The 60,948-nt window shown below is 44.9% G+C and overlaps 1 protein-coding gene across 1 annotated transcript; it reads right to left on the bottom strand.

Annotated features, from left to right (window-relative positions):
• Positions 1 to 1,032: 1,032 nt before the first annotated feature.
• On the bottom strand, positions 1,033 to 55,028 carry Crybg1 (crystallin beta-gamma domain containing 1). The gene is made up of 20 exons (XM_005073209.4): positions 53,571 to 55,028; positions 46,191 to 48,504; positions 42,313 to 42,360; positions 42,112 to 42,230; positions 39,591 to 39,750; positions 36,757 to 36,896; positions 28,191 to 28,317; positions 26,226 to 26,261; positions 25,043 to 25,200; positions 23,975 to 24,101; positions 23,740 to 23,885; positions 19,072 to 19,198; positions 18,856 to 18,888; positions 17,663 to 17,775; positions 15,762 to 15,891; positions 12,324 to 12,463; positions 10,078 to 10,201; positions 9,529 to 9,687; positions 7,334 to 7,496; positions 1,033 to 2,412 (listed from the first exon to the last, which is right to left on the bottom strand). The coding sequence occupies exons 1-20, from the start codon at positions 54,224 to 54,226 to the stop codon at positions 2,324 to 2,326; spliced, it is 5,109 nt and encodes a 1,702-aa protein (XP_005073266.1). The 5' UTR covers positions 54,227 to 55,028; the 3' UTR covers positions 1,033 to 2,323.
• Between the last annotated feature and the right edge of the window lie 5,920 nt (positions 55,029 to 60,948).

Genomic DNA, 60,948 nt, shown 5'->3' with positions numbered 1-60,948 from the left:
TGTGTGTGTGTGTATACACTTTTAACACTGAAAAGTTTCATTTTCTTTTGAGACTAGGATCTCATGTAGCACAAGCTGGCCTTGAGCTCTTAACCCTCCGGCCTCTAACCCTAAAGTGCTGGGATTATGGGTATATGCCACCACACCTGGCTAACATACTGCACATAGGCTGGGTTTCTTTGAGCAACTGAGTTATGCCTCTCTGACAGCTTTTCCATGGACATTGCTACTGTCCACTCTTTCCTGACCTCATGTACCTTACCAATAAATCTGTCACTCTTGAATCTTGTTCGAGGTGTTTGCTGCTGTTTTATACTCATCTTCATTATTACATCTTAGATACTTGCTTCTAAGTCTTCCATGTACACAGACCTGTTTGGAGAAACTCTCCACTCCATATATTCCTGTTAGATACCTATTTAGTGTTATGTTGGTTGGATGTGGTGTTTCTCCTACAGTCATTCTAGAATTTCCTCAGTACAATTTACTTATTTTACATGTATGAGTGTTTTGCCTGTATGCATGCAAGTGTATTATATGCCTACAGTGCCTGCAGAGGCCAGATGGGCATCAGATCCCTTGTATCTGGAGTTACAGACAGTATGCACAGCCATGTGGGTACTAGAAACCAAACCTAGGTCCTCTGCAAAAGCATCAAACACTCTTAACTGCTGAGCCATCTCTCCAGTTCCTGTACAGAAAAGCAGGGTGTGGTGGTACATGCTTTTTAATCCCAGCACTTGGGAGGCAGTCTGGTCTACATGGTGAGTTCCAGGATAGTCAGAGCTACACAGAGACCTGCCACTATATATGTATATATAGTAAATGCCAATGCCACTTGACTTTTTGTCTATCTAGAAGGTCTCAGCTGTAGTCCCTGAGAGCTCCCAGGTGGCAGTTGATTAAGTCCTTGAGTGCACCTTAAAAATGTGCCTAAAAAGGGCCTGCAGTTAGCCTGCTGTGTCCCAGCCTGCCCTCTGACTCTCAACCGTCTCAGAGAACTGCTAAGTCCATTTGGGTCTCATCACATGGTTAATGAGGAATAAGTTTATTCGAGACATAAAACCAAACAGGTTACCCCACCATACTATAGTGATATACACAAAGCTGACAATCAGAGATGTCCATTAAGAAGACAGACGAGCTGGCTGCTGCTGCTGCTGCTTGTGCACGTGTTGTTTAAGCTGCAGATAAACTATCTAGATAAGCACACGTGCCTGCTGTTGGCTCCAGAGAGGAAACAGGCTCGAGCAGGTGAAACGGAAGTGACCTCGTTGAGCCTCTGACAAGAGCACCAATGTTGTGATGAGGACAAAATGGGGAAGATGTGTCCAAGGAAATGTCTGGCAGTTTTGCTCAAAAGGACATTGTACTGTTTGAGCAGCAGGATCTGGAGCAGTGTATCACAGCGGTTGTTCCCGAACTGCCTGCAGAGCTCTGGGTCTCTGAATGAACGCTGCACAGAGCCCCTGGGATCTCCTTCACTCCCTAGAAGTGACCACTAACCCTCTCCTAGAGCTTCACACATCTGCTACCAGAAGGGAGGTTCCTGGTGTCGTCAGATCCAAAGCAGTCCTCCTGCTGGTGGCCCTGGAGAGACCAGGCTGAAAGGTCTGATACAGATATGGCTTCCATATTATAGTAAAGATTAATAAATTAGGCCATAATACTGTCCCAGTAGCAGCTGTAAGGAGGGCATTAAACTGACACTTGAGGGCACTCCACAGGAGAATTAAAATAACCCAAGTTCTGCTTTTAAGTAGACATCAACATGAAAATTAGCGAATTTATTCGTTTAGAACATTAACTAAAATAGTGTTTTGTTTATACTTGCTAAACTTCTTGGAACATGACTGTGTGTATAGGACTTTCCCAGTCTGCATTCAGACAGTAAATGATCCTGGAGAACGTTAAGGCAGTGGATCAGAAGTCTGGCAAAGCATCCTCCAATGCTAAAAGTCTTGTGATAAGCAAACCTGGGTTTTTATTCATGCCTCTAAGGGAATCTGTATGTCCACATGCAGAGGTCTTGTCTCCTCCTGTCACTGGAAATAAGTTACGACGTGGTCTTGATCTTTAAAACATGTACATCCAAAAGCTGCTACCAGGGCAGCCTGTTTAAGAAGTTACTGAGAAAATACAAGGCAAGAAACGAGAACAGACTAGTGGCTTCATACTCAAACGTCTTTGAAAAGATTATTTTCCTGTCATGGCCTTCGGTTCACTTTCCACTTGGCTCCTCCGTCAGCTCTGTGGTTTTATTTTTCTTCAGTCACGTGGTCAGAAAATCCCCCGGAAACACTCCTGCATTCTTGGTCCGGGCTCATAGGACCATGGCTTCCCACACTTGGGTTGACTTCTCCGTGTTCACTGTGTTGAGAATGATGTGATTTTGATCGTACTGTGATCCTCCTGAATGAAAGGGAAAAAAAGTAAGAATTGTGCCAGGGGAGAAGGGACAAAGTGTGTGTCAAAACACAGGAAGAGCAAGAGAGAACCTGGAATAAAAGTGCCGTAGCGGGAGAAGCCATGGTACCCAGAGGACGAGGGTAACTGGCTGGGGTGTGTGGCTACACTCCATCCGGGACCCAGCAAGTTCACACAGCCCATCTTGCCTTCCGGCTCTCCCTCTTCTACCTAGCCTCTCTAGCTCCTATTACCATATCGGAAATGGGGGTGTCAGGGAAGATTCTAGAGGAAGGAAAAAGCAAGATGCCATAAGATGGAACTGGGGAGATAAGGCTGTGAGATGCTAATGGGCAGGCAGGCAGCCTGGTGGCAGTGGACAGAAAGGTTGTGGGGTGGGGCAGTGGGAGGCAAAGACAGTGAGTTCTTCAGAATGATGAAAACAGCTGTAACTAGATTGAAGGTTTAAACGACTCCCGGAAGCATGCGCAGGACATGGAAGACTGCCACTGCTGGGAACTTGGGTGCATGAAGTAATGCCGAGGACCACTGTAAGAACCTCCTTCTTCTCTCTCACCAGGATGTCTGGAGGGGTCTTTCCAAGGGTGTTCACTGAAAGCCTGAGGTGCATTAGCGTTAGAAGCAGCCTGTGCCCTCTTTCAGTAGAAGTATCATTAAAACAGAAGGGGCTAGCGGATTTCCCCAGTGTGGGATAAATGCCTCTCCAGTGCCTTATCTGCTTTAGTGGAAGCCTCTCCACCGAGGACCACGTGGAGATGAAAATCTGCATTTGGATGCAGGGCGCAGCTGGTACTGAAATCATTCGTCATCCTCAGACCAAAGGCAACATTCTTCTCTACTTTAAAGCATTTAGAACATCAAAAGGGCCTGAAAGAGTAGCTGGGGAAGGAACTCACCCCTTCATTCTCTAAGAAACTGACTTATTGTCACTCAGCACCCATAGCGCTCCGAAGCTAGGTGTAGTGCCGAGCACAGGGAAATGGGAGCTTGCCAAGCCTCCCAGTTAGCCCCCAGAAAATCCTGCACTCTCCACCAAGACAGCACAGTTGTTGGATGGAGAGAAAGCTCAGTAGTTAAGAGCACTTCTTGTTCTTGCAGAGGACCTGGGTTCGATTCCCAACACCATCTGATTCCCAAAACCATCATGACGGCTCAAAAACCATCTACAACTCCAGTTTCAGGGAATCCAATGCCCTCTTCTGACCTTGGAGGACACCAGACACAAGATACACAGGCATACATATGAGTAAAACATTCATACACATTAATAAATCTAAAAAAGACTTTTTAAAAAAACAACAGATTCCAAGAGTTCAGAGAGTATTAAGGACACAGTGTCTTTTTCATTCTTCAAGATTCTGATGACATAACACTCTCTCTGTGTTTACCCCAGTACTGCTAGAATCACAAAACCTACAAAGGTCCTGAGAAAAAATCTGATTAATTCTTTTGCCTTTGAGAAGAAATTTAAAACATGGTAGGCTTTTATTTTCTTTTACAAAACATGTATTTCTATGTGAATGATGTAGAAGACATGTGAATAGTTAAATGGCTATAAAACCAAAACACAAAAACCCTTCTTTTTGCCATGCATTTCATTTAGAGACCCGACGGCCAGGTCTCGGGTGTGCAAGCGATGTAAGCCGGGCAGCCCCTACCGGTAGACCTGACATACTTACGTCACCTGTGTATGCTGAGCTAACACCCACACCTGCCCATCTGTCTAAGAAGGGTGCTATTGTCACAGGCATATTTGAGTTCTTGGCACACAGGACTGAAGAGCTGTAATTTGAAAGAAATTTTACACCCTAATTAAAATAAATCACTAGTATTCCTTTAAATGTTACCTTATACTACAAAGATGCTATCTAGCATAGATTGTAACCCCACACACACTTGGCCAAGCAGAGAGATTCCAGATTTAAGGCCAGCAAAGGGGACAAAGAAAATATATTGCCTAGAGTTATCCTTTTTAGTTTCTGCACTTTACATACTAGTTTTATTTGTCTGTTTAGTATAGGATTCTTCCAGGCTTTTTATGTCTTTAAGGTGAGTGTGAGTCAGCTTCCACTGTTGTCATAGGATCACCGGTCTGAAATCATACTTCAGTGTTCACTAAAACAACTTGTTCCCCAAGTACAAGCCAAGGAGTCCTCTGTAGTTTTAGTAGATAACAAGTGAAAACCACAGGCTCCTACTGAGTGCAGAAACCTGGAGAACTGTGTCTGCATGTCTCTTGCCAGTGTGCTGGCTGTGCTGCCTGCTCTCCTGTCCAGAAGGTGGCACCATGCTCTCACGTTCTGAGAAACCTAAGCTCAGGGGAACAAGAAAGTACTGCATTGCTGCAGTAGACACAGAGACCCCATAAACACAGGCCAGCACCCACACTCCAGGGGTTGGAACTGATGCCCAGTGAACATGGGCAAAATTTCTGTAAGAAGGGTCCCATAGAGAGTAGAGCTGGCCATTTTCTTCCCTGTGGTACCCAATGTCTTAATAAAGAGCCTGGCACAATGAAGCCTGCTAAAAGACTAAAATAAATGCCCTAAGAACTACAATGATCTTAGAAGCTAATCCCATCGACAAGAAACAGCAACACCCAGCTACATTAGCGAACTAAACATTGTGATCCTCCCCCTCTAACATTGAACTCAAATACCCCATCTTTCCAATTTAGTCACATTTTTCTGGGGATCTTATTTAGGGGAGGTGCCATTAGGGATTGAACCAAGCATTCTATCACCGAGCTACAATCCCAGCCTTGCTAGTGGTTTTGAAACTTATTTTGTGCAGGCAGCGTGAACAGCCCTAAATAAAGGTCAGCCTGGGTCAGCGGTTCTCAAATGGTTCAAACTTGGAGCCATCTGTGAGATGGGGCCTCTAATCTGTCTACAGATGCAGTGTGGGCCATGCTATCTGAACTGTTCATGTCTCATCCCCGGGTTCCACTGTGTTTCATGTGCAGTTTTTGGTACCCACACAGTCGGCAGTCACATTACTTAGTTTTGGATGTACTCTGACTTCCTGCAGTCTAGTTTGTTTGTCTCTCTGAGCACAGCCCTGCTCCTTGGGTTCTTTGTGTCTATTCTGACTGGTGAGTGGGCTGGCCACTCTACTGCCTGGACCACCAGGACAGCAAAAGCACTTCTGCTCCCTGTGTTACCAACACCTCTGGTGTTCTCCATGCCTTATTTTCCATTATCCTAAAGGGCCTTAAGAACCAAGTGTCACTGTTTCTTTGTCCCAAGTTATTCATCTTCAATGACAGCTTTGGCCCAGACCACTGACTAAAGTGAAAACTGGGCCAAATTCTCACAGTGATTTAGAAGCATGGGTAGTATAGTGTGACCACATGATCACCAGTTCACTGCTACAGCCTTTCCTGATGGGGAACAGAGTGCACCAACCACAGAAGGCACCTGGGTGTGGCAGAGCACACACCTGCAATTCCAGAATTTAGGAGGCTGAGGTAGGCGGGCTGCCCAGAGATAAAGGACAGCCCGGGCTACAGAGTGACCTCCTGTCTCAAAAGTAACTATAATGACTCATCCCAGTGCTGTGATTAAGCTTGCCTTCATATACTCACAAAGGGCAACAGTACCTGCTCACTAAGTTTCCATACATTTTTAGGTTGGTTTTGTTGACTGTGTTTTAAAGTCACCATCAATGGTACTGTGATTCTCAAACCATCACCAACATCTAGGAACTTGTCAGAAAAGCACACCTGGTGCCGCACCTCCAGACCTCCTGAATCAGTAACTCTACAGACAATGCTGGTAGTCTATGCTCTAACACACTCCTAACCCCATGACTACAGGCCCAACGTTTTCCTCCCAAGCACCATTAGTTCACTTTAGATTAGTGTCGCTGAAATTTCATTAACTCAATTGAAATCGTCTAGGCTGTATGCGATGGTAATTTGGCTGTCAACTTGGCTACAGCTGGGATTAACTAAAGCCCCAAAGTGGCTGGGCACACCTGAAGGATTTTTGTTCAATTAAATCATTTGAAGGGGAAGATCTACTTCTAATCCAGATCTTTGAGGTGGGAAAACACGCCTTTAATCCAGAGGTGGAAAAAACCTGGGCCACACCTTCTGCTGGAAGCCTAAATAACAGCAGCTCTCAAACTGTGTGTCTCAGCTCCTTTGGAGGTGGAACATCCCTTCCACAGGGTTCACCTAAGACCACCGGAAACCAGATTATTTACATCGCAATTCATAACAGTAGCAAAATTATAGTTATGAAGTAGCAACAAAAGTGTTGTATGGTTGGGGGTCACCACAACATGAGGGTCACAGCCTTAGGAAGGTTGAGAGCCACTGCTATATAAGGACATGGAGGAAGGAAGCCTCCTTCTTTGCCTGTTTGCTCTTTCCCTGGCTAGCAGGTTCATTCTTTCCCTGTCATTAGAGCCTACTTCTTCAGGATTCCAGTGGGTACTGAAGACCATCTAAGACATCCAGCCTCATGAACTAAAAACCTACTGGATTCTTGGACCTTCTGTTCATAATTCTTGGATTAGCTGACTACAGCCTGTAAGTCATTCTAATAAATATCCATTTTCTACATATAGAAAGATTCATTCTGTAAATTCTGTTAGTCTAGATAACCCTAATACACTCTAATTCCTTCTAGAATTAGTTTTTTTTTTTCAGTGAAAAGCTATGTGCTTGTGTACATGAGAACCATCAACTACACTGATGGAATAAAGTCACAGCCTAGCACTGCCATAAAAACAGGGCTGGGGATACAGCTCAGTGAGCACATGCTCAGCCTATATTAGACAACAACAAAAAGCCAGCCCTGGCACCAGCAGGGCATTAGTAGCGCACTCAGCATGTTACGACAGGCTCTTCCTTAGCTAAAGAAGGGAATATCATCACAGGGAAACAAATGGTGCTTACCTTTCACATCCAACACTAAATTTGGCTTCAACTTGCTGTAGATCCGTCCATCGGACTTCATGCACCAGAACTGACTGTCAGCATTTTGATCGAGGGCCAGTCCTAGTTTAGAGCCAGACGTTACGAGGCTGCCCACGATCGTCAGGCAGCAGTCTTCTGCTATCTGCTTAGGAAAGAACAGGCTGTGTCAGGATACACCTCCGTCTCACAAACTGATGCCTGAGACTATTGTAGTCCCTGGCTTCCCTCCACGTGAGCCCTCGCAGCTTTCAGCTCGAGTAACTGCAGCCAGACAATAGGCCTTTTATTTCAGATGACACGAGTGATGGTGAGTTCTCAATTCTCATGCACTGTAAGACTGCCCTTTGTAAGACTCTCTGTTGCTATTAAGAGAAGCCTCAGGGCTGGAGAGATGGCTCTGAGGTTAAGAGCACTGCTGTTCTTCCAGAGGTCCTGAGTTCAATTCCCAGCAACCACATGGTAGCTCACAACCATCTGTAATGAGATGTAGCACCCTCTTCTGGCCTGCACGTTGCAGAACACTGTATATATAATAGATAAATAAGTCTTAAAAACAGAGAGAGAGAGAAGCCTCACAGGGACTAAGTGGTTAAAACTGGCTGCTCTCTGGAAGGGCTGGTATTCAATTCCCAGCACCCACAAGGCTAACAATTGTCTATAACTCCAATCTCAGGGGATCTGACACCCTCTTCTGGACTCCATGGGCACCAGGTATGCAGGTGGTACATAGACATATATGCAGGCAAAATATTTATATAATTAAAAAGAAAAAAGAGAGGCCTTGGTACAAAAAAAAAAAAACTGCCCACCATGACGGTTCTTCCAGTCAACAGTGAACAAGCTGAGGCCACATCTGCAGCTCACATGTGGCCTGAGTTTCCTGCTCGTGCCCACTCCTCCCTACAGCTGCATCAGGGGAGCCACAGAATGCACCCCCACCCCCTGCCCTGCTATCATCCAAGTTACAATCACTAGCTCCTTGTCATTCATTCATGAGAAACACATCTAAAATTTTCTAAATTGGCATGCTATCCAGGTATAAAAAGTAGGAAAATGCAAACTCAGAAGAAGAAGGCACTTAATGAAAGGATTTTTAAAAGTCCCTCATGAGGTAACAGACAGCATTGCTCACTGCTAACACTATGCCACAGTGAAAGCTTATTAAAAGTGGGCTGTTCTGGGTAGGGGACATGGCTGGGGGAGTGGGGGAACTTGGCCGTGCACGGGCATGTGCGCACACACGCACGCACATGCTGTGATATTTCACTTTTTCCTCCTTGACCTACTGAGATGAGGTAGTACATAATGTCGCTGAATTGTTAAAATTGCTGAGGGCACCACTTTCTTGCATCGAGATGATCCCAGGGTGGAAGCTGCCTTTGTTTGAACTCCAGTCCTTCACTCACCCCTGCTTCTCAATACTGTTTTCCTCTGTGTGGCTAAGCAGTACCTCTCTAACAAAAGCAGATTCTCCCTCAGGCACAACAGACCTAATAAATGGGCGTGCCCCTGCTGACTCACAGGCACCAAGTTTTTAAAATATCAAGAGCAAACAGGCAAGCCCATAAAGTCAGGAAGTTAAGAAGATTCCCACATCAGTTCACGAGCTTGTCTCGTGGGATCTGGCCACTGCCTTTAAATGTCTGCTGCGGCAGGCATGATGAAAGCACAGCGGCCAGCCGTTTTCCATTTACAGCACGTGACCATTAGGAAATGAACTGTGCTGTACCACACACATGTCTCCCCACCCTACTCTGCGAGCTCTCCAAACAGAATCAGCCCTAGAGTGGTTTCTGGTGTTGTGTGGGTGTTCCAGTTGTATGGCTACAACACTGTCACTCCCTTGCTGGATTCATGCTAGATTCCCTTCCTATTTTAACTTCCTAACCCTGGTTCTGATTCTGTCACAGCTGGGAAGTCTTTTCATGGGGAAAACTTCCCAATTTATTTGTGAAAGGTTTCTGGGAATTGTCTGTGCAACCCTAAATGCTCCCCCTGCATTTGATACATCCATCTTGTGCAACTCTAAATGCTCACTCACCCTACATATGATACATTCTTCGTTTGCAACCCAGAATGCTCAACTTATACTTGATGCATTCTTCTTGTGCAACCCAGAATGCTCACCCTGCATTTGATGCATCTTTCTTGCACAACTCTAAATGCTCACTCACCCTGCATTTGATGCAGCCTTCTTGGTAGACCCAGATCTGATCATCAGCACCAACGTCTTCCATGACCTGGATCCTAAGAAGCTTCAGATCCTCTAAGTTCCCATTGGTTGACATAAACAGTCCTGTTGCTTTGTTTCGAAGTCTGAAGTAAATTCGTTTCTAGAAGACAAACCCCAGTGACAGTCACATACAGCTGTCTGAAGAACTGAGACACAGTGACATTTGGAAGAATCTAAAGTGGAGCAAATGGGTGAAGGAAGGAGACCATACCCAAGGGTTACATACTAAGACTAGCCCTGCTCTCAATGCTAAGAGTTTGAGGACCTTTCAGAGCGGACAACCAAAGGTGACACATGCATATGTGCTATTGGGCTTGATGGCATTTCTGGAATATCCATGCTTCGTGGTGCCACAAACTTTATGCCCAATATAGAGGGAAGAGGAGACATTGGCACGCTTCCGATTGAAAATAAAGGTTGAAATATATTCACAAATACATTTTTTTTCGAGAAGAGTCTACTCACAGCATGGAGGGAAAATTTCACATACCTGAGCAAAGGGCCGGAGAGAACCAATTTGGCGACAGCCACTGAATTCATACCAATTTGGTACTTCTGCAGGAGATAGTAGGAACTGTCGGCCTCTGTAGTTACCATATTCATAAGTAACCCATCTGAAAAGAGGACAAGCCATAGCAGTGACAACTTCCATTTGATGGTGGGCCCTGACAGTCACATTTGCTTTCAGAATACCACAAGTAAATTTATTTATTTAGCTGTTTATTTATCTTCCTTCCTTCCTTCCTCCTTTCCTTTCCTTTCCTTTCCTTTCTGTTTTTGAAATGGGGTTTCTTTGTGTAGCCTTGACTATCTTGGAACTCAACAGAGATCTGACTGCCTCAGTTCTCAAGTGCTGGGATTAAAGGCGTACCCCCCCCCATCATGCCCAGCTATAAATTATGAGATGAATTTCAAATACACATGGAAAGGGAAATAAGCCTGTGTAGAACATTCAAAGACATTTCTTGATAAATAATGAATTTTGGAGGACCAGGGGTACTTAAGTATTTCAGTCAGGATCCACTCTGTGAGAGAAATAGGTAAGTTTGTTTCCCCTCCAATGAAGCAATGAAATAGTGATGCTCTCAGTGGCTCACCAGTCCTTTCTGAAAGTTGTTCATAAAGCATCTTCAGGCAATGGGTCCTTATTGAAATAATTAGCATTTATAAAGTTCTCATGTAGGCATGGGTGCATGTAATGATTGGATAAAATAAATCCTTCACAAGTGAAGTAAGGACTTATGAAATAAAGTACGTACAATGCCATAATGGAATCTGTTACTAAGAAGGAAAGTATGTATGAAGCCTATGATGGAACCTGTTACTTCCATGCAAATTTAAGATACATTTTATAACAATTACAAAACATTTCATTTGTTCATTTAAAATAAGAGTAACTCTCCCCAAATCCCACGAATGTTAAGCTAACTTCCTTCTACCCATCTCCCTACGGACTGAGCTCCCCAGGGCTGAGCCCCCCAGGATCCTCCTTCTGCCCTGTTGACCTTCAGAAAAGGATGTTCTCCACTTCAAACCCCCAAACTCTACAATGTTAACATTTCATCCATCTTACAAAACAGTCATTAAAACTTACTGGAAAAACATTAATAGGTATAATCCTAATAATTCTTTAACTATTTTTGGTGAATATGGTACAACCCATCTACTTACATCAGCTGCTGTCCCTGCAATATCTATATATCTCAGCATGCCTTACCTGTTGTTTCCATAGAAGGAAAATATTTTCATAAAAATGTACTGCACTGATATATATATTTATTTATGCCCAATTCAGTGTCAGAATTACTCAGAGATTAAAACCAAAATTTTTCCTAATTTAAAAAATTGGCTGATAGGGGCTGGGCATGGTGATGTATTTTTAATCCCAAGATATGGGAGACAGAAGCAGGTGGAGCTCTGTGAGTTTGAGGCTAGCCTGATCTATATAGCAGGTTCCAGACCAGTGAAGACCCCATAGAGAGACCCTACCAAAAGTAAAAAAAGAAAATAAAAGCTGGTGATATTGTAACGTGTGTGTGTGTGTGTGTGTGTGTGTGTGTGTGTGTGTGTGTGTGTGTGTGTTGGGCTCCGGACATGCAATAGCATGTGTGTGGATATCTGAAGAAACTTTGTTTAGTCAGTTCACTGTTCTAGGGACTAAACTCAGGTCATCAGGCCTGCATAGTTAGTGCCTTTTGTTCACGGAGCCATCTTACGGCCCCTCCACAGTTGACTTGGTAATTTATACATCTGCAATCAAGGAAAAGCTAGCCCTTTGCTCTAAAATCAAGGGGCATAAAAGAGGAAGAAAAGCTAGTGCTCTCTTACTTGCTGTACAGAAGGGTGGCTCCACAAGTTTGCTGAGCACTGTGTTGTCGAGCTGCCCCTTAGCAAAAAACGTCTGGATACATAGATGAAACATCAATGCTTTATACAGGCTTTCTCCAAGAAGAGGATAGCATGGAAGTGTGTAATGCTCACCCACATGGGAAGTCAGGCACTGTCAGTTCATTTAAGATAATGGAATGAACACTTGAAGTTTTCTAATGTCCCTTCTTGGCACATATAGTCACATCACTCACTTCATGGTGCCACTTAAATCCCCATTATGAGGAAATGGATGCATACGAATGTGTGTATTCATACGACTGTGCCTCATAGGAAGAGCGCATTTATAAGAGCAAGGAAAGAGAAGCCGCCTGCTCCAGAGGACCAACAAGTGGGTAGTTCACTCACATGCCACCAATGACCTGGATAGAGCGGATCTGAGTATTGAAGCCCATGGAGCGGAGGTTGACTGTCTCAGCATTCAGTTCAATCTTCTTCCCTTTGAAGTTTTCTCTTTCAAAAAGAATAATGGTTGGTTCAGAAAATTCCTGTTTGGGGAGAAATTTGTGCATCTGTTAACAGTGCAAAGCTTTTGTAGATAACCTGAAGCTGGTGAGATATCATCTACTCTCAAAGACAAGGCATAGGAGCCTGCCAGGCTATACTAACTCATAAACTTAGCCAATATGGATGTTTCCAGACTGCCAAGTTAGAGAGGAAGGATGGGAGGGTAGGAAGTTTTTCTGTTGCATGTAAAGGAGGGTTGAAATGGACCACAGTAAAACAGGGGCATGGAATAGCCCGTACCTAGAAAAGGGCTGTATGCATGGAACACCAACCCTTTAATGAAATTTACTTTCAACTTGGAGTTTTTTGGATAGAAAGCCACAGACATTAACCATGATAATCAGACGGCTGATGATACTGTAACAAGGATTCTACAAGCTCATGTTCCCAAGCCCTCATGTAGGAGTTATGGTTAGGTGGGGAATGAAGACCACAGGTAGAAGGTACAGCCATTTCCAAGAGAACAGACAAGGGAAACTTCAAATTAGTCCCTCTGCCCAAGGCTCTAATGATAATATTCCCAAGATCACAAATGGCACATCAAAAAAGCACACAGGACCACAGTTATTTCCCAGTCTACTCCAAGCTGTATGGCAAAGGTGAGACACATTACTCCTTCATTTATGTGGATGTGCCCTAAAGAGCAGGACAGAGTATTTGCTGTCACTTAACATCAAGGTGGGTTCCATGGCCTAGGAATTAGAATATAAAACACACAGGAGGGAGCCAGGAAAAAAAAAATCACAGGATTACTACTTTGCATGTTTACTGTATTTGCAGAGATGGCATGCTGAAAACATCCCAAACACTCAAATTTATCATCAGATATAATTTAATCCATCTTGAAGTGTTACATTACAGTTGAAAATACACAGGGCAAAGGACATGGCTCACTCATACAGTCCTTGCCTAGCATGCATGAGGGTCCATGTTCGGTTTCCAGCACCACACGAACATACAAACCCCTAACTCAGACACACAAAATGCATAATCTCATTCTGAATAGATCTCCGCAACAGAAGCTTAAAAGGATATCATCGTTAAGTGGCCAAATGATGTAAATAATGTGCCAAGATGGGATGGCACTAGGAGACTTCAAATATGTCCCTTTTAGAATTCTAGGCACATTAACTACTTTTTAAAAATCTAATTCATGACCTGGGTGGTTGTTGTTGTTGGTGGTGGTTGGTGTGTGTGTGCGCGTGCGTGCTTGTGTGTGTTTTGGAACAGGGTCCAATCTAGCCCTGGCTGGCCCCAAATTCGCTATGTGGCCCAGTATGACCCTGAACTTCTATCTGCCAGGTGCTGAGAATCCAGGCGTGCCTCACTGTGCTCGGTGTGTGTGGAGCTGAGGATCAAGCCCAGGGCTTCAGGCATCCAGGCAAGCATTCTATCAGCTGAGCCACATCCCTGCCTTTATCCCACAACTGTAAGCTGAAGAGCTTCCACATTACCGTCTCAGCAGCATCTTATTATTTAAATAGGCAGCAAGTAGAGGTGCTATAAAGCCAACACTTACATTCTCCCTATTCTTAAAGCTAAATTCACAAACTTGGAATGCTGAAAGCATCTTATGAGACTAGCTACCAAAAACAAATAAAAATTTCCAAAACTACAGATGTGCCGAGACCTAAGCGTAAGAGCATCATCATCTGGCTTTGTCGTGTTGAATACATTGCCTTAATTAGCTCAGATGAGGATACGGTTCCAGGGGCTTTACCACCTTTAGAACACAGCTGATAATCCGGGTTGATCTGGAAAGAGGGCTCACTGAGTAAGAACATTTGCTGTTCTTGCAGGGAACCTGGGTTCGATTCCCAGCACCCACACAGCAGTTCACCACTGTAACTCTAGTTCTGGAGGATCCAATGTCTTCTTCTGGCCTTTGCAGGCACTGGTGCATGGTACAGAGATACACCTGCCCACAAAACATCCATACACATAACACTTAAAAAAAAACAGTGACAACAGACCAAAGCACAAGGAATTTCTGCAAATAACAAGAGAATAGGAATCTGAAGAAAGAGATAGTTAACATTAACCCCAAATGACAAACAAATGCAGGAGACCAAGCCACTAATGTAAGATGTAAATCAACCCATTCCACCAAGCTGACAGTCATGGGCAGTTCGGGGAGGAACTGTTGGTCTGCCAGGGCACTGTCTGGATGGCTGTGTCAGCACCAACTGAAATGCCGGCCTGCACTTGAAATGCAGCACTCCCCCCCTGGACAGCCCGGGGACCCCAACCCCCCCCCACAGCAGCACTCCCCACCTGGACAGCCCGGGGACCCCAACCCCCCCACACAGCAGCACTCCCCACCTGGACAGCCCGGGGACCCCAACCCCCCACACACAGCAGCACTCCCCCCTGGACAGCCCGGGGACCCCAACCCCCACACACAGCAGCACTCCCCCCCTGGACAGCCCGGGGACCCCAACCCCCCCCCACAGCAGCACTCCCCCCCTGGACAGCCCGGGGACCCCAACCCCACACACACAGCAGCACTCCCCACCTGGACAGCCCAGGGACCCAAGTCCCACACATGTCCACAGGGATCCAGGAAGCAGTGGCCGTAGAATATGAGACAGTTACAGTCAATAAACTAGATGTGCAAGCAACAAAATGGACAGCTCTTCAAAAGTGGTAACATGAATGTCTAAGTTATGGCTGGAAGAGTGAGAAGTATAGCACAATGATATAAAAATAAAAGTCACACACATACTTTACAAGAATGTTCGAGCTGTGTCTAGGAGACACAAAGCATGACTGAAGAGAGAGAGAAGCATAGAAATAGGAGTTGGGAAAAGAAAGAAGTGGGGGGGAGGGACCTAAAACTACCAGATGGCTGTCGTGGGTGTGAATAGACAGATGTCCTGAGCAAAAAGTCAGAGAAAGACCAGGTTTAAACAGACATAAGCCGCACAAAAGTCGGGGGGGGGGGAATAGACGGCTAAATAGTAGAGAGCACTTGATGCTCTTCCAGAGGGCCCGAGTTCAGTCCCCAGTACCCACTCTGGTGGCCCCCATCCTCCTGTAACTCCAGCTCCAAGGGACCAGGTGCCTTCTTCCAGCCTCTGAGGGCCCCTGCACACACATGTGCACGTACATACAAGCATACACATAAATAAAGGTATTTTTGTTTAATAAAGAAGAACACAATCTGCAGGATAGAAAGCTCTGGCCCAGTGCTGTTTTCGCCTGAGTAAGTTCTGGCTTCCTCGCCTTAACCACCGCGATGTGAGCAGTGCGCGTCTGTGCTGCAAAGTTCACACTCACCACATCTATAAAGCGAAGAGACTTCAGGGTCGCTCCAGGCAGGCATCCCATTGCTGAGAGACAAGGATAATGGCCTTCTTCTAGCACATACTGATTGCCAGAGAAATTTTCTCCATCGTACGCAACCCAGCTAGAATAGGAACACACACGTGGTAGGAAATTTGTGTAATCCCATTTAAGAAATCTGATTTTTATGCCAGGCCTGGTGGGGCACACCTTTAATGCCAGCACTCAGGAGGCAGAGGCAGGTGGATCTCTGTAAATGTGAGGCCAGCCTGGTGTGTATAGTGAGTTCTGCGACAGTCAAAGCTGCATAGTGAGACCCTGTCTTGAAATAAATAAATGAATGAAAGAAAGAAAGACAACAAGCCGGGTTTTTTAAGGTGTCTGCTATAAAATAAGCATAAAGTTTATAGCTAACCGATTTTTCTTTAAAAAAAATCTGGAAATTTGCTGAATTTCATTAATATGCTAAAGTTGGTTAACTTTCTGAATGGGATGAAGGCAGCTTTATTTTGTTTGTTTATTTTTTATGTTTTTGCCTTCCCACCTCCCAGTCTTCCTCTGGGCTCCCAGCCAGTGTCATTGTAAGCACAAGAGTTCCCTTTCCTGTGTAAACACCCTTCTTCAACCTTTATTTTTTTCTCTCTCCTGGGGCTTGAACTCATGTCCCATACATGCTGGGGAGCATTGTTCCACTGATCTGCACCCTCTTTGTACAGGGTCTCACAGAGTTTCCTGGATGCCTTGAACTCACTCTGTAACCCAGGCAGGCTCCAGACCTGTGATCCTCCTGCCTCAGCCTCACAAACAGCTGGGATTAAAGTCCTAAGCAGGTTCAACTCTAGGTTACTGAAAACTTCCTTCCATATATGCTTTCCTTGTCTCAGTGCCTGGACCAGGAGCCGGCACACCACAGCACTTTTCTGTGCTCCCCGAAAGATGTTGAAGCTTTGTAGATTTGAACCTAACAGACGCTCAGTGAGGACTGACTGCATATTGGATACCGTCCTCTTGTTCAAGACGTAGCAGAAGCAAAAAACAGTCCCTGTTCTTTTGCATTTACTCCAGTAAGCAGAGACAGATGCTAAGCAATAAAAAAGCATGTGTCTGGCAGTGGGAAACAAAGCAGGGTAGAAGAGGATTGGCGTGGGGTGGGTGTATGAGCTAAGAAACTGAGACACGCCCCCCTCAGTTGGTCTGTATTTGACACAAAGCCAGTGCTCTTCACTGTGGAGCACCGAGCCACACGAACTGTAATATTAAAGGTTCCACGGCTACTGTTATTAGGCTTCATTCCCCTGGCCTCTTTATAGATGGCTCCAAGGGCTTCCTCGGTTTCTTCCATTCATATGAAGCTTTTATAAGGCGACTGCTTTCAGCACAGCACTTTGAGTTCACTGCCTCCACTCTCCTGAATCCCCTCCCCCACCCCAAGTCACATCTGTGTTTCCTGTGAGTCCATCAAACTCTGTATTCACCCACAGGGAGTCAGATCGTCCCCTCCCCTGGTGCAGACTGGCTTCACTTCTGCTGGCACAATCCCTCTCAGCTGGGTGTTGTCCTTCAACTGCCTGCCCAGGGTGGCAACACTACTCCTGTCTTCCTGTCAATGAAATCTGCCTTGGAGTACCTCAAAGATGACCCAGATCCTGCCCCTTTTACAGATGCTGGAGCAGGCACAGAACACAGAACTGGCCTGTATCCTCCTGCACGCTGAAGTCTTCCCCAGCCCATGCAAACGCACATCCTCTGACCTCTGAACCCAGATGCTGCAAAGCAAGCTTCCCAATCAGTGTGGTGGTTTCACAGCACCAACCACCTACATGAGTCAGGGACGACTTGCAAAGTGTGACTTCTCTACCCTAATGATCTGCTTCCACCCCTTGCTGTAAGCTTACCTGCCTCCCAGAACTCTGCAAGATTTAGTCAAAAACGAATCATCAATTTGGTTTATTGTCTCGTCAAAACTTTGACTTTGGCCTTGGAACTGTGGTTCTGAAAACAAGTGAATCTTTAAAAAAAGAAACACACAATTATTTTCCTAAACATGCTCAGATTTAAAAATTTTTTTTATTTTTATGTGTATGGATATTTTGCCTGAAAATATGTGTCTGTGAACTCCATGTGTGTCTGGTTCCTATAGAGGCCAGAACAGAATGTCAGGTCCCCTGGGACTGTAGTTAGACAGTTGTGAGCTACAATGTGGGTGCTGGCCATCGAATCTCTAGAAGAATAGCCAGTACTCTTAACCTCTGGGCCATCTCTCCAGACCTTAGCTCAGCTTTTTAAATGATGACTCAGATCTGACTTACTAACTCTTGTTACAGTGAACTGGTATGAATTTTATAAATCCTTTAATTTTCTACTTGATCATCAATGATCAATTAGAAACAGGTTGGCTGTACTATCTGTGAGTATCTAATTTAGAGGCATCAAAGGCCAGTGGGACAACAAAGGGAACTTTCCAAAGAGCATCCTCGTGTTATATGCTATGTTAAAGGCATGTTAATGCTTTATTGTGTCCAAAAGTAATTGTTCATCGGTTCTAACATTAACAATAGACTAGATTTGGAAGCATGTAGTCTTGGCTCCTCTTCTCTGAGGATGATACTGGCTGTCTTTTTAAGAATCACTACATGCTAATAAAAGAGGCTACAGTAGCATTTGTGCTTCTGTAATTACAGCTATCTGAAGATCTGCATTAAAAATGGGGACAATGAAACTGACCTGGGAGTCAGCAATTCGAAGGCTTGAGGGAAACCATATAAAATGTTTTCTACTGCAGACACAGCAAATGTGACTTCATTTTATAATGTGTCAAGAGAACCATATGTGCTGTTACCTGGAATATTTACTTATGGATATTCATGAAACAAGTCTATGTAATGAAATTAAATCCAGCATTATATAATAAAACTGTTACATAGGAAATATTTAGACATGGGCCAGTGCCATTGATTAAGCACTACTGTTAATGATTTCAGACTTAAGAATGGGTAAAATTAACAAAATGTCCCATACACCTGGCATTTATACTCACTTTTTCAATGGAAAATGAATGGTCCCTAATTATACTATTTTTTTAAGTTACCTGATTTCGTTTCCTTGGACCAGTCAAAGAATCCTAAACATTTAAAAGAGGAGAAAAAAAAATTACTAAAAGATCCATGTTCTAAACTATTTTTCTACTTTAGCAATTACTGTTAAAAATTATCCCAGAACACCTTCCATGGCAATTATTACACAAATCACTACACACATGAAGGGAAGCCAGACGGAATTAATATTCCCATAAGGATCAACTTACCAAGCATATGGGTTGGACAGAAGAGATCTTATAATTTTTGCCTCCCCAGTCCTCAAAGCTGGTGTACAAGCCTTTGTCCAGGATATACTGCTCTCCCGTGAAGTCAGGGTTCTCATAGGCTACCCATCTACAGAGACGGAACCTTGGTCAGAGTTCTTATTTTACATATAAAACTGCCTCATGCCTCATACGTCTGAAGAGGGTTTTGCTGATCAGACACCATATTTTTTCTGGCCCCTCTTTAATATTTAGCTGACTGTCTTTGTTTATAGGACAAAGCCAAGCTGCACTAAAGAATGCCCATGCAGGCTTTTTGGTGTTCCTAGATACCAAATTCCCATGCCTCAAGAAAGCAACAATAAGGATAATTTTGTGTTGTGATTTTTTTCTAGTTTCATGCCTATGAATACTCCAGATTTAAAAGAGGAGTCTGATTTTTTTTAAACAAAAAACTCTTTTTCAACATTGAAAGATTTCTGCAGATAATCTTAACAGGAAGCTATGTCTCATATATAACAAACCGCAACAAATAACAAAAAGCTAAAAAGAGGAAAGCACTTACATCTTTTCAAACAGTATTTCCAACTTAACACTTCTATAGAAAAACAAAACTGAAACAGTTCCCGGGGTACTAAGGACAAGTCTCTTGTAATATTTATATGTTAACTTTGCAGTGATCTCCGAAAGGCGAATGCAGTCAAACCAACTAACTGAGGCAACTTCCTGTGCAAAGAGGATGTCTTTGAAGGTGAAAAGGTTTTCCAACTTCTATTCCCTTCAACAGATACTCAGTGTAGTCATCAGTTAATTGCTCTAATGTTCCACTCACAGCTTAATGGCACACACTATGTTCAAACTTTCCAAGTTGCTTGTAGATCTGTTTACGTCACAACGTAGTAGTGATGGCACGCCCACTTTACGACGGAAGTCCCTCCACTTACTCATTCAGCAAACACTGACTGCCCATCACCAGCCACACACCAGAAACTAGACTGACACGAAGAAGATAGAGATGGAAGAAGACAAAATCCCTGTCCTTGGAGTTGACAGATAGAGGAGCATCACAAATAACTATTTGCTGTGACACATTCAGGATGGGAGGTGACCTATCCAAAGTGATGCAATCAGTTAATAGCCAGAACATGAGTGAGCCTGAGGCTGGCAAGGCGCTTTGCACTTTGTGACCTGCCTGCCATGTTCTAGTAAAATATACAGACCACAAATGAAATGGATTTTCACTGTGTAAGGGGGCAACTTAACCAAAAGCATATCTACAGTTATCCCCTCGAGATGCACACCCCCAGGAGAAAAAGAACCCTCTAGAAACTAATCGGTCAGGTGGGATTCAATAGCAAACACCAGAAGGCTCATCTCTGGCCATTTGAATGCAGAAACTGAGTCCCCGTCTCTCTCAGAAAGTTAAGTTCCCCTTGCCCAGTCTCAAAGTCACATCGGCAGTTTTCTGAACTTCTGCATCCTCAGTGTGAAGCAAAAAGTTTGGAGAGCTGGTTCTCTCCATGGTCCTGATAGTAACTTTCGGGAATGCTAAAGGAATCCCTTAACCTTCACAGAGTGTTTCCATTGAAGAGGGAGGGAGCTGACCGTGGACCCTGTGCTGAGCTGAGCGGAAGAGGCCACCCGTTTCGGTGCAGTGTCACCTCTGCACGCATATCTCAGGTAAGCCTGTGGTTAGGAGACAATGGCAACTGGAAGAGGGAGCCCAGCTCCAGCCATGGGTGCCTCTCATAAGATAAGCCACGGCAGCCAGACCCCAAACACAGGTCACATCACAGAAGGCTGTAGCAGGATTCGGGCTCTGTGCCTTTCCACTTGACTTTGAGGAGGGAAATCACCAATGAAGAGCGAATGTGGCCGGGACAGGAGCCCAATAGCCCTGCCAGGTCCTTGTCACTTGTTGAACTAACGAGTGTGTGTGCTCCACTTCCCCATCGAATTAAATAAACAACGGTTAGGTAAACACGGCAGTAGGCGAGCCTCTCTGACTCACTCTGATGGAAGCAAGGAAGTGCATTAAGGCATGGCTTGACTTGAGAGGAATGCATTCTTCTAGGGCCTGGTCAAGTCTCCCTGAATTGGGGTTAAGGAGGGAAGAAACCCTGTGTGCTGTGTGTTCCCAGTGTTTAATCTCCACCTCCTGCAGCAGCCGGCGTGTTCCACATAAATGCTGTGTCTTATCTGAGGGTGCAACAGACCTCGAAAAGTATTTGTCAAATGACACACTGAATGAAAATGAAGAAGGAATTGACCTCAGTGAATACAGGAGCCTTTCTACATCCAGAAAATTCAAGAGGCTGTGTGTGTGTGTGTGTGTGTATGTGTATCATATACGTGTATGTGTGTGTAGGAGTGTTTATGTGTGACTGTGTGTGAGTGCGTGAATATGTGTGCATATGCATATATATGTGTGAGTGTGTATGCCTATGTATATGTGTGTGAGTGTGAACAACCATGCTTCCCTTCTACTTCCCCCAATACCAAACCTCAATTTCTAAAACAAGAAAAAAAAAAGCCTCATCCAGGAAATTCAGCTAAAAATGACTAAAAATAAAAACATAAGAAAGCCTAACATCCTATTCAAGCAAGCAGGGTGAGTAAACAGGAAAACAAAGACAAAAACAAAAAACAAACAACACCCCCAAAAGCCAGGTTCAGAGCACAACAATGCCCTGTGCGAAGCTAACCTACATCAACATCTACCCAGCATCCTCAGCTTCCTCCACTAGGGCAGATGGCTGGCTGGCCTGTGACTAATGGGTGAGGACAGCTGGTGAGTGTCAGAACCCACAGGTGTCTCTCCAGGACTGAGCTTCTCACTATAGTCTTTTCAGACATAACTAGTGTAAAGGCAATCTGAAACACTGTAGCGCCACGGCTCCACCTCAGCGGCTTCTGCCATATGTTCAGACAACTCCTGCCTTTGTAGACAACCAACAATGATCATAAGATGTTAGGGCCACAAGACACATAGAAGCATTTTCTGCTAAAATTGGAATCCAGGGGTCACTGATGCCATTCTGCCAAGATGGGTCACATGTAACAGCCTACACAAAGACATAGTGCCTAACAAAGTGTGTAGACATGGGTCATGTATGTCAGGTTCTCGGGGAGGCCTCAAGAAATGTAGTAGGGCTGAGGCTAACCTGATTCAAGCAGGCTAACACCAACCATTTTCAACAACCCCCTAGGCTAGAAATCTGGCATCTCTTTCTGATGCTCCTGGGGAGCCACATACTCCAATCATACCCACTGTGGGACTGACCCTAGGGATGTGCACCCCATACTGGCACAGCCGGCTCTCTAGCTCAGGCATGAACCAAGGTCCACTCTGATGGGGAAGTCCTTCTGTGTATGTCAATAAAACACTGTTGGCCAATAAGGAAGCAAGATAGGTGAGACTAGGATTCCAGGAGGATTCTGGGAAATGTAGTGACGAGGTTCGTCGCCATGTGATCTCCTGGGAGGAAGGGACACATCAGGCATGTGTCCTCAAAAAGTTAAGTCCGTATAAAATATATATTAGCAATTATGGGTCAATAATCAAGTCAGAGCTAGCCAATAAGAAACCAAAAAAATGGCCAACAGCTTCATATAGTGTCTTGTGTGTTATTTGGGAGCTGAAAGCGACAACAGGACCCAGGTGGCGGGCAGGAAGACTAAACATTACGTCATTCTAGTTCAGGTATGTACCAATGGTCCACATTAAGGAATCAAATTCAAACCTGGAACCTGAGCATTCAATGAGTTAGGAGAACAAAAGCCAAACATGGATGAAGGCTATCAGATGAAGCTTGATCCCTAATGTCAGTCATGCCTGCAGCAAAATATTTTTGTGTTTGAATGGTCACTGTCATTGTTACTGCTTTCAGACAGGATCCAACTATGTAACACAGGCTGGTCTTGAACTCAATGTCTTTGCTTCCACCTCCTGAGTGATGAGATTAAAAGTCTGTGTGTTGAATGCTGAGAGTAAAGGCCCTTGACACCATGCCTGGCCTGAAACCAAACCTTCTCTACGGCTTTTCACTTGTATAAGCCAATGAGCTTTGTTGTTATCACTCCGTCTCAGAGTCTTCTCTCAGTAGAGACTTGCATTGGCATTAGTGAAAGATACGGGGCCATAATGCCAGCACTTGGGACGTGGGGTAGGGGGGTGGGTAGGCAGGTTCCAAGGACCAGTTACTTGTACTGCGCACAACCACACTCTCTCGAAAACAAAACAGCAAACAGGAATTGTTAACTCTAGGTAGTCTAAACAATTGTTTTTATGTCAACATTCTAGTGAAGAAACACTAGCAGGGTTGGAACTATAGGAAAACCTAAAGGGACTTTGTTCTGACCTCAGGGTCAATGCTAGCTTGCTTTTTTTATTTGTTTCCCATTGTGAACAAACAATCTACCCATTTAGAAAAAGGTCTGCATCTTTCTACCATGATACCCAAAAGCCTGCTCCAAGTGGGGGGAAAAGAGTTACATCAGAATAGTTTTAAAACAGCTATAAAAATGGCACAGCTGTAAATATCAAGTGACTAAATTAATATTTGCCTGTCAGATATTTACTGAGGACCAACTCTGTGTCACAGACTCTACTAATGTAACAGAAACCCGAGGGAAACCCAAGCTTAAAATCTTTTGAATTATTTCACTTACACGCCACTTAGCACATTGATCGATTGTGTCTTCACTCCATATCCCGTCTCCTTTAAATTAGCAACAATTCCTAAGACATCAATACTGGAGCCTTTGGAGCCAAAGTTCTTTTCACTGTACATTATCATGTGAGCATTTGAAAAGTCCTATTAAAAAGGAAAATTCAAATTCAAAGGGTAGCCGTTTGTCATCCAAAAAAGAACACAAGCCAGTCATATGCTTCTCTTTGACTTACACTTAAGATGGGGCGCAAAGACTGAAGTTCTCCGCCGTAGCCACCCCAGTCTTTCCAGTCCCTGTATTCTCCTTCTTCTAGCAAATACTGATGACCGGAGAAGCCACACTTCTCATACGCAACCCAACTGCAGGAGAAAGGACACACTCAAACTCTTTCCCACATGGCCAGTTTTACTGACATAAAACTAACTGCGAATTTGTCTTACCATTGAATTCTCTAAACTTAGAAAGGACAGCATATAAATTTATGTGTTTATGAGAATTATTTAATATCTAAGAGAATTTGTTCAGAAAACCTAAGAAGTATATTAGAGTTCTATAAAGACATGTAGTTATTCATGAGTGTGCTTGAATTTGGATGTGTGAGTGTGTGTCTAATAAGGACTCAAATGAGGGGTTGGAGAGATGGCTCAGCAGTTAAGAGCACTTGCAGAGGACCCAGGTTAGGCTCCCAGCACCCACATAGCAGCTCACAACTGTAACTCCAGTTTCAGATGATCTGACACTCTCTTTTAGACTCCTTAGACACTGCACACATGCACAGACATACACATAAAATAAAAATAAATCTTAAAAAAGAATTAAAATGAAACTCAGTAAGTAAAATGACAAACTTTCTTCAAATAGTAATGAAAATATAAATACAAATTGTTTACAAGACTTCAGTATATACTCCTACAAGAAATGTACAGGATCTATAAAATTCAAAAAGAGCATGAAAATTAGAAAGAAAATTAATTAATAGTTCATTAGTTTGGAATACAATATTTTCAAAAGTCAATCTGTGTGGCTGATTTTTATCACTTTGCATCAAACTTCCCCACAGCATCCTTCTAGCCACTCTCTCAAGTCCAGTCCACAGCGGACTGAAGAGAACATGAACACTGCTGAAGTTCACCAGATCCAGCTGGGGATGCAGTGTGACAGCCTGCGGGTTCGAGCCTCACGATCCCCTACTGCCTCCAAGACATCACCATGCTCTAATCAGGAATGCTGTCTTTGGGGGAAATGAGGGCACATTTCATTAGTGAAAGAGAGAAATCTTTACCAGTTCCCATCTACTTACATGCCTCTTAGGACTTTCATAGACCCCACCGATGTAAAGGGCAGATGGTCATTCCCAGTCGTTTCTTCTGTCTCACCTCCATCCATGACAAAACTACACATTTCTGTTTCTAGCTCCATACACCTTCCTTCAAAGGAAGGCTTTTCATAAATAACTACCTGCAATAAGTGAGACAGACATAACAAAAATTTGGGAGACGTTAAATAGCTAAACATGGAATCTGCCATTCAATAGAACCTACTTGGGCTAGGCGTGTGCCTCTGTAGAGCACTTGCCCAGCACCTGTGACACCCCGCACAAGACACAGCCAGAAAACAAACAAGCAAACCAGCTGGACATGGTGCACAGACCTGCAGACCCAGCACTCAGGAGGGTGAGGTAGGAGGACCCCAAGTCCAAGGCCAGCCAGGAGCTGTATAATAAAGACTGTCTGGGATCAACAAAAACAGCCACCACGATGGCTCAGCAGGAAAAGGCTAAGTTCAGTCTTCCCAGACACACATGGTGGAAGGAGACAGCCAACTCTCACCAAAATATGACTTTCACACGGGATATGTCACATGTGCCACCACACCCACACCGCCCCCCCATCAAACATAAGTAACCCAAAATGATAATAATAATAGTAATACTAAATCCTAGAATACACATCAAATTTTTAAATCATATATAAAAATTAGCTACATGACAACACGTAAATTTAACTAATAGAGTTAAAACAAAAGTCATGAGGCCTCCCCTCACCCTCCTTCTATCCATAGTGGAACACTGCCAAGCCAAGGTTTAAAAGATACTAAGGAGCCAGAGGATTCTAAGGTTGATTTAAAAATGAAAACCACCACGTCATCAAAGTGCATGGTTCAGGTGACGGAAACAGCAGCAGAGGCATCCAGGGTGGGGAGATTTTGGCTCAAAACCTTTCTTCTGTTGCCAGCAGCAGACTCTGCGATTAGCAAATACCAGCAGGAATGGTAAAGCTAATACAACAGTGAACCTCGGAGGCCATGCTAAGATGGCTATGTTGTTAGCCTCTTCCAGCATGAGAAGCTGGGCGGTTCCTCTGGCTGCAGTAGAGGGAGGTGTGGAGGGGAAGTCACACTGCCGTGATATACATGAAGATAGCAGAATAATCTCTCTTTCCTAAGCCCTCACTACCAACACACACTCTCTCTCCGCTTGTTACCTTGGGGTCCGTAGGGAATTCAACTTTACGGCCACCCTGAAAAGAAAAAAACAGCACAGTAAAAAACCCGGTTTCCACTGACAGTGTTTCCTATATCACAGTAGTTGAAGCACACAGTGGGTCTACTTTGCTTGTTTTAATTTACATGAGATGATGCCACAGTTACCAAATGGGATGAAGTAGGAGACCAGCCAGATCAGAGGTTCACATGGTGCTCTGAATGTGCACACCTAGTGCCTGCTTCTGTTCTGCTTTTGAGGAACGGAACTCAGGGCTTTGCAATGCTAGGTAAGCACTCCACCACTACACCCTAGCTCCTTGATTTATTTGCTTTGTGTTGTTTTTTTTTTTAATTTCTGATACAATTTTAATTTATATTCCAAGAGTTAGTGCTATTTTTCTTTTTCTTTTGAGACAGAATCTCACTCATCATAAAGACCAGGCTAGCCTCAAACCTGGGATCCTCCTGCCTCAACCTCCTAAAACTCCTTTCTTATTTCTCTTGCTAAATAGCCCTAAGGTTTGCCACATCTAGACCACATGTCTCTAAGGAGGGGAGCTTCACCTTCTGCACTGGCACGGGCTGGCCCTTCCTTAGCAAGGCACAGGTCTGGCTGGCATGGCCACCACTCCCTTTGGTTCCACTCCCAGAAGCCCCACCCTTTGTATTTCCTGCCCGGCCCCTGAAGGCACCTGACTTTGCAACCAACAGTCTACAAAAGTGTTGAAGCTCACACAGAATAATAAGACAAACCATTAAGTAACACTTAACACATCTTAAAAGGACTGGGATTACTGCCCTTTTATAATAAAAAGGAGGCTTTTTGTTGTTGTTTCAAAAACCCTGAGATCAGAGAAGAGAGTATTACATAAAAATACTGAACAGGCAAAAGTCAGTAGTGGGTTAGCTGGGAGATGGCCCACCAATGTATCTTTATGAGCTTAAAACTGCAGCCAAAAATCTTCAAATGACCCAAATAAACGGAAATTATAAAGAAACAGGCAAACTCAACCAGACCTTACACAGTCAAGAGAGTACTTTCTTAAAAAATAATCTTTCAGGGGCTCAATAAACTTCAGAGTTTTAAAACCATCAACTTGCTTTTTAAGCTTGGAATAACACTTTCATGCATTCCCAAAACTAATAAAACTGGGCTCTTTGAAAGTGGATTTAATATTAGAAAAAAAAAGCCTCAAGTCATGTGCACTGAGATCTGGAGATAAGTTGAATGTTTTGTTACAAAGGGTAAATAAAATCGAGATAAAATATCTTTTATGGTGTGGCAGCCTCATCCCACCTGAGCCTTCATTCCAGCAGTACAGCCAGAGAGCAGGGCAAACACGGCGACAAGGAAAAGGAAGCGGAAGTGCAGGCTCCTTTACGGCAAGTTACTTGAGAGGGTAACTACTGAATGCTCAGCCCCGCTCCCCTCTGTCCCACTCAGCCAGGAGGCTTCCTGGCATTACCGCTGGGCTGGTCCTTGGCATGCCCTGCCCACCCTGAGCCTGCCCTGGCTCCCACACGCACTCTCTGCCAGCCCAGTTATGACAATCCTGCTCCTGTTCAGGACTCAGCTTCACTATCAGAAAGTTTCCTAATTAAGCACCTGCCCTGCCTCTCCTCCCACCACTTGGCATTTTATTCACCATGGCTCCCATTTTCCATAAATACTTCTTCTACTTACTATAGGCCTGCTCTTAGCTGCAGCTTAGCACAGACATCTCCTCCCTGAGGCAAAAGATGCCCTCGGGGCAAAGGACACAGTCTTGTCCCCTTAACTGTGAAATTGAGTAAGTTACTGCTTCTATTATTTCTATCCTGCAATAGGACTCATCTCTACCTGCTACATATGCATGTAAAGCAATGAAAGCTAGTTTTACTTTCAGAGTCACAGCTGGTAGACTCAGAAGGTCAAGCTAACAGAGTTGTTCCCTTCAGAACACCAAGTTCAGTTCCGTGGTTACCATTTTCAGAGGCCGCATGGATCCAATGTATGCTTCTTCAGTGTCCCAGAAGGATAAGTCAGGGTATTCACCGGGCTCCAGGATGAAGGGGACACCTTGAAATCCGGGTTCTTCGTAGATCAGCCACCTAAATCACGAGCACGGAAGCAAAGAGGAAGGAACTCATCATTTATTCTGTTTTCTCCTGTTTGGAGCACAGGACCCCACTGACAGAGGAGGTCAAGAACAGGGGAAAATGTGGTCACACAGGCATGGCTGCTCCCAAGCGTGGGGGAAGAGCCGCTCCCAGAGGAGCCAGCTGGGTGGTGTTCCCTGGCCTAGGATGTCCTCATTGCTAACTTTGCCTCTTGCTTTAAGTCACACTGTCACACTGTAAACACTTTTACATGCGAATACCTCTGTCACCTAGTTAGAGACCCCAAGTCAAGCCATGTCAAGCTATGTCACTCATAAGTAAAGACTTACAGAGTTCTATTTAAACATTTCTTGTGGTGTCAAAAATGTGTAACAGCTGACCTCTTCCAAAAACTTACAAGGAAGGGAACCTAGAAATTTGGGTAATCCTCACAACAGTGTTACCAGGCAGGAATGCTCTTGCCCCTGTTTTACAGGTGAGGTTAAGTCACTTGCCCCAAGGCAGGGCTGACCCCCTGACCCCCACTCCCTGTCATTCTTTCACAGCAGTTTTTTCCCCATTTCAGGGAGTGTACCAAACATGATCTGTTCCTGTCACACCCATGAAGCATCCTCACTCTGCGAACCACTCAGCACACACACCACTGTCCTTCAGGGCGAAGGTCCAAGGGCCGCCTGCTCCCAGGTGGCAACGCCTTCTGAGTGTTCAGTTCTCCTCTTAAAGACATTGCGATTCCATGTCCTCCTTGTATTGGGCGTGTCAGCTGTCACTTCTGCTCTGGTCAAGGAACAGCAGCCCCACCCTCTCCTGAACTAAAGCCAGGGAACCATAAAAGCATGCCCACTGGAGCTAAGTGCAGGTCTCTGGGAAGGTGTGGCTGCTGGAGAAGTGATTTATGTTGTGCAGATGTTACTACTGCCCCTCTGGAAACAGACTAGCTCCTTCCTCCTGATCCCCAGTCCCACACAGGGGATAACTTTGCTAGTGTGGTTGAACCACCAGGCTGCGGTACTCTACCAAGCACATTATGTTCCCAGATGTTGTACCCAAAGTAGAAACTCTCAATGAAATCCTTCACAGCAGAACAGGTTCTGAGGGTGAGGTGGCTTTCCGCTTGTTTCTGATTTTGGCCTAACACCCTATTTTAATGAAAGTTTGTGTTAAAGATGCCCTTGGACCTTCTTTAGACCAATTACCCAGAGATTTGCCACCCAATTCCTACTAAAGACCTGTCAACAGGTGCATGAAAGCCTGGGCGGTCCTTTGGCACCATAAGTGGAGATCAAAGTCAATCAACAGTTTCCTAGCTACAAAGGCAGAGGGTTATGGGGGGAGGGAGTGGAAGGGAGAGAAGGAAGCCTGGATGACAGGGCTCCTGACCTGCCAGGGTGTTCTATTTCTAGCTTACAAAAATGCATTCAGTTTAGTGCTTTTCTGTGCAAATGTAACACTTCAAATATTACACTTTAGAACAAGTTAACCAAGGGGGAAAGAAGCCTTTTAAAACCCTGTTAATATCTCTAAGCCAGAAGGCAGCAGGCTGAAGGGACACTAACTCCCTATATCTAAACCACAACAGCCAGGGAGGCACATACATTCCTGGAGCCCAAAGCTGGCTTGGACACGTTACACATGGGCTTTTTGATTTGGCCAAGGAATGGAAGTTCTGCAGTCAACATGGTTGAGTCTGATTCCCTTACAATGGATGGCTGTGCTTTCTTATAAACAGCATGTGTAGTTCATGTAGTAATCCCAAAATTTTAGGATGATTTCTTTAAAAAAGATTTCTTTTTATGGGCATTGGTGTTTTGCCTGTATGTATATCTGTGTGAGGGTACCGGATCCCTTTGGAACTGGAGTTACAGACTATTGAGAGCTGTCATGTGGGTGCTGGGAATTGAATCCAGGTCCTCTGGAAGAGCAGTCAGTGCTCTTAACTGCTGACCCTACAATGATGTTCTCAAAGTAGTCTTCTCCTGAGGCTTTCCTTCTTTGGGTTGAACTGCAATGGGTATGTTCATCTAACACTACAATTTCACTTTCCTTGAGGCACATGGGCTAGTCACACAGCATCTATAGAAGATGGAGGACTCTGCCAGGAAACAGTACATTTAAACTGGCAAATTTGCAAGGCTATGCTGAGAGTCCCTCAGTGAGTCGGCACCAGGGGATCTGAAAACTCATGCACAGAGCTTTAGGAGAGTGGGAAACTTTCTTCATGCAATACCAGGTCCATTTCTAAAGAATTTGCTTTTCCTTTTCCATTGTACTTAGGTAGCAAGCTTTGCTCATTAAAAAACTATGGTTCAGAGTCATATTAACTGTATTGCCAAGAAGCATTGACTTTTTTTAAAGCAAATGTGAATATGCATGCATAAGGAACATACATGATGAATGTTCATGAATATATGCATAAAGAACATACATGATGAACGTGCATGAATGATTGCATAAGGAACATACACATAATGAACGTACATGAATGATTACATAAAGAACATGCATGAAGCCAGGTGGTAGTGATGCACACCTTTAATCCCAGCACTTGGGAGGCAGAGGCAGGGGAATACCTGTGAGTTCAAGGCCAGCCTGATCTACAAGAGCTAGTTCCAGGACAGCCCCCAAAGCCACAGAGAAACCCTGTCTTGAAAAATCCAAAAAATAAAACAAGAGGCATACATGAATACTACTTAACAATGGCCGCTGATTTGTATATTAAAATATGCATTATCATTCCTTTAGAGATACCATTTAGTTCCATAAGAAAAATCTGTCTTATCATGTGTTTGTTTTTAAAACAAGTAACTAGCAGGTAAAACTAAACTGAGCATGCCCAGCTGGGTCCTAGGAGATGCAGATGTACATAAATATTGGTCAAATATTTATGGAAATTAATTGAAGATTGAATATGAGGTTATTCAAAACTTCTGAATAACTTTGCAATAGAGAGATGTGGGCAGTGCCTCATTGACTCGGCAAGCAAACTTGATGTCATCAGCTTGCAGGTGACTATTTTGTCATGTGTTGGTATAGCATAAATACACCTCATATGAAGTATCCTTGCCAAAGCTGTTCAACCTAAATCGTACCTTTAGACCTAACCCTTTGTACAAAGAACATTTAGATAAGGAATCATGTTCTAAGACTGCTTTCTCCCACTCAGCATTTCTTTGTTGCTAATAGTTCTGTGTCCAGGGTGGGGGCCTCAGGAGCTTCCGGCCTTCCGTGCTAGCATGTCTATTGGTGGTGGTGTTCATGTCTTGTTAAGGCGGCTGTGCTAATGACACTTTATGGATGTAGTTTCTTTGACACTCCTAGGAGATTCAACCATACAGCAAACTTTCTGATCCTTAGCTTTTATAGTCTTCCTGCCCCCTCTTCTGCAATGTTCCCTGAGTCTTCAGAGTGGGACAAACCAGGCTTTTAAGAGCTTCAGTCTTAGAGCAGTCTTAGAACTACATCCATGAAGTGTCATTAGCACAGCTGCCTTAACAAGACATGAACACCACCACCAATAGACTCGCTAGCATGGAAGGCCGGAAGCTCCTGAGGCCCCCACCCTGGACACAGAACTATTAGCAACAAAGAAATGCTGAGTGGGAGAAAGCCTTTCCCAGGGAAGAGCTGCAAACTGGTTATCCAGTGCCAAATGGGCAGTCCTGAAGCCATACACATGTGAGTAAAACTATATGGACAGAGAAGGTTGTGTTTATATATTTAGAAATAAACCATGCTTCTATAATCCCATCTCTTGGGGAAAGAGATGGGCAGATTGCTGGGCCTCACCAACCTGTCAGTATAGATGACAGCCACAAGTACGTACACGAACAGGCAAACACACTGGTACACACAGGTGAACAGCGTCAGGCCTGAGCCGTAAAGAGATCACAGAGGCAGAAAAAACAAATGGACTTAAACAGGGACTCTCACTGGAATTTTTGGGGTTGGGGTGAGACAGCGTCTCTCACTGTGGTGCCCAAGTTAACCTGGAACTCACTTTATACTGCATTAGCCTAAACTAAGGGTCCTGGTTGACAACTAACTAAAAACCATAAAAAACAGTCTGGAGGCAACCAGGAAAATGTGGTTCTGGGATGTCATATTATCATAGGACACAATGCTAAGTGTCTTAGGTAAAGTTACAGTTATTATTTGATTATAAAGAGATTCAGACTGTGTCTGCAGAAGCAAAGGAACAAAATGTCTGCAATGCACAGCCAACTGACAGCAAAAGATAACAAATACGAAGCTGGGCAAACTTGGGAGGTAGAGGCAGGCAGATCACTGAGTTCAGTCTGGTCTACAGAGTGAGTACCAGCACAACCAGTACTGAGAAATCCTGTCTCAAACAAACAGATAACAAACATGGGAAATATTAACAATCACTGAACCTAGTGGATGATAGGCAGGCATTTCCTGAACTATTCTGGCTGGTGTTTGAAAGCCCATGTAATACAGTATGCCCCACAACAGAATACATACGGTGACTATAACAGCAATTAAAAACACAAAAATACAGGCAAACCAATGGGTGTGTGTAGCCTTGGGAGAGAGTTCATGTATGTGCAGAGTGAGGGAATGGGACCAGAGTAAGTGACCAGTTCAAAGCATCAGAACTGTCTAACAGCCTTGGTTCAGACAAAGTAGCCAGCCTATCTTCCTTGCTTAAATCATAGGCTCCCTGTGAAGTTCTAAAGCCTTTGTTTTTGTTAAAATATACCCTAGAACTATGCAAGCCTGCCTTTGTCTCAGGGAGGATGGGAGCTACTATAAGCCAGCCACTAAAGCAAAGGTTTAGACCTATTTATACTCAACAGAATTTGAAAGGCAAATTTAGTTAATAATTACTCATTTCCTTAAGAAAGAATCTGACAAGGCCAGTAACACCCTTACACATGTGCAGAGGAATTTAATCTGGAGTGAATGGGCCCAGGAATATGTTTCCTAATGGGATCTAGAGAAGACCCAGAGCACTGTTGTGCAAGTCACCGAAGAATGAGGAGCACCTATTACCAGGTAAACCCTCCCACCCTACCTGGCTGTGTGTGGAGGTTCACATCTATAATCCCATACTAGGGAGGACGGGGGGGGGGGGATGGGGGGGACGGGGACACGCAGAGTGAGCCAACGACACACGGTTCTATCAGCTCACCCAGATTCCCTTGGGCTCTATTAAAGCATGGATGTCCTGAGCTCACCAACCAAGCTCAGTAAGCTGGACTTTGAACTATCAGAGTTAGCTTCCAGGAGGCTCCTGGCTCTTTTGCCCGCCAGACCTTACATTTTCTCCCAGTTTCCCAACATAAAAGTGACGGAGGCACATGGCATCTTTAACCTCCACCCTGTCCGCTGGCCTTTAGGATCTAATGTGGTACCTAATTGAAAGCCTTCTCGACGGTCATTTTTCCTTTTAAAACCTGCTTCCATCTGCCCTGCACACACAGAATTCCCGCTCCTTGCCGTGGTGCTGGGGACTGACCTCAGGCCTTCCACATGCTGGGCAACTGCTCTAATGCTCAGATACACCCACAGCCTTCTTTAAGTGGAGGACTCCTGGGTTCCACCTGCAACTGCTGCCTGCAATCCAGGCCTACACTTCCTCTTCCTCCTGCTCCCTCGTGTGAACTCACAGTGGATCTCAGATCTAGCCTTTCCAAAACAGCTTGCACATTCCACTCTTCCTCCCACACTGTTCCTGCAGGCCTCCGTGTCAGAACAGGCCAGAGCACCAAGCCTTCCAAGCCCCAGCCCCCTGCACCTAAAATTCATCAGCAAATGCTGTCAGCTCTGCCTTTGGGTCTTCATCCAATGACTGATGAAGGCAGATTCAGAGACACACCCCCATACTCCCCCATGGCCAAACATTGGGCTGACCTACATGCTGAGGAGAGGGAGGAGGGACTGCAGGAGCCAGGGAGGTCAGGGACATCACAGGGAAACCCACAGAAACAGCTTGCCTGGCTCACAGGAACTCAGAGTCTGAACCAACAACCAGGGAGCCTGGTCCATTTGTGGGACTCCTGGTAACTGGAGCAGGGGTGTCCCTGGTGCTTTGACTGGCTCTTGGGAACCTATTCCTCATGCCAGATTGTCAAAGCCAGGCTCAATACAGGGGAGGTGCTTGATCTTATGCCAGATTGTTAGGCCAGGCTTTGCTCCTACATAGGGGAGGCCTGCCCCTTTCTGAGAAAATGGGTGGGGGGATAGAGGGGAGGGGAGAGGTAGTGGGAGGAGAGGAGGGAGGGGAGGCTGCAGTCAGGCTGTAAAATAGACTGAATGAATGAATGAAATTGATGTATCTCAGGCCTCACGATTTCCTGTCACCATCACAGCACCTAAGCCACCATCATCTCTTGCTTGCATGGTTGGAACTTGTTTTCCTCCCTTCCGCCGTCCCCTCTTGATGGTCTGTCTCTATACAGCAGCCAGTAATCCTCAATCCTGCCCTAATAAGTGCCCTTCACTTGATGGCAAGCCATCACCATGCTCCCTGCTGTTATCCCACTTATGGAGAGGGGGGTAGTATGGCTTCCTTGCTCCTCTCGAAATGCCACGCTGAGATTTAACCCCCACTGGGAGGTACTAAGACAGAGGACCACACGGGGCCTTCAAGAGGCAATCCAGTCAGATTCAGTCACAGGGCCTCTCTCATGAATGGAGTCACCCGTTCATGGCCTGACAGGCTGCTTCAGAGCGGCTCTGTGACTGCAGCCAGGCTGGCTGTCTCTTATGCACACCTCTCCTCCCACACAGTGCTCTGCACCGCCCTGGGACTCCACGGTCCCTCCAGCAGGCAGGCCCTCACCAGATGCCTCCCACCCCCTAAAGCTGTGAGCTAATAAACTGACTTCCTCCCAAGGAAAATGGACCAACACAGAGAGCTGTTTCCCAGGCATGGAAGGAGCACACTTGACTGCTGGGGGTGGGGGGAAGGGCTCTCGTTCTTAACCTGTCTATTTGGATACTTTATTTCAGCTCTACAGTTACCTACTATCATTTTTCTAGGTATACTCAAATTTTTAGGCAAACAAAAGAACAAACAGTCATAAAGGTAGCTAGTCTATACCTTATTCCCTCTTATAAAGCTCTAGATAAAATACCTCCTGAGACAACAAACTCTCTAACAAGGCAGCCTACTTTAATTTCAACCATTGGGAAGCCAAAGCCTGCTCCTCCAGTTTCTAGCTGTTTCCCTCAGGAACCCCCATGGAGCACCAGAATACGAGGGGAACATCTACATTTCATTTCTTCAAAGATGGCTGCCCCTCCCTCTAAGTCAAAGTCTCCATAGTCATGCTTCCTAAAGCTTGATTTCTGAGGACTGAAAATCTGAGTTTGTGGTCTGCAGGTAGCTCAGTTCCTCCAATCTACAAAAATCAAACCACTTGCCCATGATAGCAAAATGGCAAACTAAGATTCATAGCGGACAACAGAATGCCAAGGCTTCACTAAGGAGCACTCTCTCATTTGCTCAGAGATATCCTAGATCACTTTACAAGACAATGAAACCTTTGGTGGCACATTCCATTCATAAAAGCTTGTCAATGTTCTCTGAATATATAAAGTTATATATTATATACACTACCATTGAACTAATTGTGCATTTCAGAAAACTTCTACAAAAATAAAATGTTAAAAAGGAAGAGATTTGAGCGGCAAGATGACTCAGTGGGGTAGATGCCTGATGACCTGAGTTTGATACTCAGGGCCCATGTATATTGGAAGGAGAGAACAGATTCCTGAAAGTGGTCCTCTAATTTCCACACATACTCCATAGCACACACACATCACACATCACACATCACACATCACACACACACACACACACACACACACACACACACACACACACACGCCATGTATACTAACAGTGAATAAAAAACAAATTGTAATAACCTTTCTAGGAAAAGATTTTATATGAAACGTCCAGCAACTTTGACAGGCCTTTCGAGCATTTCAGCAGTTACCGTCCACGTGCCTGGCGCTCTGGGCTCTGCTTTAAAGACCACATGTTCTGTCCTGTGTCTCCACTTTTATCCTTATCTCCACCATCTCAGACTCCCACTGCCTTCAAAATGTCCTTACAGTCTCCAGGGGCTTGTGCAGCCTACACAGCAGCATTGTGTAACAAGGGCAAAAGAAGTCTTTTCGGCTGACCCAATCCCACTTTAAATACTGAATTATTGAGCTTTGAGTGGCCAGGTTTCTCTGTGATTAGCGAAAAGTCCTATGTAAAAAAAATGTGATTTCCATGGCTGGGATATAGCTTAGTGGTACAGCCCTTGCCTATCGTGCCTAAGATTACCCCAGCCCAGGAAAAGGGGTGGGGAAAGCAAGAGCATGGGGACTCGAGCTTGGAGCCCCACACCCACATCCTCTAGCATTCCCGATGGAGCCTCATTGAAACCGCATTTGACATGGAAGACTTACGTGCCCCAGTGAACTTTAATGGAACATGTCTTCTGTATCACACCGAAGCCTTGCATTTCCTCAGCATCATCAAAGTAGGAACTCAGGAGCCCCAACCCTTCCGGTTCTGTGAACAGGTCAATTTGACTAATTCTGTAATCCTGAAAAAAGAAATACACATTACACATATAATAAATATATCGAGTGTTGAACTTGTAATAAGCTCATTATTCTTTCTCTTACAACTGACTGAAAGCTTTATTTAAAAAATGTAACATGTATGCATGAGTGTGAATGTACGTATGTACCACATGCACGCCATGTGCTGCTGGAGGCCCGAAGAGGGCATCAGCTCGCCTGGAACTGGAGTTACAAACAGTCATGAAATGACTGGTGTGGGTGCTGAGAACAGAACCCGGGTCCTCTGTAAGAGCAACAAGTGCTCTTCCCTGCTGAGCCCTCTCTCCAGCCCCTTAGAATACGCTTTAAGTATACACATACAATTCACAGGGCACTTGCCATCCCATCCTCTCCATTTACACTCATTACACACGAGGCTCTGTTGGGTCAGACATCCTGCTGTGATCACACATCTCAGGGTCACATCCAAGCGTCACCAGGAAGGTACTTTCTTGGCATTTTGAAGTATCTTCCTCTTATCCTCACTCAGTGTTTCTGTGTTTCTTGGTCAGAGGACTTTTGGTTCCTTTGCTCTGAAGTCACTATCCAAGTCTAATGGTTCTAGTCTAAGTCTGCACTTAGGTTCTTCCCCAATTATGGTTTTGTGTCCATACACTCCATAGCGATTTTCCTCTACTGTGACTAGACCTCTAGGATGTTGGTTAGACTTGAAATGTAGAAAAAAAATACACCCATGGCACTTTATAAATCTCTTCATTCTGGCCACTGTTTCATGCCCTTGGGTGTATCAAAGTGTAGGTATTTGTGATATTATATACACATACATATATATATATACAAACATATATAATATTTATATGATATATGTATGTGTATGTAAGTGTAAAACATGTAAAATATTCCACTGAGAGGACATCTTAAAATAGTGTTTCTCAGAGCTTGAGATTTGGGTCAGTGGTTAAGAGCACTTGCAGTTGTGGTAGAAGATCCCCCACCCCCAACCCCCATCCCCCCACCACTCCCCAACCCCCTTTCAGTTCCCATTACCCACACAGAAGCTCAGGCACCAGACATCCATGTGGGGCACAGACATATATGCAGGCAAAGTATTCATACACATAAAATAATAAAATAGTGTTCCTCGTCTTATATGGTTTGTCATACTATGTACTCTACTTAAAAATGAAACTGGCTGTAGTGATGATCCCTTATAATACTGGGGGCTAAGGACATCCAGGGACAGATGGGTTGCTGCTTCTTCAGACAGCCTGAGCTACACAGCCGGATCATGCCAAAACCCACTAAAAGACAAATAATGACCATGCCTTTGAAATGATGATCATCATCTAAGTGGCTCAGAAATGTTGACAGGGGTGTGGTGGCGCACACCTATGGTCCCAGCACAGGAAGTGGAAGCAGGAAGATCAGGAAGCAGTGCCAGGCTTGCCTGAGCTATGTGAGGCTGTCTTAAAGCAAACAAGCAACAAGAAACACCGAGCTAGGAAGTAGCTCTGACAAACCTGGTTTCCATCCTCCCTCATCTCTCGTTAGAACCTTCCACTTTTCTTTACTGTCCTCTACAACATCTACCTCGGCGGCAAAAAGTTATTAGTTAATCTTCCATTTGTAAGATGCCAGAAATGACGTGTTTACAAAGAAAGATGTTGACAACACCTTCCTCCTCAAAAAACAAGCGGGAACTTCTACCACCTCTGTAAACGGACCTCAAATATCTCAAATGATCTGGGGTTCTGTTGTTTAGAGGAAAGCTTATTGGGATTCAGGGAGGCTCAAGGGTCATTGCTTTGTACCTGTGACGAGCCCTGGACACTGTAGAGCACATGTCAATAGTGCAGGGTCATCTAAAGGCAGCCAGGAAGCGAAGACACAGGAAGGGATTCAGATATTTTAAATCTACCAGAGTGGAGCTATCAACTAAATTATTTCTAGATTGTCTTTCTAAAGTAAAATATCCTTAAATGCCTCAAGGAAAGCATAACTCCGTGCAACAATCAAAAAACTAAGCCAGGGCTCGGAGATGACTCAGCAGTTAGAGCCCTTGCTTCCCTTCCAGAGGACCAGAGTTCAGGTTCTCGCAGCCATGTCACCGGCTCATAACCACCTGTAATTCCAGCCTCAGGGGATCTCAAACACTCTCACAGACACCTGGGCACATATTTGCACACACATGCAGACACACAGACAAATAAAAACTAAAATAAATCTAAAGGGGGAAAAAGCAGGCCAGGCTGTAGTGGTACACGCCTTTAATCCCAGCACTCAGGAGGCAGAGGTAGGCAGATCTCTGAGTTCAAGACCAGCCTGGTCTAAAGAGCAGTTCTAGGACAGCCAAGGCTACACAGAGAAACCCTGTCTTGAAAGACCAAAAAAGGAAAAAGAAAGAAAAGGCAGACTGTTCATAGATAATTTGTTGAAGACAGGTTACTCAGTAAAGCACTCCTCTGGGTTATGAGTGGAAGCCAGAGCGAAAATCTTACCTAATAGATTTATGATGAAAAATATCTAATGATTAGACTGTTTCTTTTGTAATTAACTTGTAATATACAAATATTTACATTATAGAACACATGTCCAAAAAGTATCCATCAAATATGTACCCATTTATTTCATGAAATGAGGATTCCCTTAAAGTAAAATTATCCCTGACAGCCATTTCTCAGTGCTGAACAAAGTCCACATTTCCCATAACCAACCTGGACCACGTGTCTGATAGAACCAATTACTACAGGTTTATCAGACTCTGCTTCTTCATCCAAAATCTCCTCCATGCCCCAGAGACCAGAGAGTTCCAATTCACCTTCTTCTAGAGCAATGGAATGCCCTTCAAAATTGGCTTTCTCATACAAAATCCAACTGAGAACAAAACACAGAAAAACCATTATCTGTCACATTGAGGCAGGTGTGATTACTTCCTATTACAAATAAAATTGTCTTATAAACTTTGTTTTTAGCATACTTTTCTGATGGGTGATGTCTTTCTGTATATATGTTTCTCTTATTGGTTGATGAATAAAACACTGTTGGCTTATAAGGCAGGAAGATAGGTGGGACTAGGAGCTGAGAATTCTGGGAAAAGTAGGTGGAGAGAGCCAGCCAGAAACAGGTGCCATTTAGGCCTCCAAAGGAGTAACAGGTCTGGGCATTCTCCGGTAAGCCAAGACCACATAAATAATACATGTTTAGTAGTTATGGATTAATAATTAAGATGGAGCTAGCCAATAAGAAGCCCTAGACACTGGCCAACAGTTTTATAATTAATATAAGTCTCTCTGTGATCATTTGGGGTTGAGGCAGCTGAAGAACCAGGCAGGAAAGAAAACAACCTCAACAATTTCCAGTCTTCTAATTTGATAATGAAAGTACATTTTACTTTTCTAGTGAATATGTTCATTATTTAGAAACGGATATTAAAACATTAAGAGTCCCATTAGAAAAGATGTTGCATAACTAGTCAGATGGAAATTTAAAAAAGCATGACTAACTTTTTAGGTCATAGCTGGGTCTGGTGGTATACATCTGTCCTTCCAGCTACTCCAGATGCAGAGACAGAAGGACCGCAAGCCCTGTGTACATAGTGAGATCCTGTCTCAATTTTTTAAATTGATGCGCTTGTATGTGCCTGTTCACATGAACTGTGACCCCAAGTGGTGACCAGAGAGCTCTTGCGGAAGTCCATTCTCTTCCAGTATCTTGTGTGTCCGAGGAATAGAACTTGGTTCACCAAGCTTTGTGGCAAGGACCTCCACCCACTGAACCAGCTTGCCAGATTTGGGATGAGTGTGTGCCTGTGTTCATGCATGCATGCATGCATGCATGCAGTCTGTGTGTGAGAAAGACTGGGTCTTGATACATAAGTCCAGACTGGCTGGGGACTCAGAGCAACTCTCTTTTAGCTTCCCGAGTGCTAGAATTAAAGACATGAGCCATCACATCCAGCTTCGCTTATAGGTTTTTAACAAGTTTAAAAAAAGATATACTGCCTTTTACATGTTTGGATTCTGTATTTTGCCTGCAAGTATGTCTGGGCACTGTGTGCCTGCAGTATCTGCAGAGGCCAGAAGAGGATGATGGATCTCATGGAACTGGAATTACAGTGTTGAGCAGAGATGTGGGTACTGGAAACCAAACCCGGGTCCTCTAGAAGAGCTGAGAATAGTCCTCACTGCTAAGACAATGCTCCAGTCCCCAAATGCAATTCTCACCAACCTCATTAGATACCATGAGATACTCATGAGTCAAAACCATATGACTGGCCCCAATATATCCAAAGCAATGTTATGTGGAGATATATGGGGAAAGTTAGTTTGTTCTACTGTATTTTTCTGATTTGTCTATCATAAACATATATCACTTTTGTAATAAAACCATGTGCTAGACACTTGTTCCTTACTTACCACCAACAGTGTTGTAAGTTATTTATGCTGATAAAAATAGTGAGGTCCAAGTAGTAATTGAGAAAGCCAGACACCTGTGATAACCTGTCCTTGGAATGCACCTTAACACCCACTGTAAGCTAAGCCTGGAGTGTACTCTAACACCCCTGTAAGCTAAGGCTGCGGTACACTGTAACACCCCTGTAAGCTAAACCTGCAGTGCACCCTAACACCCCTGTAAGCTAAGCCTGGAGTGTACCCTAACACTCCCATAAGGTAAGCCTGGAGTGTACTGTAACACCCCTGTAAGCTAAGCCTGCAGTGCACTGTAACACCACTGTAAGCTAAGCCTGCAGTGCACTGTAACACCACTGTAAGCTAAGCCTGCAGTGCACTGTAACACCCCTGTAAGCTAAGCCTGCAGTGCACCCTAACACCCCTGTAAGCTAAGGCTGCAGTGCACTGTAACACCCCTGTAAGCCAAGGGTGCAGTGCACCATAACACCCCTGTAAGCTAAGCCTGCAGTGCACCCTAACACCCCTGTATGCTAAGCCTGCAGAGCACCCTAACACCCCTGTAAGCTAAGGCTGCAGTGCACTGTAACACCCCTGTAAGCTAAGGCTGCAGTGCACTGTAACACCCCTGTAAGCTAAGGCTGCAGTGCACTGTAACACCCCTGTAAGCTAAGGCTGCAGTGCACTGTAACACCCTGTAAGCCAAGGCTGAGTGCACTGTAACACCCCTGTAAGCCAAGCCTGCAGTGCACCCTAACACCCCTGTAAGCTAAGGCTGCAGTGCACTGTAACACCCCTGTAAGCTAAGGCTGCAGTGCAGTCTTACCATCCTCTGACAACTTTCACCAGTATCACTGGAGAGAGGCGCCAAGAACTGCAGTCTTCGATGTCCCTGAACACCTCGATGCACTCCTCGGAGATGTCAGGCTCACTGAATATCACGATCTGCAAGAAAATGGAAGTGGCAGCTTTTGTCTCCCTTCAGCAGATCAAGAGAGAATCTGGACCAGAAATGAAATAACCTTACCTTCCCTGGCCGAGGATTGAGTTTACTATGTACACTTCCTCTAAGAGTCTGCAATCAGAGGAACAAAACAGTAAATGATTACAGCATTACAGGGCAGCTGTCCTTCTGCACCTGAGCCCCTTTCAGTCAGAGCATATTAATTCACCATTTACCAGTACTGAAGCAATACACCTCGCTTTACACTCAAGTTATGTTAGTGTTCTCTTGGAATTCACATAATTAAATTACAAGATTGTCTAAATAAGTTTGCCATTCTAGCTCCTACTCATTTAAATATCTAGAGTATTTCCACCAGTACTAGAAAATTCAGGGCCCCAAAGTCAGAACTATGCTTTACATCAATTCACCGAAAAAGAACCAACCAGATTGACTTCAAAGAATCTGAGTAATCTCCAATTAAAAAAGAAAAAAAGAACAAAGAAAGAAACTGAACACATTAGTCATCAATTTAGAAAGAAGTGGATTTGATGCGTTCATGTGCACGATCTCCTTAGATCTATACACACTGTGTTGCCATAGTAACTTCTCCACCACGGAACAAGTACTAGTGTAAATGAGAGTGTGCATGGCAGGGCCCGGAGCCCTTTCCTGCAAAAGAAGCTACAAGAAAGGATGAGGCAAGAGGATGGAAAACCCAAGGACCGCCTGAGAAACAAAGTGTACATTCAGTGACTACTTAGTATCAAAACAAAAAAATCAAAAGAGGGTCAGGGATGTGGCACAATGGAAGAACACTCACCTAGCGTGGCCAAGGCTGTGAGTTCAATTCCCAAGTCAGCAAGAGAAAAAGGAAAAAAGAGGAGGCATAATATATTTCACACTATACATGGCACATGGTAATTTTTTAAGGTTTATCTATTTTGTGTGTATGAATGGCTTTTCCTGCGTGTATGCAGGTGTGCCATGTGTCCATGGAAGTCACAAGTGGGTATTGGCTCTCCTGGAACTGAAGGTACCAATGGTTGTGAGCCACCATGCGTTTGCAGGGAACTGAACTCGGGTCTTCTGCAACAGCACCAGTGCTCATAGCCACCTCACCAATCCTGCAAATAGTATTTTTAATCTCCCTGTTTTGATGGACAAAGCACCTTTTTATAAGGCTTCAGAAGTAATCATTTTCAAGATTACCTGACAAGACCAGTAAAACCCGTAATGTGCAAGATAGTAAAAATAATAATTATACATGTGAAATCTTACAAAATATGGGCTACTTCCATGCTGAGCTGCCTCTCCCGGGGCCTGCCTTTGACTCACCCTCTTGCCTCACATCAGTGGACTATGGCCACAAGGCCTGGCAAGGCCCTCTGTGTGCATAATTGGAAACGAAAACAGGGAGTGATCATTTGCTGCATGCACACATGAGAGTCAGTAAACTGAAGCAAAAAAAAAAAACCTAAAATTTAGAACAGAAGCCAAGAAATACATTAAAAATAAACTACAATGAGGAAAGCCTAAGACCCAAAGAGAGACATTTTGAAAAAAAATTATAAAAATCCTAGAAGTCAGCAAGTCAGCAAAACTATTTTTTCTTTTATGCAGTATGACTTGGCTTCGGAGAGAAATGACTTTTTCCTGTTTTGTGTGTGTGTGTATGTGTGTGTGTGTGTGTGTGTGTGTGTGTGTGTGTGTGTGTAGACCTGAGGCTGACTTTGGGGAGTGTCATCTATCACTTTATGTATCCCCTTATATATTGAGGCAAGGACTCCCAATTGGATCCACAGCTCACCAATAGGACTAGTCTAGCCAATAGGCTGGCTCTGGGGACCTTGTTTCTATCCTGCCCAGCACTGGAATTACAGGTGGGTCATGGAACACCCACACTTGCATGGGTTCTGGAGATCCAACCAGTCTTGCAAAGCAACTACTTTAACACCTCAGTCATCTCCCCAGCCTGAGAAAAACTATCTTTAAAAAGCAGATTCTATCAGGTTATAGACAAGTAATAAAAGAGATAAGAATAACAGAACAAAGGCATAATGAATGGGAAATGGACTGGCAGAAATTTTGTGCCTGAGAGACATTGGTTTTGCTTTTGTTTTTTTGAGAAAAGTTTTAGGATTTCTATGTGGTACATGTAGATTGTCAAAAGGTAATGAAAATGCCCCAGGAGACTAGTCCTATATCCCGGTTCCATCCAAAGATTGAAGCACAAAGAAGGCACGTTCAAGGCCATCCCAGGTAAATTAGTGAGGATGTTAAGGAAAAGGGAGGCTGGAGACTTTAGTAGGCACATGTGTAGCTCTGGGCTCATTCCCTGTGCTGGGGGCGGGGAGGTTTGTTCCCAGGAGCTTTTCATGGTGCCCCATGAGTTCAAAGCTATTTTCACAGTAACAGAACATTATCTGTGCTTTCTGCTTTTCCTCTGTAAGGCATTCCATCACTCTGAAGGCTACAGGACCTGCACATCTGTTCTCTGATGGTTTAAGTTCCCAGGACCAAGTTTTAACACAGGTACACTGCCCAAATAAACCAAAGCTCTTTGAATTCTCAATCTTTAAAAGAAAGTGGGTCCTAAGACCAAAAGTCTGAAACCCACTAGTTCACAAAATCATTGGAAATGGATCGATCTGTATATAGCACTGCTGAAAACGTGTGTGTGTGTGTGTGTGTGTGTGTGTGTGTGTGTGTGTGTGTGTGTGTGTGTGTTAGACAGAGACTTGCTATATAGTTCAGGCAGGCCTCTGAACTTTCCAACTTCCTGCATGCTATGATTGCAGACAGGCTTCAACACAACTAGCCAACGATATTATTTTGCAAGTGCCTCCAAAATCACAGTCCATGATGGGATTACAGAAAAAGCCATCACTACTCACTGCCTCTACAGCGCCCTGCTCAGTAGGAGTGTGCCAGGTCTTTTCTGTGGTCATGCCTCCACTTGCCTGGCAGCTGGCTCACAGCTGGGCCACTGCAAAGCAAGTTCCATGTACAATCCCCCTTAGCTTAAAAAGCAGGTTTGGAAGCAGAAGGGCACAAATTAGCATGAAAACAACTCCTGGGCCCCTGAGTGGCTCAGCAGCAGTGTGCTTGGCAAAAAGGGCCCTAAATTCCCTCTTTGGGGCCAGCAAAGAAAGAGAAAGGCAGCCAGATCACAGAGAGAAAAAAAATCGAAGTTGCATTTTGCAGTTCCCTCTATGAACCAAGGGAAAGGCCCCATGCAAACCAAACTTTAGGCTCCAAACTTGAAGTTCCATTTAGGTACTTCCCATCTCCCCGGGATGAACACTGATGCTTATGGAGGGATGAGTGAAACCCCGCAGCACTGGAGGAAGGAGAAGGGGAGGTGCTTTGGCAGGGTGGGGCCTTGGCAAATAGAGGAAGTTGTTTCACACATCTTCAAAACTCTAAACATAGCACAGGCGAGTGTTTTGACAGAGAAGAAAACGGTTCTGGGTCTCTGAACTTTTCTCTACACTTTTCACAGCACAGAAGTTCAAGAATGCCTGAAACACATAACTTATTCTCCCCGCTGGACCACAAGTGTCTTGGGGTAGGGGTGGGGGTATCTTGGTGTCTGTTTTTCCGTGGAGTCTCTGAGTTCCTTGTACACAGATTTAAAAGTACTTGGTAAAAAGGGGGGGCGGGGAAGATGGTGGTGGCACAGGCCTTTAATCTCAGCACCAGGAGGCAGAAGCAGGTGGATCTCTGTGAGTTTGAAGCCAGCCCGGTCTACAGAGAGAGTTCTAAGACAGCCTATACAAAGAAACACTGTCTCAAAAACAAAATAACAAAACCCCCCTAATAACAAAAATAAAACTAAACAAAACTACAAGGTGAGCAAATGGGAGGCTATCACACACAACCACGTGTAAAGCATGGCCCGAGCATCTCCCTGCCTCCTAGGTTTAGAAACACCCAACTAAATAACAGTTGGTACTTACCATAGAATCTGATAATGACATTCCAGAAAAAGAAAGGCCTGGGTCGTACCGGTTGGGTTTCAAAAGGCCCAAGAAATCCGTGTCAGTGGCCCCCATGTTCGGCACGTTTGACTTGAGAACACTTTCGACAGGCTTTTCCATGTCATCACTGTTCTTCAGTGTGGGTAAGTCAGAACGTTTGCAATCTGGCAAGGGTAGGTTGCTCCGAGACCTCAAATCTTCCCCAGTCTCCTCTTTCTGTGGGCACTTCTCCATGTGGCTTGGACTTTTCAAACCCAGACGAGATGTATCTGATGAGTTGAAATTGAAGACCTTTAAGGAGTTGTTCGGTGCAAGATGTGGTTGGTCTTTGTCTGAGCCACAGGGCGGGTCACCCTCCTTCCTGGGCTGTACCAACGAAGACTGAGATACAGATCTGTTCTGGGAAGTGCTAAAAGATGTGGTCATGGTGTTGACTGACGTCACAGAGGGAGAAAAGATTTTGTCTTGTGGCAGAGAAGAGAGCATGCTGGAGAAAAGCGTGCTTTTTTCTAGCCTTGATCTCTTCACACCACAGTTGGTGATGCCCCTGTTCTCTTTGTCATCCGAGGCTGTCTGAGGCTCACTCTTCCCATTGGTGTTAGCATGCAAGGACTTGAAGAGGACACTCTGTTCAGTGGATGCTCGCTTTGCTCTCAGTTTGGAAAGTGGGTCATGATTCTGCGTCAGACACAAGGCTGGTGACATTTCTGGTTGGCTCTCCTTCTTCTTCCCCAGGCCGACGGTAAACACACTGGGATCAAACACCTTTTCTAAACTGTCCTCGTGAATCGGAGGCATGGCAAAGTGAGGGGCTGGAGAGTTTGGGATCCGGGCCTTCTTTTTTTTCTGGGGCACGCATACTGTGCTGTCCATATTTTTAATAATCTCAGTGAATTTTTCCATATCAGAAGAAGAATCAAAGACACTATCGTCACTACTAACAGAAATGTTCAAAAGACTGGTAGGGGTACTCTGACTGGTGCCATTTTGTCCTGGCCTTTGGGGACTTTCTGAATGACGTTTGCTGCTGGGAGAGTGGATGGGGCTGAACTCGGCTGTCAAGGATGTCCTGCTGCTCTGACTTGGAGCCTGGACAGGCAGAGCCTTTGTGGGTTCTGGCTGTATGATGTGTGGGCGAGACTGTGTCACATGCTCTTCTGTACAATGGGTGTGCGCAGGTGATGTGCCAGGTACATCCTCCTGCTGGGGAGCACAAGGAGCAACAGAAACTACTTCAAGGTCATTGTTGTGACAACTTGGCAGCTGCACCTCTCTAACTTCGGAGCTTTCTGAGATGACCTGGGAGCTCACATCCTGAGGGCTCTCCACAGGAAGAACAAAGGACCGGACCTGGACGAGGACCTTGGATGGACACTCATTCCCCACAGTTTCTGAGCTGTGATCTGGGGATGAGGTGGGGCTGGCTTCTCCCGCTCCAAGTTTGGAGGCTGGCTCTTTCTCAGTGGGAGGAGATACTGGCAAATCACATTCATTGTGGTTTTCAGACACTTTTAGATCCGGGCATGGAAAACTGCGTACGGAAACTTGAACGCAGCCGTCTTGAAAAGCATCCTCGGGAATGGGAGCAGGAGGCAGGAGAGAAGACTCCCTAGATGACCCAGATGCGGGCTGTGAGTCAGAAAATGCACCCTGTGGCTTTGGAGGAGACTCTCTGGCATTAAGAATGGCGGGGATGTCCTGTGCAGTATCACTCATGTTGTCAAGTACAAGGTTTTTGCTGTCAGCAGCCTCTGGGTGGAGCTCTCCTGAGAGCTCAGAGTCCTCGGCAGGAATCCCAGCAGTGGGCACTGGCTGTGCACGACAGGCAGCATCTGTTTGCACATCTGCCTTATCACTTTGATTAGGCTCAGGGCAATGGACCTGATCCTCCATGGGCTCTCCTCCCCCTCCCCTGGAGGTTGGCAGAATCTCTTCTCTGGGGCTAGGGACTTCCGAACCTTTGGCATCTGTGGATGCCTCCTTGGTCACCAGGCCATTCTGGTGGCTGGTTGATAAGGCTTTCTTTTCAGGTTGCTCCATTTCTTTGGCTTTCTTGGCTAAGTTTAGCTTAGCTCTCCCAACAAATGTCTTATTAGAGGGAGGATTGTTCCTTGTGTTGCGGATGTCGGGGTGTCTAGGGCTATTGTTAGCCCGCTTGTTTTCAAATAAGGAGATTTTGTTGGCAGTGTTTCCTTTATGAACTGGCTGGCTAAACGGATTGTGCTCATTGCCCAAACTGTCAGGGTTCTTTGGGGTTTTCAGATTTAGTTCCACATTTTTAGGTCTAGCAGGACTGCAAGAAAAAAGCAATGGGGGAGTTAGCCGCCAGCCTGGTGTTAAGTGAACATGTAAACCAGCTCACGAAAGACTACATTCTTCGTATCCTCCAGGTGTATATTTGCTTTTCCACGAAACTTCTTAAACAATCCTACAAATATTAGGATGTATATTCGACAGAAGAGATTATAAATCTAAGAAACTATTAACTTACCAAGTATTAACATGCATTCACAGTGACTGGCAATTAATTAATACACATTCACAATGATTGTCAATTGGATTGAAAGATACTATAAAGTATAAGGAACGTTACAACAAATTTAAATATTTAATGTATCCCCATATTTTCAATATGTAGATGAGTTTCCCAGACATCAATTATGCATTTTTGTCTACTGTAATGTTTTATTCACCTTTAGTTTTGGGGGACAAGGTGCCATGTGGTTCAGGCAGGCCTGGAGCTCACTGTTTGGCTGAAGACAACCTTGAATTCTTCATCTTCCTGCCTCCACCTCCCAAGTGCTAGGTTATAGGCAGGAGCCACCAGGCCCAACCTTCTGATAACCTTTTAAAAATTATCTTGTGGAGAGGAAAGAAGTGATGGTTCAGTGGTTAAGAGCACTGGCTCTTAACTGAGTTTGATACCCAGCACCTACATGGCAACTCAAAAACAACTATAACTCCAGTTCCAGGGGAAATCCAACATCCTTTCCTGGTCTCTGTGGGCACTGCATGCATGTAATCACATGTAGGCCAAGCACCCATACACATAAAATTAAAATTTTAAAAATAAAAACAATTGCCAGGCAGTGGTGGCTTTAATCCTAGCACTCAGGAGGCAGAGGCAGGCGGATCTCTGTGAGTTTGAAGCCAGGCTGGACTGACAGCCTCCAAAACAATACAGAGAAACCCTGTCTCGTAAAACCAAAAAAAATAAAAAATAAAAACAATTACAAACTTACTGTTAAAAAGCTAATTTAAAAGTAGAGTATAAAACATATTCACCTAGTATTGCCTCTTAGGATATTTTGTTTCTGTCATTCTGCCATCCATCCCCTTAAAATTTTTCTGATGTATGTGTGTTCAATATCTGAAATTTGTAAAGTATATGTGTATATTTTACCCCCCCTGTGTGTGTGTGTGTACTGAAATTTGTAAAGTATATGTGAATATTTTTACCCCTCTCTCTCTCTCTGTCCCCCCTTCTGTGTGTGTATGTGTGTGTGTGTGTGCGTGCGCGCGCGCACACACGCACGCGCGTGCACGCCTGTGCGAATTCAGAGGACAACCATGGGTGTCATATCTGTGTCTTGTTGAGGCATAGCCTCTGGATGTTCACCACTGCACACACCATGCTATCAGGCCTGGAAGTCACCAGGCCTTTCTTGACTTCACCTTCTACCTTGATATAGGAGTGTTGAGATTGCAGACACACCCCCATGACCAGCTTTTATATGGGTCTTGGAACTCAAGTCCCTACTCTGTACCCACCAAGCTGTCTCTCCAGACCTGGAAAGTGTTTTTAAATCATTCATAAACCTGCTGTCAACATTCTGCCTCATTCCCAACGGCTTCCTATGCATAAATATTTTACTAGAATGGAAACTGCTGTGTTCATGGGGCTTGACAGCTTGCCTCTTGCTAAGAAAAGGGATGAATTATCATCATAACTGACAAGTCCTTGAGATTTTTTTCCTTAAAAAGCTTTTTTTAAATGTTTGTGTAAGATGCCATCATATGGCTATAACATAATTTGTTTACTCTCGGGCAGTTGCCCTCTCCTTCACATTTCTCAGGTCTAAGTACTTGCTGTGGGAAATAATGCCTTTGAATGGACACAGTGTGCTCTTTCACAGAACCGAATGTGTTCTCTTGGCATTTGCAGGCCCTGGCCACAGCCCTGGCTCTCACGCCAATATCCATAAGGACTTAGCCAAATTATTTTATATCTCTGGCCTATTCTGTTTTGTATCTGTAACTTAAAAGGTAACACTAAACACCTACATGGTTTGGAGCACAGTTATTTTTATTTCACCCAAAACTAATGGTTAAGGGAATTTTTGGACCTCCCCTAAGGGGTTACACTAGGGCTAAGAGAGGCTGTAGGACCGGGAGGGTCCCCATAGAAGCTTTCAGTCAAGATCATTCCCACTTTTCTATTTTATGACGCACTCTATGTAAGTGTTCCTGGGGCAGTCAAAGGGGCTTGTAGTAAAAGAAAACCACGGCTCTCCAGGCACTTGACAGTTACATCATTTGGTTTAACCCGTGTACAGCTTGTATGTTCTGTTCCAAGTCAAGAAAACTGAGGTACAGAGAAAGGAAAGGACTCTCCTGAAGTCATATAGCTAGTGACAGGCCCTCCATCTGAGGCAGGCGCTTTGTCCCGGACACATTATTCCATGTTACCCTGCTTCCCCATTAGGGGTCAGAGAAGACAGACCTGAGTAATCCCTCAGCTGCTTTCCATAGTATCACTGGGGTGGGGGTAGGGGTAGGTAGTGAACTTGGGGAAGATTGGGGAATACACGGGGTGAGGGGGGTAAGAGTTCGGTGTGCTATCAGGTTTATCAGACAAGGAAATCCCAAGCTCTACAGATTGGTGTTACACACCTCACAGCCCCCAAGAAGGTGGGACCTGCTGAGCCCCCAGAGGGATAAAACGAGAAGCCCAGGTTAGATATCTGAGTTGACATATGCTCATAAATTTCTCCTGGCACTGCGTTCCCTGTTATCTTCATAATGCCCAGACTTTCTTATTGCCAGCTCACATCTTAAGCTTAAGAGGCAAATAAAAGCCAGACTTGGTGGCCACTGCCTGTAATCTGGAGGCAGGAGAATCACAAGTCCAAGGTCACCCTTGGCAACCAGAGTGAGTTGGAGGCCAGCTTAGGCTACATGAGACCCTGTCTCAAAAAAATAAAAACAGAAAAGCAAGCTTCAGGACTGAAGAAACACATGTTTCTCAAGTGCTGTGTTAATTAATGAGTAAAGGTGACATCCCTGGAATAAAGATATATATATATATATATATATATATATATATATATATATATATAAATGTGTCCAGTCAGCACAAAAAGGTGTACAGCAGGGGACATCAAAGTACATCTGGGATGCCAACAGGAAGCACTACAGGTAAGCCCATGGCTCCTGGAGGGTAGGAAGCATGTCTGCTTATTAAAGATTTACACCGGATCAAAGCATCTTTTACAACTCAAGCTCTCTACCATTAAGCTGTGCTACCAAGAGTCAGTGCAATTAACCCAGCTGGGGCTGATTAAAAGGAAGGCTCCTATAATTCGTGTTGTAATGCTTTCATTATGACGTGAGAGGGAGTCCAAAGGGCCAATGAACTATAAAAGGAATGAAGAATTCAGTCATCATTTTTCAGGTGATAGGCTTTTTTTTTTTAGCTCTTTGATCAGACACCCCACCTCCACCCCCCAAGCCAGGTTTACATCTGTAGTTCTGTAAAGTAGCAGAAAGGCCTTGAGTTCCAGGCCAACCTGGGCTACGTGATGATCTTGGAGCCACCCTGGGCTATACGGTGAGCCCATCAAAGAACCTAATCACAGTCTGTCAATATCTTTGCCTAATATACAGCCATAACAGGACTAAAGGGTCTGAAAGCCCCTGTCAGGCCAAAGAAGAACTAGATAAAATTTTCCACTCCAATAATTTGCCGTTCATCAATGTAAGGCATGAAACAAATTTAAATAACATGAGTGACAAAGAAAAACAAAAATAATCAGTGGTGAGAAAAAAGACACATGGCTCAGTTTTGGTAGGAGGAAGACCCAGAGAAGAGTTCCATTGTCAGATCCCTTCCTGAACTTGTTTTCAGTGTAACTTTTCTGGTTTTTCCACTGCTGTCTTCTGATTGGATGACAGGTGGAGCGTCCTGCCGCTTCTCTCAGCCAGACTTAGCAGGTTTCTGTGTTCCCTCACACTGGTCTTCCACAAATAATGGGCATCATTCAAGCAGGTTACTTTCCTGACGCTACCGTTACAGAATAAACAGCTCATTATGTCAAAGGTCTCCAGGCTGCCAGCTGGTGAGGTAGTTCAACGTTATTCATTAAGTACATTTCCCTGCTGGCTTCCAAACAGACCTCTTTCAATTTTAAGAAGTCCAATAGAATGAAACCGTTCAGTTCAAAACGGCAAGGCAGCAAATGACTGGTCTTTTTGATCAATGTGTGAATCAACGTAGGAAAATTTGAACACTCAATAATTTTCACCTGCTGGGGGCGATCAGTTCCATAGAGCGCCCTCCCTGTCTTGTCCTAGCCGCACAAATCAGTGACCATCAAGCCACAGCTGGGGCTCCTGTACTTCCAGAACCCTTAAGATAGCAAAATACACTTGGACCATCTTTGATTTGTGGGCTTCTTGCTGCCACAAGGGAGGCATAAACGTTGAGGACAACAGACTGAATCACAGGTGTGAGTCATGGCCCCCCATGGCACACAGCACAAAGGGCACTCAATAAATACTTTCGAAATTGCTAAACTTAAGAGAGCACAGATACAGTTGGTTGTTTGCGTCCTTTCACTTAGGCAGTTTTCAGAAATAACAGCGATCATCTCAATAACAGAAAAGTTATTTCCAGCCCAGAAACAAAAATACCATCAGGCTCCCTAGATCACAGAAGGCGGAATTATTAGAGCCTTCCTTTCAGCTTACTTTGGACAACAATGTACTAACTTCATTAAACGTTCTCAAAAAGTCTCCCTTGTCAAAGCCACTAGGTCACACTCAAAATACTGCTGGCTCCCTGTACACTTTGGATAAAGAATATAATTAGCTAAATCAAGCGGTTAAGTCTTATCATTTCTGTTTATATAAACACCGCGCCTCAAGGTATATCTTGTTTTTGCATTCATTTTAAATCTTAAATTAAAGCAGGAATTAACAGTGGAGGCTGCCAAAAATGTGTCATACTCTAACCCTTAGCTCTGCAAACAGATCCTTCTCTCTTTGAAGTTTTCAACAGGAAAAAAAATATGGGCTACAGACAGTCGTACAACCCTGAGCAGCCAGCCCCCTGCACAGACCGACACCGCAGCTACTTACAGGGTCACTTTAGTGGTCACAGTGGACCTGCCCACACCGAAATGGTTCCTGGGCTTCAGGCCTTCGGCGTCCGACGCTCCTGCTCCCCTGGCCGACTCTCGGCTGCGGCCCCCGTCGCCCCGGCCGTCGAAGTGGTGGGGCAGCGGGCCCCTCTTGTGCTCCGGCTTGATCTCGGGCAGCAGCGAGCTGCTCCGGACCGTGAGCTCGCGCGGGACGACGCGGCCCGCCTCCTCCCCGCCGTCCGCCGCGGCTGGCGCCCTCTTGGGTGGAGACTCCTTGGCGGGAGCGCGCGGGCCGCTGCTGGGCACCGCCTCGGGGACGCGGCTGCGACCCCTCCGCTTGGTGGGCGACGAGGCGGGGGTCAGCTGCTTGCCGCGGTCCGGCTCCCCTCGGAGCTGTCCCCGGGGGCCGGCGCTGGGTTTGGGCTCCGGACTGGCGGCGGAGGCTGCGCCCGCGTCGGGAGTCGCGAGTGCGGATTTCACTTTCCCTTCCGCCGGGCCGTTCTCAGCGGCCGCGTCTGGCGCCACCTCGTCGTTGAACACCGCGTCGTCCTTGACCGCGCTCTCAGGCGCCGCGGCGTCCGCGCCTGGGGATTCGGTGGACTTTTGCGACTTCCTCCGCCGGCCCGACCGGCGGCCGCTTGACCTCCTCTCCATGTCGTCCGAATCGTCGCAATCGTCTGTCCCCGGAGCTATAGGGCCCGGCTCGTCCACCTGCGCCACCTCAGTCTTGCTCAAGTAGATGTCCAAAGTTAGCACCTTGGAGGGTTGCGCGCGGTCGACGGAGAGGGCTGTGCGGCTGGTCTCTGCGCTCAGGGAGGGAGGGTCACCTGGAGCAACCGCGTCCCCGGGGGCCCCCAGAGAGCCCACTTCGGCACCCACGCCAGGGGCTCTGGCGGGGGCCTCTCCAAGTCCTCCCACGAGGCGCTCCTCAGGTGGCGACCCCGACACACCCCTCGCTGTCTCTGGTTGGAGGCCAGCAGCGCCTGGCAACGCGTCCTCCCCCGGACTGCGGGCGGGCGTCTCTGCGCTCTCCTGCCCCGAGCAATTCCCCGGTGAGGAATGCGGCTCCTTGGCAGCGGTGGTGGCATTTGGGAAAGTTTCTCCCTCTGCCTGCAGAGGTTCTAATTGGACTGAATCACTGTCGTGGCTCTGCTGCACAACCCCTACACTGCTGCTGGAGCAAGGTGACAGTTCGACGTCGCAGGGGGTTGTCTGAACAAAGCTTTCTGCTGGCTGGCCTGCCACCTGCCCGGAGCCCGCATTGGTTGGCTTTGGTTGACTACCCTGAGCCTTAGTTTTCTCACTCTCTGTTTCAGAGAGTTTAGCAGGGACCGATTTGGTATTTGAGTTGGTGGGACTCTCTAACCCGTTCCTGCTGTTCCTTCTCCTTCCAGCCGTAAAAAGAGTGCCAAGTTTCCCCAACACTGGCTTCCTTCTGGTGTCTTCTGGTGGTTGTGCTCTGGACTGGAAAATAAAAGGAGACGGGGAGAGAAAACATGAGAATCCGTTTCGTTCCCCTTTGGTATGTTACAAAACTGCTGGGAACCAATTTGGCAATGGATCAGGTGTAACTGAAAATGAAAAGATAGAGCCAGCCAGGTGTGGTGGCACACAGGCGTCTGGTCTTTATTATATTCTAACTAACTATATATACACACATATGTACACACACACGCGCGCACAGTGTCTCACTATGTAGTTCTGGCTGTCCTAGAAATCATATAGAGCAGGTTGGCCTTGAACTCACAAAGACCCGCCTGCTTCTGCCCACTAGATGCTGGAGTTAAAGGCGTGCATGTACCACCACATGGCTAAATTTAGCATGACTAAATTTCTTTTTCTTGTACTTTTGGTTGTGAGCCTAGCCTTTAACAGGTGAGCCATCTCTCCTGCCCTAAATTTCTTAACACATTTTCGAAGCTACATTACTTAGAATAGTATTCTATTACAAATGTTTTTAATCCGAAAAGTTCAAATATCACATGTATACAGTAAACAATTCCCAGCTCTCAAGGGCTTCTGCTTTTTATCTTCTTCCTTAATAAAAATGCAAATTTAAGGAGCCAGGCACGACTTCGGGGCCCGCGGTTCACCCCCAAATATCTGAGGGAGGAATTTTTACAGAAACATCCCCCTTTCTTTTTGGGAGGGGTGGATTGGAAGTGACACAATGGAAAACAACAGGAAACACCTGGCTTACCTTTAAGCAAAGGTGCAGGAATGCAGCACCTGGCTCCGCCCTGCGGGACGCTCACCCAATGGGGCCCGCGTGCTTTGCGTTTAAACCGCGCGGGCCGCAGAGCGCTGTCCCGCCTCTTCCCAGCTCAACCCGAGGCTTCACCTGGGAGTCTGTGTACCGGGCTGAAGGGGAGGGGCAGGCAGCGGGCACCGCCCACGGAGGGAGGAACGTGGAAAGCCAGCCGAGCTGACACAGCCTGGGGAGCTACAACCCGCACCGGGAGTTGCAAATGGATGAAAGCTGCAAGCTAGCCCCGCAGAGGGGGTTGTGGGGCTGGAAAGGGGAGGTAGCCGAGAGCCGCTCTTGGCTCCCAGGTAGCTTGTGTACAGGGTCAACTCACCACAATTCCCTACCTAAGGACAGTCCCTTAAGAGCCAAACCATAAACTAAGATCCCAGGTGAGAGCCCCACCTTTCTTTGCTACAGGGTGAGCGTTAGTTCAGGATGGTACTGATTCTCCACTGAGGGAGATCATTTCTTCTGCGCTACAAAAGCAGCCAAGGGAGTTCGGGGATTGCCGGAAGTGTAAAAAACCTGGGTAATACGTGCATGCGATCAAGAGTCAACACGAATCTGTTGAGACAGTCTGGCAGCGTTATGTCGTGTAACCCGGTTGCTGTCTACTGAGGAAGTGTGTTACCTACAGTAGATGGGGAAAAGATGTCCAAAGGCTGGGACCAACGCAAAATGTACTGGGGCCAAGGGCGATAAAGTCAGAATTCAAACCCATGCCCTCCAGTTCCAACCAGTGCCCCATCTAGTCTATTACAGAGGACCCTCAGGTGTAGAGGGAACCCGTGAACCCGAGTGGCCCCAGATAAAAACTCCAGACCCCCTGGACCCAGACCACAGTCAGGACTCCAGGGGAGGCGCTGAGGAGGAGAGACGGTTCATCAGAGCTGCAACAGAGGCACAGATACAGGAAGGCACCCAGAGCTCTCGGGACTGACGGGATATGCTTCTAAAATCTACCCAGATTTAGCTTAGTTCAGTTCTATGGTGCTTATGAAAATAATAGAGGAAGAAATGGATATGGCTTACAAACTACATAAGGCATTTTGGCATCCTAAAGAAACTATTTTTTTTTCTTAAACACGATTTCCAAGTATAATACCTCCCCACTGAGATCTGCTTAGGTACTAGACACAAAGTGATTTACACACTCATCTTTCCAACAGCCCTTTCCAAAGCCTCATAGCTGGAAAGTCCTTCTGAGTCTGAAAATAGAGTCCTTTGTTTCTGTGCCTGGACGGGCCATCAAGCATACCCTGAAGAAGTAGACAGGAAAACAGGCTTGAGTCTATTGGCTCAGTTCCAGTCCCTGTCAAAATTAAACAACGAGTGTATATATCATTCTGTCCTACCAGTGATGTTGCAATCCATCTTTCCCATGCTGAGAAGATGCCTGGTCAGCAGCCCTCTATTTTCTGCAAGTGTCCCCGCCCCAAACCCTAGATCTTAGTTGTAGTTGCTTTTTATAAAGCCAGTGGCTTGCTCTTCAACTTGATTATCAACTCTTTGATCTCTGATACCCCAGAGAAACACCCTATTTTTACTTTTGGGAACAGTGCTGTTGAATTTTCGAGAATTTCATAGTTTTGGTTTGCTTATACTAGTACTTTTATTACAACTCTTTCAGAAGAGCCCAAACTCTACATCAAGTGGTGAATGGATAAACAATGGTGATACATCTACGAAACACATTAGCACTCAATGATAAAAAGACAAGCTTTTGACAAGCGAAGATGTGAATGACTCTCAGAAGCATTATGCTAACTAGAGGTGAGAAAGTAGCCTGCTGACCTAGCGCAGGAATCTCAAAAGAATATAAGGAGATAAATATGAAGACGAGTTTGTCCTGACTTGTATATGTAAGTTATATCTTAATAAAGTTGTTTTAAAGTAAAGCTTTCCCCTGGGAAGTAAAGGACACATGGTTTGTGTCAAGTGCACAGTTCAGTTTTTACTGGATGGGGAGTGTGGAGCCCATTCATTCGGTTCAAGGGAAGTCCTCAGTCTTTGAGAACACCTCCTTTCTTCTTCTTCTTTTTTAAAAAAAGATTTATTTATTTATTATGTATACAGTTTTCTGCCTGTACGTATCCATGCAAGCCAGAAGAAGGCATCAGATCTCATTACAGGTGGTTGTGAGCCACCATGTGGTTGCTGGGACTTGAGCTCAGGACCTCTAGAAGAACACTCAGTGCTCTTAACCTCTGAGTCATCTCTCTAGCCCCCAAGTACCTCCTTTCTTAATCAAGTTACACATTTCTTTACAGACAGAGATTGTTTCTGTCCAGTGCTCATGGGGAGGACTGACAGATGAAGAACCAAACCCAGGCAACTTTAGGGTTTAGAATCTTAAACCTAAGGTATGTGGGCACAGACCCTGCACCTTGTCCCTTAGCCCTGCTAGGAAAAATGTTTGCAAAGAAGGTCCTGGGACCTATCAGGATGCTCCATACTCCCTTGAAGTATGCCCGCCCCAACTCTCCTCTCCTGTGGACCTAGGGGTGATCCTGGGGTGCCCTGGTGCTGGATATTCCCAGGGTTTGATGTTCTCAGAGCCTATGCTTTTGGGCTTGGCATTTGTTCTTTTTCTTGGCATTTTGTTCTTCTTTTCTGAATAGATTATATATCTCAATCTATCTATCATCTGTCATTTGTCTAATCTATCTAAGGCTTTACTGTGTGGTTTTAAAAATAGAGAAATTAAAAAAGTTTTATTTGCTTATTTTTCCCCACTGGAATTGAATCCAGGGCCCTGTATAGAGGGAGCCTTTGAGCTATACTGCCCTCCAAAATACAGGCTTAAGCTACTCTAGTCTTCAACAATCAAAAGCAAAAAAAAATTCCTCCAGTAGAGTAAGAAATACCTAGGGCTAAGGAAGTTACTCAGCTTGCCCAGCATGCATGGAACACTGGATCCCACTCCCAGCACTGCCATATACAGTGGGCATAGTGGTGCATGCCAGTTATCCCAGCACTCTGGAAGTATAGGCAGAAAGATCAGGAGTTCAAGCTCATCCTTGACTATACACGGAGTTTGAGGCCAGCCTTGGGTAAATAAGATCCTGTCGATTATTATCTCAGAACCATGTGACAGCTAACTAAAGGACAGAGATAGAGAGCAGGGCATGGAGAGAGAAAAATTCTCTGCAGTTGGGTAGAAAACCTCAGTGTTCTTTGTTGGGGAAACACATATACACATACACATACAAATACACATACATACATACACACACACACACACACACACCACAAAAGCAAAAACAAGAAAGATATTTTACCCTTTAGATTGCTGTTTGGGTTTGGTTTTGACACTGGGTATCACTATGTAGCCATGGCTAGCCTAGTACTTGATACACCTCAGAGTTACAATTAAAATTGCATTTCCCCACACTAAGTATAGAGCTGACCATATCTCAGTACAGAGTCAGAGACAGGAAATTCCATCCAGGGAGGATCCAGATCTAGATCTTATACACTACAGGACTGGCTTTGGCTTAGACACTTAAACCATCACTCATCATGTTGTCTTCCTTCCTGTGTTCCTTGTGCTAATGTATGTGACCCAATCTAAACGTACACAGATAATGCAAAGCAATGAAATGGTCACTAACTAGACTTATTAAGTACTGATATTTTTCATTTTAATTTTTTCTAATATATATAATCCAGGTCCCGTTCTCAGAATATATCCTTAATAATTTTAGCCATTTCTGGAATGAGGGCCTTTGTTTGTTTTAATGGGTTTATGTTTATTTGTTTGGTTGAGTTTTTGTTGTTGTTGTTTTCTTTTTCTTTCTTTCTTTTTTTTTTTGAAGTAGAGTTTCAGTGTATTGCCAAAGTTGATCTCGAACAAAGATGCTCTGTTATTCCATTTAAGCTGTGATAGCGATTTCTCCCAAGATGCTTGCGAACTGGTCAGTGGGAGGCAGACCTCTGATGGAGAAGCTTATGGAGCTGTTCCATGTGACTGTTTTGATCTGTAGTCCAATTCAAATGGTGCAATCTGTAACATGTTAGGCCTTTCTCTCTGTCTTCTCTCCTCAAAGGCTCCCTGAGTGGAATGTTTTCTGGATTGATTGCTCAGCTCTTTCTAATATTAGTTACTGCTTCCAATATCATTTCCATCTCTGCCACTTTTTCCTCTTGTATTTTCTGAGTCTCTTCTACTCCTTCACTGTCATGTGACATGTACTCTTTTACTCCTCCGTATTTTTTCTAATAATGTCATGAAAGCCAAACAAGAACCACATCCTATTGTGAAAAATTAGTTGTGCTATTCTGTTAAAAAGAGTGGCAGAATCTTTCTCTCTCTATCCTTTTGTTTGCTTGTTTTTGGTTTTTGAGACAGGGTTTTTCTGTGTAGTCCTGGCTGTAGACTTACCCTGTAGACCAGGCTGGCCTGGAACTCGCAGAAATCCTCCTGCCTCTGCCTCCGGAGTGCTGGGATTAGAGATGTTTGCCACCACTGCCCAGCCATATCTCTTTTCTTTAATTTGCATACTCAGTGATATCCAAAATAGAGGTGGTACCGATTATAAAGGCTTTCATTTAGAAAGAGTTAAAGGTTCACTCTTCTGATGAGTTTCTTTTAAAAGGCTGAATCCCAAATGGGGGTGCAACTCAATGATAGAGCTCTTGTCTGGCATGATTAGTATCCTGGATTTGATCCCCAGAACTCCCCGCAAAAGACATTTGCAAACTTTTGGGTTGCAGATTTAGACACAGACACTTGGAAGAGGTCATGTGTCTGAAGCTTAATCACCCTGAAGTGCCCTTGGTTTCCAACCTTCTCTACACTTTGTAATAACTGTTCATTGAGTTCCTCAGTTATCCAAGTCAGCATGTTTCCTGGGCTGGGAGCCCTAACCCCAATACCATGTACCTAATTAGAAGTACCAGATAACCCAGAACGTAAACTCAACAGTCTTGCTAATATTTTCTTTTTCTCACAAAGATAACTGTCAGGATGAATTAATTTACATTGTAGTGGAAATATGTAATCCTAATTGGGTGATTTTCCTCCCTTGTGCACAATGTGTGACTAAAGAAGACACAGGAATTTGACATTATAGCCCAAGAATTTCTTAACCTGTGCATGTACAGACTACATAATTAAATGGCTAAC

The sequence above is a fragment of the Mesocricetus auratus genome, unplaced genomic scaffold (genome assembly GCF_017639785.1).
Source record: "Mesocricetus auratus isolate SY011 unplaced genomic scaffold, BCM_Maur_2.0 Super-Scaffold_100018, whole genome shotgun sequence".
Taxonomy (NCBI): Eukaryota; Metazoa; Chordata; class Mammalia; order Rodentia; family Cricetidae; genus Mesocricetus; species Mesocricetus auratus.
The sequence above is the reverse complement of the archived record's forward strand: the minus strand, read 5'-3'. Positions and strand labels throughout refer to the sequence as shown.

What these genes read in the sequence shown, in the direction of transcription:
- Crybg1 (XM_005073209.4), bottom strand. Translation starts at nt 54,226, where the DNA reads ATGGAGAGGAGGTCAAGCGGCCGCCGGTCGGGCCGGCGGAGGAAGTCG. An exon ending in TGCAGAGTTCTGGGAGGCAG is followed by an intron (nt 15,892 to 17,662) that starts GTAAGCTTACAG and finishes TTCCTATTCTAG; the next exon opens with CTGGGTTGCGTACGATGGAG. An exon ending in ATCCAGGTCATTGGTGGCAT is followed by an intron (nt 10,202 to 12,323) that starts GTGAGTGAACTA and finishes TCCTCTTTTCAG; the next exon opens with ATGGGTTACTTATGAATATG.